The 72,089-nt window shown below is 45.3% G+C and overlaps 1 protein-coding gene across 1 annotated transcript; it reads right to left on the reverse strand.

Annotated features, from left to right (window-relative positions):
* Positions 1–46,212: 46,212 nt before the first annotated feature.
* Positions 46,213–49,377, reverse strand: LOC110604015 (pentatricopeptide repeat-containing protein At5g04780, mitochondrial). The gene has a single exon (XM_021742036.2). It carries the CDS (start codon positions 49,276–49,278, stop codon positions 46,417–46,419), a length of 2,862 nt encoding a protein of 953 aa, XP_021597728.1. The 5' UTR covers positions 49,279–49,377; the 3' UTR covers positions 46,213–46,416.
* Between the last annotated feature and the right edge of the window lie 22,712 nt (positions 49,378–72,089).

Below are 72,089 nucleotides of genomic sequence, written 5' to 3' on the forward strand. Positions count from 1 at the left end.
CCTTCCTCAATAAGCTTGTAGAACTCCTTCACCACTGGCCTCCTCTCTGCCGATATGTGGGATAAACTGCCTAGTGACTTCCGGCTTAGGGCGTCAGCCACGACATTCGCCTTACCCGGATGATACTGAATCTTGCAATCATAGTCACTCAGCAGCTCCACCCATCTCCTCTGTCTCAAGTTCAAATCTCTTTGACTCAGGATGTACTGCAGGCTCTTATGATCTGTAAAGATCTCACATTTTACCCCATAGAGGTAGTGCCTCCACATCTTGAGTGCAAAGATCACTGCTGCCATCTCAAGGTCATGTGTGGGGTAATTCAACTCATGCTTCTTCAGCTGCCTAGAAGCATAAGCAATCACCCTCTCATTCTGCATCAGTACACAACCCAGTCCCACACGGGACGCATCACAAAAGACTGTAAAGTCCTCATCACTAGATGGCAGAGCTAAAACTGGTGCTGAAGTCAACCTCTTCTTAAGCTCTTCAAAACTCTCTTCGCACAGGTCGGTCCACAGAAATTTCTGATTCTTCCTGGTTAACCTGGTCAGAGGAACTGCTATCTTTGAGAAGTCCTGAACGAACCTCCTGTAGTAACCAGCCAAACCCAAGAAACTTCTAATCTCTGTCACTGAAGTGGGTCTAAGCTAGTTAGCCACAGTTTCTGTCTTCTTGGGGTCCACCTCAATACCATTCTCTGACACTACATGCCCCAAGAACGAAATGCTCCTCAGCCAGAAGTCACATTTAGAGAACTTGGCATACAAGCCATGTTCCCTCAAAGTTTGCAAGACCAACCGCAGATGATGGGCATGCTCTTCTGCATTCCTGGAATACACTAAGATATCATCTATGAAGACAATAACGAAGTGATCCAGGTATTGGCTAAATACTCTGTTCATGAGATCCATGAATGCTGCAGGGGCGTTTGTTAACCCGAACGGCATCACTAGGAACTCAAAATGCCCATATCTGGTCCTGAATGCTGTCTTCGGCACGTCTTCATCTCTGATCCTCAGCTGATGATACCCAGATCTCAGATCTATCTTGGAGAAACAACCTGCTCCTGCTAGCTGGTCGAATAGATCATCGATCCTAGGCAACGGGTACTTGTTCTTGGTAGTAACCTTGTTCAACTGTCTATAGTCGATACAAAGTCTGAGGGATCCATCCTTCTTTTTCACAAACAACACTGGAGCACCCCAGGGTGAGGTACTCGATCGGATGAAACCCTTATCTACCAACTCTTGTAACTATTCCTTAAGCTCCTTCAGCTCTGCTGGTGCCATCCTGTAGGGAGGGATAGAGATCGGTCTGGTTCCTGGCATCAATTCTATCTCGAACTCTATCTCCCTAGGAGGCGGTAAACCTGGCAGCTCGTCTGGGAAAACATCTAAGAACTCTCTAACCACAGGCACCGAGGCGGGCTCTCTGACATCTCTGTCTAGCTCTCTCATATGAGCTAGATAACCCTGACAACCCCTCCTGAGCAGCCTACAAGCCTGTAGGGCTGATATCAAACCTCTAGGTGTACTCCCCCTGTCTCCTCTAAAGACAACCTCTGACCCATCCTGACATCTGAACTTAACTACCTTGTCTCTGCAATCTAAGGTAGCACCATGGGTAGATAGCCAATCCATCCCTAGAATGACGTCAAAATCTGTCAAGTCTAGAACCACTAGGTCGGCGGATAGGCATCTTCCCTCTATGAAAACTGGACTGTACTGGCAGACTGACTCTGCCACTGACGGGTCACACTTGGGTCCACTGACCCATAGGGGACACTCTAACCCAGAGACCATCAAACCCAACCTCTCGACCGCTCTCGGAGAAACAAAAGAATGGGATGCACCCGGGTCCATTAAGGCATAAGCATCTGAACAACCAATGATGATATTACCTGACACCACGGTGTTGGATGCGTTTGCCTCCTGCTGCGTCATTGTGAAGATCCGTGCTGGAGCTGACGGACCTTCCCCTCTGTAAACTGATGAAGAAGAGGCTGACCCTCTCCCTCGGCCTCTGCCACTAGCCTGTGTTGCGGCTGAAGCTGCTGGCTGTGCCACACTACCTGAAGCTGTCTGCTGGGGTCGTGCCATAGGAACTGCTCTAGGACACTCCATGGACATGTGTCCCTCCTGCCCACACCTGTAGCAGGCTGTCGTCCCAAAACGGCATACCCCTCTGTGTAGTTTACCACACCTTGCACAAACTTCATTATCAGCGCCAGAGCTTGAGCCACTTCCTAATCCCAGACCTGACTTGATTCTGTTCCAGAACTTATTCTTCTTTGGTTTCTTAGTGGTACTGCCCCACTTCTTACTAGCTGAACTCAAGGATGAAGTGTAATACCCGGCTAGACTCCGGTATCGGAATCCCTACCGTCCGGTGGGACCTCGGATGTCGGAAGCCTCTAGAAGGGTAAAACTATAATTTTATGAAATGATTTCATGTATTTCATGGTTTTAAGTATGATTTTAAATGAGTTTTTACATGAATGTAGCTTGAAGGAAAACCCAGGTTCGGCCGCCGAACTTGACATTCGGCCGCCGAACATGCATGTGATTAGGAGGCACGTTAGGCCCCTGAAAGCATGAGTGAGGGAAGTGCAGGTTCGGCCGCCGAACCTTATGTTCGGCCGCCGAACATTGCATGGATACGGAGGCACATTCGGCCCCCGAACGTGGCCTGGCCAGCCACATATAAAAGGGTCCCTTTGGTCCGCACGGGTGAGCTTTTTCTCTCCCATTGTCGGCCAAGGTGAGTCTCCGCCGCTCCTCCCTCAATCTTGAATGTTTTCCCTAGATCTTTCATGGTTTTCACGAGTTTTAACTTCCATTTTGAAGATTTGTGAGCTAAGAGCAAGTTTTGGGTACTTGGAGGTTCAAAGAGCTCAATCTCTCCATCTCCAAGCTAGGATCGCCTTTCCTCTCGTTTCTTCAAGAGGTAAGCTTCGATCTATGCTTCTCTTATGTTTTATGAAAGTTTTATGCAAGTTGATGGGGTAGAATGCATGTTTAGGCTTGTTGTTAGGTTTATGAGCTTATGGGTTGTGATGCTTTGATGAACAATGTATGTTGATGTTTGTGTGTTTGAAGTGTTGTAGTTGGGGTATATTATAGTTTGAGACCCCTAGGTGTGATGTATGATGTGTTTGCATGTGTAGATACAAGTTTATGCATGTTTTGAGGTGTTTTGGAGGCTGTGGACACAAGGAAACCAAGTTTCTGCCCTTCGGCAGAAACTCAGGTTCGGCCGCCGAAGTGACTTTCGGCCGCCGAACCCCCTTGTGGAGGCAGTTTCGGCTGCCGAAGCCTGCCCCCGAAACTCAAGGTTCGTCTCTGTCTGGGAGGTTCGGCCGCCGAAAGTGCCGCCGAACCTGCATGACCTTCGGCTGCAGAGGGACTTTCGGCCGCCGAACCTGCCGCCGAAAGTGCCCTGTTCAGCCATTTCTTGCATGTTTTCATGTGGTGTTTTCAGGATGTTTTAGGGGGTTTTTGGGGAGTATTTTAGAGTCATGTTCAGGTATGTTTGGTCCCTCATTTGAGTCCACCTGTGTAGGTTCGGACCCGAGGAACCGAGACCCCCAGCAGTGAGCCAGCTGCTTCAGAGTCTCTTCAGAGCTAGCCAGAGGTGAGTGGAATAAACTTTAAGTTTTAAAGCAAATTAATGAAATGTTTTAGCATGATTCACGCATCATGAATGCCATGAGATATATCAGGTTGATTGCATTAGAATTCACGAATATGTTGCATTGCATACTTTGTTGTTGATGTGGATGAATGTTGAATGATCCATTAGCCCTTTTATGTCATGATAACCTATGTGAGTCCAGGTGTGCCTGCTACGGCTCTACGCCCCTGGCACTATGATTGATTATGGTAGTCCGGGTGTGCCTGCTACGGCTCTACGCCCCCGGCATGTATAAGTAAGAAAGATAGGGGCTAAATGGTGACAAGTTCATCCTTGATGTGAAATGTTTGTGTTATGGCGCATACATGAAAGCATGATTTAAATTGATGTTTTATTATTCTGCTCACTGGGCTCTAGTAGCTCACCCCACTCCCTTTATCCCTAGAGTTGCAGGTACAGGATAGATCGGGAAGTCGGCTAGAGTGAAGTAAAGTCATGTATGATGTAATAGATAGTAGTGGACATGAATATGATGTAATGAGTATTTATGACTATGTTAATGTAATGAAAGAGTAATGTATAGTTATGTAATGATGAGGATGATTGAGGATTAGTATGTGCTTGACCCTATGTTATGGTTATCCCCTTGACACATGATCTATAGAAATGTTTTTATGATGTATTTGATAGTCCAAGCTTATCGAATGATGAAATACCCCATTGGAGCATTTGATGAGGACTCCAGTGGTGGTTATGTTATTAGATGTGCACATGTTCAGGTTAAGCTTGGAAAAAGAAAGAAAAAAGTTTACAGTTTTATGTATGTTGTTGATCATGTATGGGATATTACAGGTTACAGGAGGTATGTTTGGCTTGCTACGGGTCCCGGCGGCCTTAAGCCGATCTGGATCCTAGCGCCGGTAACGGGTCGGATTTCCGGGTCGTTACAGAGTGGTATCAGAGCCCTAGGTTCATATGGTCGGACCTAGAGTGTCGGGCTCATAGATGTTATAGAAGGTCAAGCACACTAGGAAAATCATGTCCACTAGGATAGGATGTAGAGTCCTGTCTATATGATGATATGATATGCCATGATGATATGCATGTGCATAAATGCTATGATATGATGCTATGTATGTGATGAGGGTTCATGTGTTTCCACATGAACCATATGATGCTAATGATTGTTTATGCTATGTGCTGTTTTTCAGAAAATAGAATGAGAGGAACCCGTCGATCTGCACGATTGACTGGAGTGCCACCTCAGGACGAGGGCGCTGATGCCCGTCCTTCAGCTTTGCCTAGGGCAATGTCCAGTAGGTCCAACAGAGACAGAGTAGCTAGAGACCCTAGAAGGTCTTTGGATCTGGGTAGAAGCAGATCAGTAAGGGGAACAGTGCAGGGAGGAATGTCTGAGGATATGGAAGTAGATCAGAGGAGGGATGGCAATCTCGGTGTGAGCATGCCGGAAGAGGGCATGGGAGAATCAGAAGGAGGCGCTCAGGCCTCGAGTTATGTCCAGCCACATCACTACCCACCCTATTCACACCATCCAGGGTATTCGATGGGAGGTACATCGGATAACCCCAGTTTTAGCCCTTATCCTCCACATATGCCATACCCACCTTACTACCCACCATACTCTCAGTATCCCATGTACCCACCTCCACCTCCCTATACCAGTACAGCAAACCCTACCCCAGGGGATGTTGCACCTCCACCACCACCAGTACCTACTGTCCCGGAAACACAAGTACCCAAACCTACCTCATCTGGAGGGAGCAAGGTCAAGATGACCGATTACATGAAGTTGGGTGCTCCTCAGTATAGAGCAGGTGATGACCCATTTGAGTATCTGAACAGGGTCAAGACTATTACAGATGAGATAGGGGCTGATGACAGTAGAGCCATTCAGATGGCTGGGTTCACACTGGAGTGCAAGAAGGCACGTGGTTGGTTTAAGAACTATGTGAACCCGAGAGCGGACAGTATGTCCTGGGAGGAGTTCGCAAATGAGTTTGCAGGATGGGCTTTCCCTGAGAGCTCTAGAGAGCAGAAGATAATAGAATTCGAACAGTTGAGGCAGACTGAACAGATGAGTGTGGAGGAGTACACAGACAGGTTCCTGGAGTTGTTGCCATATGCTGGGCAGAATTTAGACACAGATCAAAAGAAGTCAAGTAGATATATTATGAGGCTGCACTCCAGGTATTCCTCTTTGATACAATCAGCAGAGAGGGAGAGTTTCCATGCCATAGTGGATATGGCTAGGAGAATGGAGGCTTGTGCCATCGTTGAGGGGAAGGTAAAACAGTCAGTGGCACAGTCTTCTGGTTCCAAGACCCCAGGTGGGGAAAGGTTAGACTCTTCTTCTCTGAGTGCAGCAGTTGCAAGCAGTAAGAAGTGGGACAGAGGCCACAGAAAATCTAAGAAGAATAAGTTCTGGAACAAGATCAAGTCAGGTCTGGGTTTAGGCAGTGGCTCAAGCTCTGGCGCAGAGGTTACAGCATGTATGAGATGTGGGAGACCACACAAAGGAGTATGTCTGGCAGGGACAAACACATGTTTCAGATGTGGACAGGCGGGTCATTTGGCTCGGGACTGTCCTAGAGCAGCTTTTGCAGCACCGTCTCAGCAGACAGCCTCCGGCAGTGTGGTGCAGCCAGTAGCTCCAGCCGCAACACAGGCCAGTGGCAGAGGCAGAGGGAGAGGGTCAGCCTCTTCATCAGCAGGATACAGAGGTGAAGGTCCATCAGCTCCGGCACGGATCTTCACTATGACTCAGCAGGAGGCCAACACATCCAACACCGTGGTGGCAGGTAATCTCATCATTGGTTGTTCTGATGTGTATGCCTTAATGGACCCGGGTGCATCTCATTCTTTTGTTGCTCCGAGAGTCGTGGAGAGGGTAGGATTGATGGTCTCTGGGTTAGAGTGTCCCCTATGGGTCAGTGGACCCAAGTGTGACCCGTCAGTGGCAGAGGCAGTCTGCCAATGTAGTCCAGTTTTCATAGAGGGAAGATGCCTTTCCGCCGACCTTGTGGTTCTAGATTTGACAGATTTTGACGTCATTCTAGGGATGGATTGGTTATCGACCCATGGTGCTACCTTGGACTGTAGAGACAAGGTAGTCAGATTCAGAGATCAGGATGGGTCAGAGGTCGTCTTCAGAGGAGACAAGAGGGGTACACCTAGAGGTCTGATCTCAGCCTTTCAGGCTCGTAGGTTGCTTAGGAGGGGATGTCAGGGGTTTCTAGCTCATGTGAGGGAGTTAGATAGTCATGTCAGAGAGCCCGCCTCAGTGCCTGTGGTGAGTGAGTTCTTAGATGTTTTCCCAGACGAGCTGCCAGGGTTACCACCTGCTAGGGAGATAGAGTTCGAGATTGAGTTAATGCCTGGTACTAGACCGATCTCTATCCCTCCTTACAGGATGGCACCAGCTGAATTGAAAGAATTGAAGGAACAGTTGCAAGAACTGGTAGATAAGGGCTTCATCCGACCGAGTACTTCACCTTGGGGTGCTCCGGTTTTGTTTGTGAGGAAGAAGGATGGATCCCTCAGACTTTGTATCGACTACAGACAGTTGAACAAGGTCACTACCAAGAATAAGTACCCTTTGCCGAGGATCGACGATCTATTCGACCAGCTAGCAGGAGCAGGTTGTTTCTCCAAAATAGATCTGAGATCAGGGTACCATCAGTTGAGGATAAGGAATGAAGATGTACCGAAGACAGCTTTCAGGACCAGGTATGGGCACTATGAGTTCCTTGTGATGCCGTTTGGGTTGACCAACGCCCCTGCAGCATTCATGGACCTCATGAACAGAGTATTCAGTCAGTATCTGGATCACTTCGTTATTGTCTTCATAGATGATATCTTAGTGTATTCCAGAAATGCAGAGGAGCATGCCCATCACCTGAGAACAGTTTTGCAGACCTTGAGAGAGCATGGCTTGTATGCCAAGTTCTCCAAGTGTGAGTTTTGGCTTAGGAGCATATCATTCTTGGGGCACATTGTGTCAGAACAGGGTATTGAAGTAGACCCCAAGAAGGTAGAGGCTGTAGCTAACTGGCCTAGACCCACCACAGTGACCGAGATCAAGAGTTTTCTGGGTTTAGCAGGTTACTACAGGAGGTTCGTTCAGGACTTCTCAAAGATTGCTGCTCCTATGACCAAATTGACAAAGAAGAATCAGAAGTTCATATGGACCGATCAGTGTGAGGAAAGCTTTGAGGAGCTTAAGAGGAGGTTGACTTCAGCACCGGTGTTAGCTCTGCCAAAAAGTGATGATGACTTCTCAGTATATTGTGATGCGTCCCGTGTGGGATTGGGTTGTGTGCTAATGCAAAACGAGAGGGTGATCGCTTATGCTTCAAGACAGCTGAAGAAGCATGAGCTGAATTACCCCACACATGACCTAGAGATGGCAGCAGTGATCTTTGCACTCAAGATGTGGAGGCATTACCTTTATGGGGTAAAGTGTGAGATCTTCACAGATCATAAGAGCCTACAGTACATCCTGAGTCAGAGAGAACTGAACATGAGGCAGAGGAGATGGGTAGAGCTGTTGAGTGACTATGATTGCAAGATTCAGTACCATCCGGGTAAGGCGAATGTTGTGGCAGACGCCTTAAGCCGGAAATCACTCGGCAGTCTATCCCACATTTCAGCGGAGAGGAGGCCGGTGGTGAAGGAGTTCCACAGACTTATGAGTGAGGGACTACAGTTGGAGTTGTCTGGCACAGGTGCCTTAGTGGCTCAGATGAGAGTGACGCCCGTGTTTCTGGAGCAGGTAGCTCAGAAACAGCATGAGGACCCAGAGTTGGTCAGGATAGCCAGAACGGTTCAGTCAGGCCAGAGTGATGAGTTCAGGTTTGATGATAAGGGGATCCTCCGCTACGGGAACAGATTATGTGTGCCAGATGACATCGGTCTGAAGGGAGATATTATGGGAGAAGCCCATAATACCAGGTATAGTGTTCACCCTGGGGCCACCAAGATGTATCAGGATCTGAAGAGAGTGTATTGGTGGCCAGCTATGAAGAAGGACGTGGCACTGTTCGTGTCAGCCTGCGATGTGTGTCAGAGGGTGAAACTAGAGCATCAGAAGCCGGCTGGAATGTTGAATCCACTACCGATTCCAGAGTGGAAATGGGAGAATATAGCTATGGACTTCGTAGTGGGGTTACCGGCGACGTCCAACAGATTGGACTCCATATGGGTGATCGTGGACAGACTCACCAAATCTGCTCACTTCATCCCTGTCAGGAGTGGTTACTCTGTGGACAAGTTGGCGCAGGTGTACGTAGATGAGATTGTCAGACTGCATGGGGTCCCGGTATCTATAGTGTCAGATAGAGGACCCCAGTTCACCTCCAGGTTTTGGCGGAGTCTGCAGAACGCTATGGGTACCAGATTAGACTTCAGTACTGCCTTCCACCCACAGACAGACGGACAGTCAGAGAGGACCATCCAGACAATAGAGGATATGCTCAGAATGTGTGTGCTAGATTTTGGCGGTTCTTGGAGGCAGCATCTACCTTTGGTGGAGTTTGCCTACAATAACAGCTATCATGCTAGCATAGGGATGGCTCCATATGAAGCTTTGTACGGGAGGAAGTGCAGATCACCTATCTGCTGGGAGGAAGTAGGAGAGAGGACTCTTGCGGGTCCGGAGTTAGTAGAGCTTACCAGCAGGGTAGTACCCATAATCAGAGAGAGGATCAAGACTGCTGCTAGTCGGCAGAAGAGTTATGCAGATATCCGCAGAAGACAGTTAGAGTTTCAGGAGGGGGATTTGGTTTTGCTCAAGGTGTCTCCTATGAAAGGAGTGGTTCGGTTCGGGAAGAAGGGTAAGTTAGCTCCACGGTACATCGGTCCTTTTGAGGTGCTTCAGAGGGTCGGTAATGTGTCGTACAAGCTAGACTTGCCTGCTTCGATGGAGAGAATCCATCCGGTTTTCCATGTTTCTCTATTACGGAAGTACGTGTCGGATCCTGGAAAGGTTCTTAGTGAGCCTGATGTAGAGATCCAAGAGGATCTCACCTATGTAGAGCAGCCAGTGCGGATCCTAGACACTCAGATCAGAAAGCTAAGGAACAAGGAAATCCCGATGGTGAAAGTCCTTTGGAACCACCACAATATTGAAGAATGCACCTGGGAGACACGGGAGTCCATGCTCCAGCAATACCCCCATCTGTTTTGAGGTGAGTGTTAGTTGTTCTATGTGTTGCATGTATGATATGTTGTATGTTATGATTAATGCCATGCTTTGTATGTTAGTTGAGGAACATTCGGGGACGAATGTTCTTAAGGGGGGGAGAATGTAATACCCGGCTAGACTCCGGTATCGGAATCCCTACCGTCCGGTGGGACCTCGGATGTCGGAAGCCTCTAGAAGGGTAAAACTATAATTTTATGAAATGATTTCATGTATTTCATGGTTTTAAGTATGATTTTAAATGAGTTTTTACATGAATGTAGCTTGAAGGAAAACCCAGGTTCGGCCGCCGAACTTGACATTCGGCCGCCGAACATGCATGTGATTAGGAGGCACGTTAGGCCCCCGAAAGCATGAGTGAGGGAAGTGCAGGTTCGGCCGCCGAACCTTATGTTCGGCCGCCGAACATTGCATGGATACGGAGGCACATTCGGCCCCCGAACGTGGCCTGGCCAGCCACATATAAAAGGGTCCCTTTGGTCCGCACGGGTGAGCTTTTTCTCTCCCATTGTCGGCCAAGGTGAGTCTCCGCCGCTCCTCCCTCAATCTTGAATGTTTTCCCTAGATCTTTCATGGTTTTCACGAGTTTTAACTTCCATTTTGAAGATTTGTGAGCTAAGAGCAAGTTTTGGGTACTTGGAGGTTCAAAGAGCTCAATCTCTCCATCTCCAAGCTAGGATCGCCTTTCCTCTCGTTTCTTCAAGAGGTAAGCTTCGATCTATGCTTCTCTTATGTTTTATGAAAGTTTTATGCAAGTTGATGGGGTAGAATGCATGTTTAGGCTTGTTGTTAGGTTTATGAGCTTATGGGTTGTGATGCTTTGATGAACAATGTATGTTGATGTTTGTGTGTTTGAAGTGTTGTAGTTGGGGTATATTATAGTTTGAGACCCCTAGGTGTGATGTATGATGTGTTTGCATGTGTAGATACAAGTTTATGCATGTTTTGAGGTGTTTTGGAGGCTGTGGACACAAGGAAACCAAGTTTCTGCCCTTCGGCAGAAACTCAGGTTCGGCCGCCGAAGTGACTTTCGGCCGCCGAACCCCCTTGTGGAGGCAGTTTCGGCTGCCGAAGCCTGCCCCCGAAACTCAAGGTTCGTCTCTGTCTGGGAGGTTCGGCCGCCGAAAGTGCCGCCGAACCTGCATGACCTTCGGCTGCAGAGGGACTTTCGGCCGCCGAACCTGCCGCCGAAAGTGCCCTGTTCAGCCATTTCTTGCATGTTTTCATGTGGTGTTTTCAGGATGTTTTAGGGGGTTTTTGGGGAGTATTTTAGAGTCATGTTCAGGTATGTTTGGTCCCTCATTTGAGTCCACCTGTGTAGGTTCGGACCCGAGGAACCGAGACCCCCAGCAGTGAGCCAGCTGCTTCAGAGTCTCTTCAGAGCTAGCCAGAGGTGAGTGGAATAAACTTTAAGTTTTAAAGCAAATTAATGAAATGTTTTAGCATGATTCACGCATCATGAATGCCATGAGATATATCAGGTTGATTGCATTAGAATTCACGAATATGTTGCATTGCATACTTTGTTGTTGATGTGGATGAATGTTGAATGATCCATTAGCCCTTTTATGTCATGATAACCTATGTGAGTCCAGGTGTGCCTGCTACGGCTCTACGCCCCTGGCACTATGATTGATTATGGTAGTCCGGGTGTGCCTGCTACGGCTCTACGCCCCCGGCATGTATAAGTAAGAAAGATAGGGGCTAAATGGTGACAAGTTCATCCTTGATGTGAAATGTTTGTGTTATGGCGCATACATGAAAGCATGATTTAAATTGATGTTTTATTATTCTGCTCACTGGGCTCTAGTAGCTCACCCCACTCCCTTTATCCCCAGAGTTGCAGGTACAGGATAGATCGGGAAGTCGGCTAGAGTGAAGTAAAGTCATGTATGATGTAATAGATAGTAGTGGACATGAATATGATGTAATGAGTATTTATGACTATGTTAATGTAATGAAAGAGTAATGTATAGTTATGTAATGATGAGGATGATTGAGGATTAGTATGTGCTTGACCCTATGTTATGGTTATCCCCTTGACACATGATCTATAGAAATGTTTTTATGATGTATTTGATAGTCCAAGCTTATCGAATGATGAAATACCCCATTGGAGCATTTGATGAGGACTCCAGTGGTGGTTATGTTATTAGATGTGCACATGTTCAGGTTAAGCTTGGAAAAAGAAAGAAAAAAGTTTACAGTTTTATGTATGTTGTTGATCATGTATGGGATATTACAGGTTACAGGAGGTATGTTTGGCTTGCTACGGGTCCCGGCGGCCTTAAGCCGATCTGGATCCTAGCGCCGGTAACGGGTCGGATTTCCGGGTCGTTACATGAAGGGTCTATCCTTCCCCCGCCTGGGGTCTTAGAACCTGAAGGCTGTGTCACTGACTGTTTAACTGTCCCCTCGATGATTGCACTAGCCTCCATTCTCCTGGCCATGTCTACAATGGCATGGAAACTTTCTCTATCAGCTGACTGAATCAAGGAGGAATACCTGGAATGGAGCCTCATGATATACCTCCTTGACTTCTTCGGATCTGTGTCCAGATGTTGCCCAGCAAACGGCAACAACTCTAAGAACTTGTCGGTGTACTCATCGACACCCATTTCATCTGTCTGCCTCAGCTGTTCAAACTCAATCATCTTCAGCTCCCTTGAACTGTCAGGGAAAGCCCATCCTGCGAACTCATTCGCAAACTCCTCCCATGAAAGACTGTCCACCCTCGGTTTCACATAGCCCTTGAACCACTCACGGGCCTTTTTGCATTTCAGGGTGAAACCAGCCATCTGAATGGCTCTGCTGTCATCCGAACCTATCTCATCTGTAATTGTTTTGACCTTCTCCAGATACACAAACGGATTGTCACCGGTATCAAACTGGGGAGCACCCAACTTCATATAGTCGGTCATCTTGGCCTTGCTCCCTCCAGATGAGGTAGGTTGAGGTCTTTGGGTTTCTGTAACTGCGGTTTCTGCTGGTGGTGGAGGTGCGGCATCCCCTGGGATAGGGTTTGCTGTGCCTGGATGGAAGGATGGAGGTGGGTACATAGGGTACTATGGATACTGTGGGTAGAAAGGTGGGTATGGCATGTGAGAAGGGTAAGGATTAAAACTGGGATAATCCGATGTACCTCCCATCGAATACCCGGGGTATGGTGAAAAAGGTGGGTACTGGGGTGGTGGAATAAACCCCGAGGCCTGAGTGCCTCCCTGAGACTCACCCATGCCCTCCTCTGGCATGCTTACACCAAGGCTACCGTCCCTCCTCTGGTCCACATCCATCTCTTCTTCTCCATCAACTGACATTCTTTCCTGAACTGTACCCCTTACTGATCTGCTTCTACCCAGATCCAAAGACCTTCTAGGGTCCCTCACTGCTCTGTCCCTGTTGGACCTGCTTGACATTGCCCTTGGCAATGCTGGAGGACGGGCGCTCGTGCCCTCATCCTCCGGTGGTACTCTAGTCAATCTAGCTGATCGACGAGTTCCTCGCATTCTGTTTACTGAAAAACAGCACACATCACATAAACATTAGCATCGAGTGGTTCATGTGGAAACACATGAACCCTCCTCACATACATATCACATAACATGGCATATCATACTTTCATGCAAGACAGGACTCGACATCCTATCCTAGTGGACATGATTTCCTATTGTGCTTGACCTATCACATCTATGAGCCCGACACTCTAGGTCCGACCATAAGAACCTAGGGCTTTGATACCACTCTGTAACGACCCGGAAACCGGACCGCTACCGGCGCTAGGATTCAGGTCGGCTTAAGGCCGCCAGAACCCGTAGCAAGCCAAACATACATCCTGTGAACCTGTTTAATCCCATACATGATCAACAACATACATAAAAATTAAGACTTTTCTTTCCAAGCCTAACCTGTGCATACATAACATATCATAAACCCCTCGTTGGAGTCCTCATCAAATACTCCAATGGGTAACATAACATATGATAGGCTTAGATAACATAAACATCATAAAAACATTTTTGGATCATATACACAAGGGATTAAAACAAACTCCAGTCAAGCACATTCTAAACTTTCATTACATTACATAACATACTTTTACATTACAAATAAACCATGTCCACTACTATACTATTACATAGACTTCTCTTACTCTTGCTGACTTCTCTATCTACACTGCACCTGCAAGACTGGGGTTAGGGGAGAGGGGTGAGCTGTAACAGCCCGGAAACCGAACTGCCACCGGCACTAGGATCCAGATCGACTTAAGGTCGCCGGGACCCGTAGTAAGCCTGCTATCCTGTGTATACCTGTAAAATCCCATACATGATCATGTATTTGCTGTAAAACACATAAAACTTTTCTTTATTCCAAGGCTTAACCTGTGCATGCACTCTCTCTGTGCTTTACCAATCCCTACTAGAGCTCCTCATGGCCCTAGGCGGATCAAACTCATCATGTTAAGCCTGGTTTTGCTCATAAACATACAACAATAAAGAAACATACATAAACTGATCATGTGACGCTACAAAGGGATTACAAGTCTTATAAATCAAGCACCATGCTATACACTATCTCTATACAATTACATGTCCACGCTAGCTATTACAAAACTCTGTACTCTTCCTGTACCCTGCTGAGTTCTCTTTGACCTCTGAACCTGCACAACTAAAGTTAGGGGAGAGGGATGAGCTACGATAGCCCAGTGAGTAGAATAGTAAAATAACAGGTGATAAAACATGCTCTCATGGAATGCAACATATAAGCACATCACCTCGGCCGGACGGATCAAAAATCCCTCTATCTCATCTGGGGTACCTAAGTACCATGTGCCTGGTCCCCGTAAGGCTGTTCCAGGTCTTTGTGTTGTGCCTGGTCCCCGTAGGGCTGTTCCAGGTCTTCCTCTGAGGGCTAATGAATCCTCACGAAGTCCGTGCCGTCTCACATAAGCAATGTACAAGGAGCAATGCCAAGTACAAGGATAAATGCAATGCATCATCTTTGTGTACACTAATGCACTCACCCTATAGCATAGTCATGATGCATGAAGCATGAGAAAATATCAGTTATCATATTAAAACATTAAGTTAAATTCCACTCACCTTTTGTTATCTCTGAACTGACTCTGCAGGTTCTGACACTGGACTCACTGCTGAGTTCCCTGATTCCTCTGGTCCGTACCTACACAGGTGGACTCAAATGAGGGACCAAACTCACTCAAGAACATCTCTAAGAAACTCCCCAAAACCCCTCTAAACAATCCTAAAACCATCACATAAAACATGCAAAAAAAAGCTGGACAGGGCACTTTCGGCGGCAGGTTCGGCGGCCGAAACCCCACTCCAGAGACGAAACTCATGCATGTTCGGCGGCACCTTCGGCAGCCGAAGGTCTCGTCCAGAGACGAAACTCACACACTTTCGGCGGCCGAACTCCCTCTTTCGGCGGCCGAAAGGCTCTTTCTAAACCGAAAGCCTAGCTTTCGGGGGCAACTTTTGGCAGCCGAACTGCCTCCACAAAGGGTTCGGCGGCCGAACCTGGTTTTGCCCGCAGGACAGAACCCTGCTCTGTTTCATGCAAACTTTGCCCAAAAACCTACAAACATGCATAGCAACTACTCCCAACTAGCATATACACATATATATGCCCAAAGGGGTCTAAAACTACCCTAAAACCCCAAACAAACATAGCACATAACACTTACACATGCTGGAACACCACAAATCACCAAAACCTCACCTAAACCTAAACATGCATACTACCCATACAAACTACATAAAATCGTTCAAAATCAGCAAAGAAGCTCAGGATCTTCACTTACCTCTTACACAACGTGAGGATGAAGGATCCTAACGTGGAGATATGAAGAAAAGCTCTTCCAAAGCTCCAAGCTTCAAAACTTGTTTCTTTTTCTCAAACCCTTCATAAATCACCAAAACTCTTAAAACTCTTGAAAGATTTGATGAAAATCATGGAAAACATGAAAGTCAACGTGGAGAGGCTGAAACTCACCTCTGGCTGCAAGTGGAGGAGAAAATACCCTCCTCTCACCGACCTTTGGCCCTTTTATAGGTGGCTGGCCAGACCACCTTCGGCAGCCGAACGTGAAGCCGCAACCATGCAATGTTCGGCGGCCGAAAGTGACCTTCGGCAGCCGAACCTTTACATTTCTCCCTTGTTGCTTTTCTTTCAAAACTCAATGCTTTTCACACTTCAAAACATGAAAACAAGTGAAAATACCTTGGAAAACATATGCATTACCCTTCTCGAGGGTTCCGACACCCGAGATTCCACCGGACTACAGGAATGCCGATGCCGGACTCGAGCCGGGTATTACATTCTCCCCCCCTTAAGAACATTCGTCCCCGAATGTCCCTAACACAACATAAACACATAGAAAAGGGGAAAAACTAACCTTAAAACAGATATGGGTATTGCTGGAGCATGGACTCCCGAGTCTCCCAAGTGCATTCTTCTAGGTTGTGGTGGTTCCACAGAACTTTCACCATTGGTATCTCCTTGTTTCTCAGCTTTCTGATCTGGGTGTCAAGGATCCGCACTGGCTGCTCTACATAGGTGAGATCACTTAAGATTTCCACCTCAGGTTCACTAAGAACCTTCTCTGGATCTGACACAAATTTTCTCAACATAGAAACATGGAATACCGGGTGAATTCTTTCCATAGAAGCCGGTAAATTTAGCTTATACGATACAGGCCCGATCTTCTGCAAGATCTCAAAGGGACCAATGTACCGTGGGGCTAGCTTACCCTTCCTTCCAAAGCGAACCACTCCCTTCCTCGGAGACACCTTAAGCAATACCATATCCCCCTCCTGGAACTCTATCTGCTTCCTACGGATGTCTGCATAGCTTTTCTGTCTGCTTACAGCTGTTCTGATCCTCTCTCTGATGATAGGCACTAACTTGCTGGTTATCTCAACTAACTCTGGCCCTGCAAGCGTTTTCTCTCCTACCTCTTCCCAGCAAACAGGTGTTCGGCACTTCCTCCCATACAAAGCTTCATACGGAGCCATCCCTATGCTAGCATGATGGCTGTTGTTGTAGGCAAACTCCACCAGAGGTAGATGCTGCCTCCAAGAACCGCCAAAGTCTAACACACACATTCTCAACATATCTTCAATGGTCTGGATGGTCCTCTCTGACTGACCGTCTGTCTGTGGATGGAAAGCAGTGCTGAAATCCAACCTTGTGCCCATTTCAGTCTGTAGACTCCGCCAAAACTTGGAGGTGAACTGAGGTCCTCGATCTGATACTATCGACACTGGAACTCCATGCAACCTTACTATCTCATCGACATACACCTGCGCCAATTTGTCTACAGAGTAGTTACTCCTAACTGGAATGAAGTGAGCAGATTTAGTGAGTCTATCCACAATCACCCATATGGAGTCTAGTCTGTTAGACGTCGCCGGTAACCCCACTACAAAATCCATAGCTATGTTCTCCCATTTCCATTCTGGAATCGGCAGTGGGTTAAGCATTCCAGCCGGCTTCTGGTGCTCTAGCTTCACCCTTTGACATGTCTCGCAGGCTGACACGAACTGTGCCACTTCTCGTTTCATTGATGGCCACCAATACACCCTTCTCAGATCTTGATACATCTTGGTGGCTCCCGGGTGAATACTATACCGTGTATTATGAGCTTCCCTCATAATGTCGGCCTTTAAACTGCTATCATCTGGTACACATAACCTCTTACCGTGCCGAAGAATCCCCTCTCCGTCAAATCTAAACTCTGCACTGTTGCCCGACTGAACAGTCCTGGCAATCTTTACTAACTCGGGGTCTTCGTGCTGTTTCAGAGCCACTTGCTCTAGAAACACTGGTGTCACTCTCATCTGTGCGATCAACGCACCTGTACCAGATAACTGCAACTGTAACCCTTCTTCCATGAGCTTGTAGAAATCCTTCACCACCAGTCTTCTCTCTACTGCAATGTGGGATAAACTGCCAAGTGACTTTCGGCTTAAGGCATCAGCTACAACATTAGCCTTGCCCGGATGATACTGGATCTTACAATCATAATCACTGAGCAATTCTACCCACCGTCTCTGCCTCAAGTTTAACTCTCTCTGACTTAAGATGTGCTGCAGGCTCTTATGATCCGTATAGATCTCACATTTTACCCCATAGAGGTAATGCCTCCACATCTTAAGTGCAAAGATAACAGCTGCCATCTCAAGATCGTGTGTCGGGTAATTCAGCTCGTGCTTCTTCAGCTGTCTAGAAGCATAAGCTATCACTCGTTCATTCTGCATCAACACACAACCTAATCCCACTCGGGATGCATCACAGAACACTGTGAAATCTTCATCACTGATCGGCAGAGCTAACACCGGTGCTGAAGTTAACCGTCTCTTCAACTTTGCAAAACTCTCATCACATTCCTCTGACCACACAAATTTCTGATTCTTTCTGGTCAGTCTGGTCATAGGAGCAGCTATCTTCGAGAAGTCCTGAACGAACCTCCGATAGTAGCCTGCCAAACCCAGAAAACTCTTGATCTCTGTCACTGTAGTGGGTGTAGGCCAGTTGGCTACTGCCTCTACCTTTTTGGGATCTACTGATATACCGTCCTCTGATACAACATGTCCCAAAAAGGAAATGCTCCTTAGTCAGAACTCGCACTTGGAGAACTTGGCATACAAGCCATGCTCTCTCAAGGTTTGCAGCACTATCCGTAGATGCTGGGCATGGTCCTCTGCATTCCTGGAGTACACCAAGATATCATCAATAAAGACGATCACAAAACGATCCAAGTACTCCCTGAAAACCCTGTTCATGAGATCCATGAATGCTGCAGGGGCGTTAGTCAACCCGAACGGCATCACAAGGAACTCATAATGCCCATATCTGGTTCTGAAAGCAGTCTTGGATACATCTCCTTCCCTGATCTTCAACTGATGATATCCAGATCTCAGATCTATTTTTGAAAAACAACCTGCTCCTGCCAGCTGGTCGAATAGATCATCGATCCTGGGTAATGGATACTTATTCTTGATAGTGACTTTGTTCAACTGTCTGTAGTCGACACAAAGTCTCAGAGGTCCATCCTTCTTTCTGACAAATAAGACTGGAGCACCCCAGGGTGAGGTACTCGGGCGGATGAAACCCTTAGCTACCAAATCCTGTAACTGTTCTTTCAACTCTCGCAACTCTGCTGGTGCCATCCTGTAGGGAGGAATAGAGATCGGTTTGGCATTGGGCATCAACTCAATCTCGAACTCTATTTCCCTATCCGATGGCAGTCCTGGAAGCTCTTCAGGAAACAAATCTGGGAAGTCTCTAACAACTGGTACTGAGGATGGTTCCCTAACCTGACTGTCTAGCTCTCTCACATAAGCTAGGAACCCCTGACACCCCTTCCTTAACATCCTACGAGCCTGGAGGGCTGATATCAAACCCCTAGGTGTCCCTCTCATGTCTCCTCTGAAGACACACTCTGACCCATCCTGGTTTCTGACACTGACTACCTTGTCTCTACAGTTCAGGGTAGCATCATACGTAGATAACCAGTCCATCCCTAGAATGACATCAAAATCTGTCAACTCTAGAACCACCAGGTCAGCTGGAAGGTATCTACCCTCTATGCACACTGGACTGAATCGACAGACTGACTCTGCCAAAGATGGATCACATTTGGGTCCACTGACCCATAGAGGACACTCTAACTCAGACACTATCAGACCCAACCTCTCTGCAGCTCTAGAAGAAATGAAAGAGTGAGAAGCACCGGGGTCCATTAAAGCATACACCTCGGAACACCCAATGATGAGATTACCTGACACCACCGTGTTCGACGTGTCTGCCTCCTGCTGAGTCAGGGTGAAAATCCGTGCTGGGGCTGACGGACCTGCACCTCGGGAACCCATCCTTGATGAAGAGGCTGCCCCTCTTCCTCTTCCTCTACCACTGCTTGGTGGTATGGCTGAAACTACGGGCTGGACTACACTGCCCGTACTCATCTGTTGGGATGGTGCAACCAAAGTCGCCTGAGGACATTCTCGTGCATAATGTCCCTCCTGCCCACATCTATAGCAGGCTGTGGATCCCAACTGACAAGCTCCTCTATGCTGTTTGCCACACCTCTTACACACTGGAAAATCTGCGCCAGAACTGGAGCCACTACTCATTCCCAGACCCGACTTAAGCCTGTTCCAGAACTTGCCTCTCTTTCCTCTGAATTTCTCCCATCTCTTCTTACTTGCACTTACTGTACTCTGTGAGGAGGAACCTGGTTTAACACCAGAAGACTGTGCCTTGACTACACCTTGACTTATGGCACTAGCCTCCATCTTTCTAGCAGCATCCACAATAGAGTGGAAACTTTCCTTCTCCGCATGAAGAATCAAAGAGAAATACCTGGGATGAAGCCTTGTGGCATATCTCTTTGCCTTCTTCTGATCTGTATCATATGCCTGACCGACATATGGCAACAATTCCAGGAACTTATCTGTATATGCATCAACGCTCATCTCCTCCGTCTGTCGCAACTGCTCAAACTCCACAACCTTTAGTTCCCTGGAACTGTCAGGAAAAGCCCATCCAGCAAATTCGTTGGCGAACTCTTCCCATGTCATACTCTCAAATCTCGGGTCCACATAGTTCTTGAACCATTCTCTCGCTTTCTTACACTTTAACGTGAACCCTACCATCTCAATGGCTCTACCATCATCTGCTCCCAACTCACTTGTTATCATTCTAACTGCACTGAGATACTCAAAGGGATCATCTCCTGTATTGAATTTAGGAGCATCCAACTTTAAGTACTCGGTCATCTTCACCTTACTTCCCCCTGAAGAACTGGGTTGCTGTGCTTCCACAACAGTGGCTACTGGTTCAGGAGGTGGTGGTGGAGGAACTGGTTCCCTCACTTCAGGCTGTACTGGACTTGGATGAACAGGTGGGGGTGGATACATGTGATATGGTGGATAAAAGGAAGGATAGGGCATATATGGCATGTAGGGTGGATATGGGGCAAAGCTGGAGTAATCCGACGTGCCTCCCATCGGATACTCTGGGCCCTGTGGAAAGGGTGGATAGCCAAACCCCGAGGCCTGCATGCCTCCCTGGGATTCCCCCATACCTTCTTCTGACCTTCCTACACCCATGCTTACATCTCTACTCTGACCCTCTTCCATCACACCTCTTTCTTCTACTGACCTTCCCCCTCTGTTTACTCCTCTCCTGCTCTCGTCAGAAGACCTTCTAGGGTCTCGTGACGTTCCTTCCCTGCTTGCCCTGTGAGATCTTGCCCTTGGCAAGGCAGGTGGACGAGCAGCTGTACCCTCACTTACAGGTGGGACTCCAGTCAATCTCGCGGATCGACGAGTTCCTCGCATCTTCACTCTCTGGAAAACAACAAATCACATAACACATCAGCAACACATCAAAAACATGCACATGCATAACTCAGGGCATGGCACATCAGCATATAGACAGGACTAACATCCTATCCTAGTGGACATGTTTTTCCTATGGTGCTTGACCTACTAAACCTCTCTATGAGCCCAACTCTCTCTCTATAGGTCCGACCATGTGAACCTAGGGCTCTGATACCAATCTGTAACAGCCCGGAAACCGAACTGCCACCGGCACTAGGATCCAGATCGACTTAAGGTCGCCGGGACCCGTAGTAAGCCTGCTATCCTGTGTATACCTGTAAAATCCCATACATGATCATGCATTTGCTGTAAAACACATAAAACTTTTCTTTATTCCAAGGCTTAACCTGTGCATGCACTCTCTCTGTGCTCTACCAATCCCTACTAGAGCTCCTCATGGCCCTAGGCGGATCAAACTCATCATGTTAAGCCTGGTTTTGCTCATAAACATACAACAATAAAGAAACATACATAAACTGATCATGTGACGCTACAAAGGGATTACAAGTCTTATAAATCAAGCACCATGCTATACACTATCTCTATACAATTACATGTCCACGCTAGCTATTACAAAACTCTGTACTCTTCCTGTACCCTGCTGAGTTCTCTTTGACCTCTGAACCTGCACAACTAAAGTTAGGGGAGAGGGATGAGCTACGATAGCCCAGTGAGTAGAATAGTAAAATAACAGGTGATAAAACATGCTCTCATGGAATGCAACATATAAGCACATCACCTCGGTCGGACGGATCAAAAATCCCTCTATCTCATCTGGGGTACCTAAGTACCATGTGCCTGGTCCCCGTAGGGCTGTTCCAGGTCTTTGTGTTGTGCCTGGTCCCCGTAGGGCTGTTCCAGGTCTTCCTCTGAGGGCTAATGAATCCTCACGAAGTCCGTGCCGTCTCACATAAGCAATGTACAAGGAGCAATGCCAAGTACAAGGATAAATGCAATGCATCATCTTTGTGTACACTAATGCACTCACCCTATAGCATAGTCATGATGCATGAAGCATGAGAAAATATCAGTTATCATATTAAAACATTAAGTTAAATTCCACTCACCTTTTATTATCTCTGAACTGACTCTGCAGGTTCTGACACTGGACTCACTGCTGAGTTCCCTGATTCCTCTGGTCCGTACCTACACAGGTGGACTCAAATGAGGGACCAAACTCACTCAAGAACATCTCTAAGAAACTCCCCAAAACCCCTCTAAACAATCCTAAAACCATCACATAAAACATGCAAAAGAAAGCTGGACAGGGCACTTTCGGCGGCAGGTTCGGCGGCCGAAACCCCACGCCAGAGACGAAACTCATGCATGTTCGGCGGCACCTTCGGCAGCCGAAGGTCTCGTCCAGAGACGAAACTCACACACTTTCGGCAGCCGAACTCCCTCTTTCGGCGGCCGAAAGGCTCTTTCTAAACCGAAAGCCTAGCTTTCGGGGGCAACTTTTGGCAGCCGAACTGCCTCCACAAAGGGTTCGGCGGCCGAACCTGGTTTTGCCCGCAGGACAGAACCCTGCTCTGTTTCATGCAAACTTTGCCCAAAAACCTACAAACATGCATAGCAACTACTCCCAACTAGCATATACACATATATATGCCCAAAGGGGTCTAAAACTACCCTAAAACCCCAAACAAACATAGCACATAACACTTACACATGCTGGAACACCACAAATCACCAAAACCTCACCTAAACCTAAACATGCATACTACCCATACAAACTACATAAAATCGTTCAAAATCAGCAAAGAAGCTCAGGATCTTCACTTACCTCTTACACAACGTGAGGATGAAGGATCCTAACGTGGAGATATGAAGAAAAGCTCTTCCAAAGCTCCAAGCTTCAAAACTTGTTTCTTTTTCTCAAACCCTTCATAAATCACCAAAACTCTTAAAACTCTTGAAAGATTTGATGAAAATCATGGAAAACATGAAAGTCAACGTGGAGAGGCTGAAACTCACCTCTGGCTGCAAGTGGAGGAGAAAATACCCTCCTCTCACCGACCTTTGGCCCTTTTATAGGTGGCTGGCCAGACCACCTTCGGCAGCCGAACGTGAAGCCGCAACCATGCAATGTTCGGCGGCCGAAAGTGACCTTCGGCGGCCGAACCTTTACATTTCTCCCTTGTTGCTTTTCTTTCAAAACTCAATGCTTTTCACACTTCAAAACATGAAAACAAGTGAAAATACCTTGGAAAACATATGCATTACCCTTCTCGAGGGTTCCGACACCCGAGATTCCACCGGACTACAGGAATGCCGATGCCGGACTCGAGCCGGGTATTACATGAGCTATAAAGCCCAGTGAGCAGAAAGATAAAAACATGTGATTTAGTTTCACCATTTTTATGTTTATTATTATTTATTTTATTATTCTTATCATATTTATTTAACCTTTTCTTTTTCTTATTCATGCTTTCATGAAATGCAACACATCACAACTAATCACATAAAGGATGGTATTGTCACCATTAGTCCTCAACATCTCCAAATGCCAGGGGCATAGAATGGGCCTCTGTGGTCTTTTCTCTTACATAACATAACATAACATAACATCCTAAAGTGCCAGGGGCATAGAATGGGCCTCGCTGGTCTTTCTCTTACATAGTACCAGGGGCGTAGAATGGGCCTCGCTGGTCTTCCATAACATATCATCATAACATAACATCAGAGGACTATGGATCACCCAACAACCATCCACATCAACATCAAATTATGCAATGCAACATATTCGTGAATTTCTAATGCAAACATCCTGGAATATTTCATGGCATTAATGATGCATGAGTATGCTTTCAGATTCATTCATTTGTTCATTTATTCAATTACTTTACTTAGAAACTTAGGGAGTTATCCCACTCACCTGGTGACTGAAACTTTAACAACGGACTCTGAACGACTATCTCACAACCGGGGGTCTCGGTTCCTCGGGTCCGAACCTACACAGGTGGACTCAAATGAGGCACCAAACAACAAGAACATAACTCCAAACATACCCCCAAAAACCTCCTAAAAACACCTCAAAACATCCCTAGAAAACATGCAAGAAAAGGCTGGGAAGGGCACTTTCGGCGGCACCTTCGGCGGCCGAAAGTCCTTCCAGAGCCGAAAGTCAGGCAGGTTCGGCGGCACCTTCGGCGGCCGAAAGTCTCGGACAGAGCCGAAACTCCCACTTTCGGGGGCAGGCTTCGGCAGCCTAAAGCTGCCTCCCAAGCTGGTTCGGCGGCCGAAAGTGCCTTCGGCTGCCGAACCTGGTTTCTGCCAAAGGGCAGAAACTTGGTTCTTCATGCCCATTTCAACCCCCTACACAACCAATCATGCATAACCCTATTCTACAACATGCATACTCAAGCATACAAGCTCCTAGGGGCCTCAAACTAACTTAAACCCCAACTACAACACACAAGCAAGCCACATTGTTCACAAATCACATAAAACCTAACATTTGCTTAAAAACTCATACAACCCTATACATGCCATTCTACCCCATAAAACAACTTAAAACTTACTTAAAACACATAAGGAGCTTAAGATCGGCTCTTACCTCTTGAAGATCGAGAGGGAGACGACCTAAACTTGGAGATCCACGAGAATGAGCTCCTGAGTTCCCAAAGCTCCAAAACTTGTTTCAAAAGTTCAAAACCTTCAATGCAAGCTTAAAACTCAAGAAAAATAGTGGGGATTTGAAGGAAAAACACTAGATTGGGAAGAGGGAGGTCGGAAGCTAGCTGTGGCCGAAAATGGGAGAAAGCTCGCCCATTTCGGCTAAGTGACCCTTTTATAGTGGCTGGCCAGACCACGTTCGGGGGCCGAACTTGCCTCCGCATACATGCCATGTTCGGCGGCCGAACTTGACTTTCGGCGGCCGAACCTGGGCTTCCCTTGCTCATGCTTTCGGGGGCCTAACGTGCCTCCAAAACGCATGTACGTTCAGCGGCCGAACTTGACTTTCGGCGGCCGAACCTGGGTTTTCCTCCAAAGACTTTTCATGCAAAAACTCATTAAATTTTTATACTTAAAACTATGAAATACCTTAAAACATTTTATGAAAACATGTTTCTACCCTACTAGAGGCTTCCGACATCCGAGATTCCACCGGACGGTAGGAATTCCGATACCGGAGTCTAGCCGGGTATTACACAACCAACATTCCACAACCTGCATATACTCAAGTATAGGCACAAAGGGGTCCAAAACTATCTGAAAACCCCAACAAACAACACAACACAACACAAATACATGCTTTGACCAAAAATCAACCAAAACCTCAACTTACCCTAAACATGCATCTCTACCCAAAAACTTCATAAAACCTTTATAAACCATGGAAAGAAGTTCAGGATCTTCACTTACCTCACACAAACAAGGAGATAAACGATCCCAACGTGGAGATATGGAGCAAAACACTCCCAAAGCCTCCAAACTTCAAAACTTTGTTTTAAAGCTCAAAACCTTCAAACAATCATAAAAACTCATCAAAACTTTGAAAGATTTAAAGCAAATACAAAAATCACCCAAGGAAGCTCATGATCTCACCTAGGTCTGTGAAAATGGAAGAAACTTATCCATTTCACCGACCTAGGGCCTTTGATAGATGGCTGGCCAGACCACCTTCGGCGGCCAAACGTGAAACCGAAACTCATGCATGTTCGGCGGCCGAACTTTCACCTTCGGCGGCCGAACTTTGCATTTCTTCCTTGGCTCTTTTCTTGCAAAAAAACTCATTTCCTTTATACTTAAAACATTAAAACATAGCAAAACACTTTCAAAAACATGTCTATACCCTTCTAGAGGGTGCCGACATCCGAAATTCCACTGGACTACAGGAATTCCGATGCTAGACTCTAGCCGGGTATTACATTCTCCCCCCTTAAGAACATTCATCCTCGACTGTTCCTCAAACAATTAAACACATAAAAAGAGGAAAATCTAACCTTCAAATAGATATGGACATTGCTGGAGCATAGACTCCCGTGTCTCCCAGGTGCACTCTGCTAGATTGTGGTGGTTCCATAGGACTTTCACCATGGGAATGTCCTTGTTCCTTAGCTGTCTGATCTGTGTGTCAAGGATCCGCACTGGCTGCTCTATATAGGTGAGATCTCCAAGGATCTCTACTTCAGGCTCACTAAGAACCTTACTCGGATCTGACACGAACTTCCATAGCATAGAAACATAGAACATCGGGTGAATTCTCTCCATAGAAGTAGGTAAATCCAGCTTATACGACACATTCCCGATCTTCTGCAAGATCTCAAAAGGTCCAATGTATTGTGGGGCTAGCTTACCTTTCTTCCCAAACCGAACCACTCCTTTCATTGGAGACACCTTTAGCAATACCATATCACCTTCCTGAAACTCTATCTGCTTTCTGCGGATATCTGCATAGCTTTTCTGCCTACTCTGAGCAGTCTTGATTCTCTCTCTGATCATGGGCACCACTCTGCTGGTGATCTGAACTAACTTTGGCTCTGCAAGAGCCGCCTCTCCTACTTCTTCCCAGCAAACAGGTGATCTGCACTTCCGCCCATACAAAGCTTCATAAGGGGCCATCCCGATGCTAGCATGATGGCTGTTATTGTAAGCAAACTCCACCAAAGGTAGATGCTGCCTCCAAGAACCGCCAAAATCTAACACACACATTCTGAGCATATCCTCTATGGTCTGGATGGTCCTCTCTGACTGTCCTTCAGTCTGTGGATGGAAAGCAGTGCTGAAATCCAACCTTGTGCCCATCGCACTCTGCAGACTCCGCCAAAATCTAGAGGTGAACTGAGGTCCTCTATCTGATACTATAGACACTGGGACTCCATGCAACCTTACGATCTCCTCCAAATAAACCTGTGCTAACTTATCCACAGAGTAGTTGCTCCTAACAGGGATGAAATGAGCAGATTTCGTCAGTCTGTCCACAATCACCCATATGGAGTCTACCCTGTTGGACGCTGCCGGTAAGCCCACTACAAAATCCATAGCTATGTTCTCCCATTTCCATTTTGGAATCGGCAGTGGGTTAAGCATTCCAACCGGCTTCTGATGTTCCAGTTTCACCCTCTGGCAAACTTCACAGGCGGACACAAACTGTGCCACTTCTTTCTTCATAGCTGGCCACCAATAAACTCTTTTCAGATCCTGATACATCTTGGTGGCTCCAGGGTGAACACTGTACCTTGCATTATGAGCCTCCCTCATAATGTCTCCTTTCAGATTACTGTCATCTGGTACACATAGTCGATTCCCATAGCAGAGGATCGCTTTGCTGTCAAATCTGAACTCTGCACTGTTGCCTGACTGAACAGTCCTGGCAATTTTCACTAACTCAGGGTCCTCATACTGTTTCTAAGCCACCTGCTCCAGAAACACTGGTGTCACTCTCATCTGTGCTATCAATGCACCTGTACCAGACAACTCTAGCTGTAGCCCTTCGTCGATGAGCTTATAAAACTCCATCACCACTGGTCTTCTCTCTGCTGCTATATGGGACAAACTGCCAAGTGATTTCCGGCTTAGGGCGTCTGCCACAACATTCGCCTTACCCGGATGATACTGGATCTTGCAATCATAATCACTGAGCAGTTCTACCCACCTTCTCTGCCTCAAATTCAGCTCTTTCTGACTCAAGATGTACTGTAAACTCTTATGATCTGTGAAGATCTCACATTTAACCCCATAAAGGTAATGCCTCCACATCTTGAGTGCAAAGATAACTGCTGCCATTTCCAGGTCATGGGTGGGGTAATTCACCTCATGCTTCTTTAGCTGTCTCGAAGCATAAGCAATCACCCTGTCATTCTGCATCAGAACACAACCCAATCCCACTCTGGATGTAACGACCCGGAAACCGGACCGCTACTGGCGCTAGGATTCAGGTCGGCTTAAGGCCGCCAGAGCCCGTAGCAAGCCAAACATACATCTTGTGAACCTGTTCAATCCCATACATGAACCAAAACATACATAAAAATTAAAACTTTTCTTTCATTCAAACATTTCTTTACCCAGCCTAGCCTGTGCATGCATAAACATAACATAAACCCCTCATTGGAGTCCTCAACAAATACTCCAATGGGGTACATAACATATAGCAGGCTTGGGTTACATAAACAACATAAAACATTTATCTCATGTATTTAAGGGATTACAACAGACTCTAGTCAAGCACACTATAAAACTTACATTACATAACATACTTTTACATTACAACTAATCCATGTCCACTTCTATGCTATTACAGAGACTTCTTTTACTCTTGCTGACTTCTCTATCTACTCGGTACCTGCAAGACTGGGGTTAGGGGAGAGGGGTGAGCTAAAAAGCCCAGTGAGCAAAAGTAAAAACATGATATTAATTCCTCCATTTTTAGGTATTTTATTCTTCACTTTATTATTATCATTTACTTTAATTCCACACTTTTTAGGTATATTATTATTCATTTTATTAATAACATTAAATAACATAACTTTTACTTTACATGCTTTCATGAAATGCAACACATCACATTTAATCACATAAAGGATGGTATTGTCACCATTAGTCCTCACATCTCCAAGTGCCAGGGGCGTAGAATGGGCCTCGCTGGTCTTTCTCTTACATAACATACATAACATAACATTCCAAAGTGCCAGGGGCGTAGAATGGGCCTCACTGGTCTTTCTCTTACATAATGCCAGGGGCGTAGAATGGGCCTCACTGGTCTTCCATAACATATCATCATAACATAACATTAGAGGACTATGGATCACCCAATAACCATCCACATCAACATCAAATTATGCAATGCAACATATTCGTGAATTTCTAATGCAAACATCCTGAAACATCGCATGGCATTAATGATGCATGAGTATGCTATCAGATTCATTCATTTGTTCATTTATTCATTACTTAAAAACTTAGGGAAAGATCCCACTCACTTGGTGACTGAAGCTTGACAACGAACTCTGAAAGACTATCTCACAACCGGGGGTCTCGGGTCCTCGGGTCCGAACCTACACAGGTGGACTCAAATGAGGCACCAAACAACAAGAACATAACTCTAAACATACCCCCAAAAACCTCCTAGAAACACCTCAAAACAATCCTAGAAAACATGCAAGAAAAGGCTGGAAAGGGCACTTTCGGCGGCACCTTCGGCGGCCGAAAGTCCCTCCAGAGCCGAAAGTCAGGCAGGTTCGGCGGCACCTTCGGCGGCCGAAACTCCCAGACAGAGACGAAACTCATGCATGTTCGGCGGCACCTTCGGCGGCCGAAAGTCTCGGACAGAGCCGAAACTCCAACTTTCGGGGGCAAGCTTCGGCAGCCTAAAGCTGCCTCCCAAGCTGGTTCGGCGGCCGAAAGTACCTTCGGCTGCCGAACCTGGTTTCTGCCAAAGGGCAGAAACTTGGCTCTTCATGCCCAAAACAACCCCCTACACAACCAATCATGCATAAACCTATTCTACAACAAGCATACTCAAGCATGCAAGCTCCTAGGGGCCTCCAACAAGCTTAAACCCCAACTACAACACACAAGCAAGCCACATTGCACATAAACACACATTAAAACCATGGATTTTTCATAAAAACTCATCAAGCCTACTCATGCATTTCTACCCCAAAACCTTGCATAAAACTTACTTAAAACACATATAGAACTAGAGATCGGCTCTTACCTCTTGAAGATCGAGAGAGAAACGATCCTAGCTCGAAGGTGGGGAGATTCGAGTTCTTGAACCTCAAAGCTCCAAAACTTGCTTAAACTTTAAAATTCTTCAAAAACAAGATGTAACTTGTTAAGATCTAAAGGATTTGAGGGAAAACACTTAAAATGACCATAGGAGGGCTAAAGCTTACCATCGGCCGAAATGGGAGAGAAAACCTCGCCTGTTTCGGTCACGGGGTCCTTTATAGGGCTGGTTCTGCCACCTTTCGGCGGCCTAACGTGCCCCCACATCTCATGCATGTTCGGCGGCCGAACATGAGGTTCGGCGGCCGAACCTTGAGTCTTTCAAATAAGGCTTTCGGAGGCCTAAAGCGCTCCCAAAACCCCACCATGTTCGGCGGCCGAACTTAACTTTCGGCGGCCGAACCTAGCAAAGTCTCCTTGGTCTATTTCATTTAAAACTCAAATTCCTTTTTGCTTAAAATCATAAAATACATTAAAAACATTTCATAAAACATGGTTTTACCCTTCTAGAGGTTTCCGACATCCGAGATTCCACCGGACGGTAGGAATTCCGATACCGGAGTCTAGCCGGGTATTACATTCTTCCCCCCTTAAGAACATTCGTCCCCGAATGTTCACCAAACAACACATAACATGGCAAACATATAACATACATACAAAGCACATCAACACATAGGGATCTAACCTTAAAAAAAGCTGAGGGTACTGCTGGAGCATAGACTCCCGTGTCTCCCAAGTGCACTCTTCCAAGTTGTGGTGGTTCCACAGGACTTTCACCATCGGGATTTCCTTGTTTCTTAACTTTCTGATCTGCGTGTCTATGATCCGTACTGGCTGTTCAACATAGGTGAGATCCTCTTGGACCTCCACATCAGGCTCACTAAGAACCTTGCTCGGATCTGACACAAACTTCCTCAACATCGAAACATGGAAAACCGGATGGATTCTTGCCATTGAAGCAGGTAAATCTAGCCTGTACGACACATTCCCAATCTTTTGCAAGATTTCAAAGGGTCCGATGTATCGTGGGGCTAGTTTACCTTTCTTCCCGAAGCCAACCACTCCCTTCATTGGAGACACCTTAAGCAATACCAGATCCCCCTCCTGAAACTCTAACTGCCTTCTGCGGATGTCTGCATAACTCTTCTGTCTGCTTGCAGCAGTCTTGATTCTTTCTCTGATTATGGGTACCACCCTGCTGGTAATCTCTACTAGCTCAGGCCCTGCCAAGGCCTTCTCTCCAACTTCCTCCCAGCAAACAGGTGATCTGCACTTCCTTCCGTACAAAGCTTCATATGGAGCCATCCCGATGCTAGCATGATGGCTGTTATTGTAGGCAAACTCCACCAAAGGTAGATGCTGCCTCCAAGAACCGCCAAAGTCCAGCACACACATTCTGAGCATATCCTCGATAGTCTGGATGGTCCTTTCTGACTGTCCATCAGTCTGGGGGTGGAAGGCAGTGCTGAAATCCAACCTAGTACCCATGGCATTCTGCAGACTCCGCCAAAACCTGGAGGTGAACTGGGGCCCTCTATCTGACACTATCGAAATGGGAACCCCATGCAGCCTGACGATCTCGTCCACATACACCTGCGCCAACTTGTCCACAGAATAGCCGCTCCTGACAGGAATGAAGTGAGCAGATTTGGTGAGTCTGTCCACAATCACCCATATGGAGTCCACTCTGTTGGACGCAGCCGGTAACCCTACTACGAAGTCCATAGCTATATTTTCCCATTTCCATTCTGGAATAGGTAGCGGGTTAAGCATTCCAGCTGGCTTCTGATGTTCCAGTTTCACCCTCTGACACACTTCGCAGGCTGACACGAACTGTGCCACTTCTTTCTTCATTGCTGGCCACCAATAAACTTTCTTCAAATCTTGATACATCTTGGTGGCTCCGGGGTGAATGCTGTATCTTGCATTATGAGCCTCTCTCATAATGTCTCCTTTTAGCCCTATGTCATCTGGTACACATAATCGACTCCCATAGCGGAGGATCCCCTTACTGTCGAATCTGAACTCACTATCATTACCTGACTGAACAGTCCTGGCAATCTTCACTAACTCGGGGTCCTCATGCTGTTTCTGAGCAACTTGCTCAAGGAACACGGGTGTCACTTTCATCTGAGCCAACAAGGCACCTGTACCCGACAACTCTAACTGTAGCCCTTCTTCGATAAGCTTGTAGAACTCCTTTACTACTGGTCTTCGTTCTGCTGTGATGTGGGATAGACTGCCGAGTGATTTCCGGCTTAAGGCATCAGCTACTACATTAGCCTTACCCGGATGATACTGGATTTTGCAATCGTAGTCACTGAGCAGTTCTACCCATCTTCTCTGTCTCAAATTCAGATCTCTTTGACTCAGGATGTGCTGCAGGCTCTTATGATCTGTGAAGATCTCACATTTTACCCCATAGAGGTAGTGCCTCCACATCTTGAGTGCAAAGATTACTGCTGCCATCTCCAGGTCGTGTGTGGGGTAATTCAACTCATGCTTCTTCAGCTGCCTAGAAGCATAAGCAATCACCCTCTCATTCTGCATCAGTACACAACCCAGTCCCACACGGGATGCATCACAAAAGACTGTAAAGTCCTCATCACTAGATGGCAGAGCTAAAACTGGTGCTGAAGTCAACCTCTTCTTAAGCTCTTCAAAACTCTCTTCGCACTGGTCGGTCCACAGAAATTTCTGATTCTTCCTGGTTAACCTGGTCAGAGGAGCTGCTATCCTTGAGAAGTCCTGAACGAACCTCCTGTAGTAACCAGCCAAACCCAAGAAACTTCTAATCTCTGTCACTGAAGTGGGTCTAGGCCAGTTAGCCACAGTTTCTGTCTTCTTGGGGTCCACCTCAATACCATTCTCTGACACTACATGCCCCAAGAACGAAATGCTCCTCAGCCAGAACTCACATTTAGAGAACTTGGCATACAAGCCATGTTCCCTCAAAGTCTGCAAGACCAACCGCAGATGATGGGCATGCTCTTCTGCATTCCTGGAATACACTAAGATATCATCTATGAAGACAATAACGAAGTGATCCAGGTATTGGCTAAACACTCTGTTCATGAGATCCATGAATGCTGCAGGGGCGTTTGTTAACCCGAACGGCATTACTAGGAACTCATAGTGCCTATATCTGGTTCTGAAAGCTGTCTTTGGCACGTCTTCATCTCTGATCTTCAGCTGATGATACCCAGATCTCAGATCTATTTTGGAGAAACAACCTGCTCCTGCTAGCTGGTCGAATAGATCATCGATCCTAGGCAACGGGTACTTGTTCTTGGTAGTGACCTTGTTCAACTGCCTGTAGTCGATACAAAGTCTAAGGGATCCATCCTTCTTTTTCACGAACAACACTGGAGCACCCCAGGGTGAGGTACTCGGTCGGATGAAACCCTTATCTACCAGCTCTTGCAACTGTTCTTTAAGCTCCTTCAGCTCTGCTGGCGCCATCCTGTAGGGAGGGATAGAGATCGGTCTGGTTCCTGGCATCAATTCTATCTCGAACTCTATCTCCCTAGGAGGCGGTAAACCTGGCAGTTCGTCTGGGAAGACATCTAAGAACTCTCTAACCACAGGCACTGAGGCGGGCTCTCTGACATCTCTGTCTAGCTCCCTCACATGAGCTAGATAACCCTGACAACCCCTCCTGAGCAGCCTACGAGCCTGTAGGGCTGATATCAAACCTCTAGGTGTACTCCCCCTGTCTCCTCTAAAGACAACCTCTGACCCATTCTGACATCTGAACTTAACTACCTTGTCTCTGCAATCCAAGGTAGCACCATGGGTAGATAGCCAATCCATCCCTAGAATGACGTCAAAATCTGTCAAGTCTAGAACCACAAGGTCGGCGGATAGGCATCTTCCCTCTATGAAAACTGGACTGTACTGGCAGACTGACTCTGCCACTGACGGGTCACACTTGGGTCCACTGACCCATAGGGGACACTCTAACCCAGAGACCATCAAACCCAACCTCTCGACCGCTCTCGGAGAAACAAAAGAATGGGATGCACCCGGGTCCATTAAGGCATAAGCATCTGAACAACCAATGACGATAGTACCTGACACCACGGTGTTGGATGCGTTTGCCTCCTGCTGTGTCATAGTGAAGATCCGTGCTGGAGCTGACGGACCTTCCCCTCTGTAAGCTGATGAAGAAGAGGCTGACCCTCTCCCTCGGCCTCTGCCACTAGCCTGTGTCGCGGCTGAAGCTGCTGGCTGTGCCACACTACCTGAAGTAGTCTGCTGGGGCCGTGCCATAGGAACTGCTCTAGGACACTCCATGGACATGTGTCCCTCCTGCCCACACCTGTAGCAGGCTGTCGTCCCAAAACGGCATACCCCTCTGTGTAGCTTACCACACCTTGCACACACTGCATTATCAGCACCAGAGCTTGAGCCACTTCCTAGTCCCAGACCTGACTTGATCTTGCTCCAGAACTTATTCTTCTTTGGTTTCTTAGTGGTACTGCTCCACTTCTTACTAGCTGAACTCAAAGATGAAGGGTCTATCCTTCCCCCACCTGGGGTCTTAGAACCTGAAGGCTGTGTCACTGACTGTTTAACAGTCCCCTCGATGATTGCACTAGCCTCCATTCTCCTGGCCATGTCTACGATGGCATGAAAACTTTCTCTATCAGCTGACTGAACCAAGGAGGAATACCTGGAATGGAGCCTCATGATATACCTCCTTGACTTCTTCGGATCTGTGTCCAGATGTTGCCCAGCAAACGGTAACAACTCTAAGAATCTATCGGTGTACTCATCGACACCCATCTCGTCTGTCTGCTTCAGCTGTTCAAACTCAATCATCTTCAGCTCCCTGGAACTGTCAGGGAAAGCCCATCCTGCGAACTCATTCGCAAACTCCTCCCATGAAAGACTGTCCACCCTCGGTTTCACATAGCCCTTGAACCACTCACGGGCCTTTTTGCATTTCAGGGTGAAACCAGCCATCTGAATGGCTCTGCTGTCATCAGCACCTATCTCATCTGTAATTGTTTTGACCTTCTCCAGGTACACAAACGGATCATCACCTGTATCAAACTGGGGAGCACCCAACTTCATATAGTCGGTCATCTTGGCCTTGCTCCCTCCAGATGAGGTAGGTTGAGGTCTTTGGGTTTCTGGAACTGTGGGTTCTGCTTGTGGTGGTGGTGCGACATCCCCTGGGGTAGGGTTTGCTGTGCCTGGATGGAAGGATGGAGGTGGGTACATAGGGTACTGTGGATACTGGGGGTAGAAAGGTGGATATGGCATGTGAGAAGGGTAAGGATTAAAACTGGGGTAATCCGATGTACTTCCCATCGAATACCCGGGGTATGGTGAAAAAGGTGGGTACTGGGGTGGTAGAAAAACCCCGAGGCCTGAGTGCCTCCCTGAGACTCACCCATGCCCTCTTCTGGCATGTTTACACCAAGGTTACCGTCCCTCCTCTGCTCCACATCCATCTCTTCTTCTCCATCAACTGACATTCTTTCTTGCACTGTACCCCTTACTGATCTGCTTCTACCCAGATCCAAGGACCTTCTAGGGTCCCTCACTGTTCTGTCCCTGTTGGACCTGCTTGACATTGCCCTTGGCAATGCTGGAGGACGGGCGCTCGTGCCCTCATCCTCCGGTGGTACTCTAGTCAATCTAGCTGATCGACGAGTCCCTCGCATTCTGTTTACTGAAAAACAGCACAGATAACAAAACATTAGCTTCAAATGGTTCATGTGGAAACACATGAACCCACATCATATACACATCATATTCATAGTATAACTCATGGCATACATACTTTCATTCTAGACAGGACTCTACATCCTATCCTAGTGGACATGATTTCCTATTGTGCTTGACCTTTCTATAACATCTATGAGCCCGACACTCTAGGTCCGACCATACGAACCTAGGGCTCTGATACCATTCTGTAACGACCCGGAAACCGGACCGCTACTGGCGCTAGGATTCAGGTCGGCTTAAGGCCGCCAGAGCCCGTAGCAAGCCAAACATACATCTTGTGAACCTGTTCAATCCCATACATGAACCAAAACATACATAAAAATTAAAACTTTTCTTTCATTCAAACATTTCTTTACCCAGCCTAGCCTGTGCATGCATAAACATAACATAAACCCCTCATTGGAGTCCTCAACAAATACTCCAATGGGGTACATAACATATAGCAGGCTTGGGTTACATAAACAACATAAAACATTTATCTCATGTATTTAAGGGATTACAACAGACTCTAGTCAAGCACACTATAAAACTTACATTACATAACATACTTTTACATTACAACTAATCCATGTCCACTTCTATGCTATTACAGAGACTTCTTTTACTCTTGCTGACTTCTCTATCTACTCGGTACCTGCAAGACTGGGGTTAGGGGAGAGGGGTGAGCTAAAAAGCCCAGTGAGCAAAAGTAAAAACATGATATTAATTCCTCCATTTTTAGGTATTTTATTCTTCACTTTATTATTATCATTTACTTTAATTCCACACTTTTTAGGTATATTATTATTCATTTTATTAATAACATTAAATAACATAACTTTTACTTTACATGCTTTCATGAAATGCAACACATCACATTTAATCACATAAAGGATGGTATTGTCACCATTAGTCCTCACATCTCCAAGTGCCAGGGGCGTAGAATGGGCCTCGCTGGTCTTTCTCTTACATAACATACATAACATAACATTCCAAAGTGCCAGGGGCGTAGAATGGGCCTCACTGGTCTTTCTCTTACATAATGCCAGGGGCGTAGAATGGGCCTCACTGGTCTTCCATAACATATCATCATAACATAACATTAGAGGACTATGGATCACCCAATAACCATCCACATCAACATCAAATTATGCAATGCAACATATTCGTGAATTTCTAATGCAAACATCCTGAAACATCACATGGCATTAATGATGCATGAGTATGCTATCAGATTCATTCATTTGTTCATTTATTCATTACTTAAAAACTTAGGGAAAGATCCCACTCACTTGGTGACTGAAGCTTGACAACGAACTCTGAAAGACTATCTCACAACCGGGGGTCTCGGGTCCTCGGGTCCGAACCTACACAGGTGGACTCAAATGAGGCACCAAACAACAAGAACATAACTCTAAACATACCCCCAAAAACCTCCTAGAAACACCTCAAAACAATCCTAGAAAACATGCAAGAAAAGGCTGGAAAGGGCACTTTCGGCGGCACCTTCGGCGGCCGAAAGTCCCTCCAGAGCCGAAAGTCAGGCAGGTTCGGCGGCACCTTCGGCGGCCGAAACTCCCAGACAGAGACGAAACTCATGCATGTTCGGCGGCACCTTCGGCGGCCGAAAGTCTCGGACAGAGCCGAAACTCCAACTTTCGGGGGCAAGCTTCGGCAGCCTAAAGCTGCCTCCCAAGCTGGTTCGGCGGCCGAAAGTACCTTCGGCTGCCGAACCTGGTTTCTGCCAAAGGGCAGAAACTTGGCTCTTCATGCCCAAAACAACCCCCTACACAACCAATCATGCATAAACCTATTCTACAACAAGCATACTCAAGCATGCAAGCTCCTAGGGGCCTCCAACAAGCTTAAACCCCAACTACAACACACAAGCAAGCCACATTGCACATAAACACACATTAAAACCATGGATTTTTCATAAAAACTCATCAAGCCTACTCATGCATTTCTACCCCAAAACCTTGCATAAAACTTACTTAAAACACATATAGAACTAGAGATCGGCTCTTACCTCTTGAAGATCGAGAGAGAAACGATCCTAGCTCGAAGGTGGGGAGATTCGAGTTCTTGAACCTCAAAGCTCCAAAACTTGCTTAAACTTTAAAATTCTTCAAAAACAAGATGTAACTTGTTAAGATCTAAAGGATTTGAGGGAAAACACTTAAAATGACCATAGGAGGGCTAAAGCTTACCGTCGGCCGAAATGGGAGAGAAAACCTCGCCTGTTTCGGTCACGGGGTCCTTTATAGGGCTGGTTCTGCCACCTTTCGGCGGCCTAACGTGCCCCCACATCTCATGCATGTTCGGCGGCCGAACATGAGGTTCGGCGGCCGAACCTTGAGTCTTTCAAATAAGGCTTTCGGAGGCCTAAAGCGCTCCCAAAACCCCACCATGTTCGGCGGCCGAACTTAACTTTCGGCGGCCGAACCTGGCAAAGTCTCCTTGGTCTATTTCATTTAAAACTCAAATTCCTTTTTGCTTAAAATCATAAAATACATTAAAAACATTTCATAAAACATGGTTTTACCCTTCTAGAGGTTTCCGACATCCGAGATTCCACCGGACGGTAGGAATTCCGATACCGGAGTCTAGCCGGGTATTACACTGGACGCATCACAGAACACTGTGAAGTCCTCATTACTGACAGGCAGAGCTAACACCGGTGCTGAGGTTAATATTCTCTTTAACTCTTCAAAGCTCTCTTCACACTGGTCTGACCACACGAATTTCTGATTCTTTTGAGTCAGTTTGGTCATAGGAGCAGCTATCTTTGAGAAGTTCTGAACGAACCTCCTGTAGTAACCTGCCAAACCCAGAAAGCTTTTAATCTCTGTCACTGAGGTGGGTCTAGGCCAGTTAGCTACAGCCTCTATCTTCTTGGGATCTACCTCAATACCTTCGGCTGATACAACATGCCCCAAGAAGGAAATGATCCTCAACCAAAACTCACGCTTAGAGAACTTGGCATACAAGCCATGCTCTCTTAGACTTTGCAGAACTGTCCTCAGATGCTGGGCATGCTCCTCTGCATCTCTGGAGTACACTAAGATATCATCGATAAAGACAATCACAAAGTGATCCAGATACTCGCTGAAAACTCTGTTCATGAGATCCATGAATGCTGCAGGGGCGTTAGTCAACCCGAACGGCATTACTAAGAACTCATAATGCCCATATCTGATCCTGAAAGCTGTCTTTGGCACATCTGCCTCTCGGACTCTCAACTGATGATACCCGGACCTCAGATCTATTTTAGAGAAACAACCTGCTCCAGCTAGCTGGTCGAATAGATCATCGATCCTAGGCAGGGGATACTTATTCTTGGTAGTGACCTTGTTCAACTGTCTATAGTCGATACAAAGTCTGAGGGATCCATCCTTCTTTCTGACAAAAAGCACTGGAGCACCCCAAGGTGAGGTACTAGGGCGAATGAAACCCTTATCTACCAAGTCCTGCAGCTGCTCTTTCAACTATTTTAACTCTGCTGGCGCCATCCTGTAGGGAGGAATAAAGATAGGTCTGGTACCAGGCAGCAATTCTATTGTAAACTCTATCTCCCTATCAGGTGGTAGTCCTGGTAGCTCGTCTGGGAAGACGTCTAAAAACTCTCGGACTACAGGAACTGAGGCTGGTTCCCTAACCTGACTATCTAGCTCTCTCACATGAGCTAGAAACCCCTGACAACCCCTCCTAAGCAACTTACGAGCCTGAAGGGCTGAGATCAAACCTCTAGGAGTATCCCTCCTGTCTCCTCTGAAGACACACTCTGACCCATCCTGGTCTCTGAGACTGACTACCTTGTCTCTGCAGTCCAAGGTAGCTCCATATGTAGATAGCCAATCCATCCCTAGAATGACATCAAAATCCGTCAAATCTAGAATCACTAGGTCAGCTGGAAGGCATCTACCCTCTATGAACACTGGACTGAAGCGACAGACTGACACTGCCACTGATGGGTCACATTTGGGTCCACTGACCCAGAGAGGACACTCTAACTCAGAGATCATCAGACCCACTCTCTCCACGGCTCTAGAAGCAATAAAAGAGTGAGAAGCACCGGGGTCCATCAACGCATACACATCAGAACACCCAATGATGAGATTACCTGACACCACTGTGTTCGACGTGTTTGCCTCCTTCTGTGTCACAGTGAAGATCCGTGCTGGGGCTACCGGACCTTCACCTCGGGAACCTGCTGCCGAAGAAGAGGCTGACCCTCTCCCTCTGCCTCTACCACTGCTCTGAGGTATGGCTGGAGCTGCTGGCTGAGCTACACTGCCTGAGCTCATCTGTTGGGATGGTGCCATAAAGGTCACTTGCGGACATTCCCGTGCAAAATGTCCCTCTTGTCCACACTTATAGCAGGCTGTAGATCCCATCTGACAAACTCCTTTGTGCGGTCTCCCACATCTCATGCACACTGTACTGCCTGTGCCAGAGCTTGAGCCACTACCCATTCCCAGACTAGACTTAATCTTATTCCAGAACTTGCCCTTCCTCGCTTTAAATTTTTCTCCTTTCTTGCTGCCAGAAGCTGCTGCACTAGGGGTCTTAGAACCCGAAGACTGTGCCATTTGCTGTTTAACTGTTCCCTGAATAATGGCACTCGCCTCCATCTTCCTGGCGGCATCCACTATAGAGTGGAAACTCTCTTTCTCTGCTGGAAGAATCAAGGAGGAATACCTGGGATGCAGTCTCATAGTATATCTCCTTGCCTTCTTCTGGTCAGTGTCATAAGCCTGACCCACATACTGTAACAGATCCAGGAACTTATCTGTGTATTCCTCTACACTCATTTCTTCAGTCTGTCTCAGCTGCTCAAATTCTATCACTTTCAGCTCCCTGGAACTGTCAGGAAAAGCCCACCCTGCAAACTCATTGGCAAACTCTCCCCAAGACATGCTGTCCAACTTGGGGTCCACATAATTCTTGAACCACTCTCGAGCCTTCTTACATTTGAGTGTGAACCCTGCCATCTCAATGGCTCTGCCATCATCAGCTCCTAACTCATCGGTTATCATCTTAACCGTTCTGAGGTACTCAAATGGATCATCTCCCGTATTGAATTTAGGAGCATCCAACTTTAAGTACTCTGTCATTTTCACTTTGCTTCCCTTAGCTGAGCTAGGTTGAGGTACTTGGACAACTAAAGCTACTGGTTCTGGTTCTGGTGGTGGAGCAGAAGGTACTGAACTTGGCTCTGGGTATGCTGTACTGGGATGGAAAGGTGTGGGTGGATACATGGGATATGGTGGGTAAAAAGGAGGATAAGGCATATAAGGCACGTAGGTAGGATATGGGGTAAAACTAGAGTAATCCGACGTACCCCCCAGCGGATACCCTGGGCCCTGTGGAAAGGGTGGATAATGGAGTGGATAACCGAACCCCGAGGCCTGAGCGCCTCCCTGAGACTCTCCCATACCCTCTTCAGACCTGCCCATACCCATGCTTTCCTCTCTTGACTGGTCCACATCCATAGCCTCCCTCCCTTCCTCTGAGCTCCCACCTCTATCTGCTCCTCTTCTGCTCTCGTCAAAAGACCTTCTAGGGTCCCTTGACGTACCCTCCCTGCTTGATCTCTGAGACCTTGCCCTTGGCAACGCAGGAGGACGAGCATCTGAGCCCTCATTCACTAGTGGGACTCCAGTCAATCGTGCAGATCGACGAGTTCCTCTCATCTTAACTTTCTGGAAAACAACATAACAGCACACATCAGCATAGAAACATCACATCACAACAATGCACATGCATAACTCATGGCATTACATCTCAGCAAATAGACAGGACTCAACATCCTATCCTAGTGGACATGCTTTCCTATTGTGCTTGACCTACTCTAACCTCTATGAGCCCGACACTCTCTATCTAGGTCCGACCATATGAACCTAGGGCTCTGATATCAATCTGTAACGACCCGAAAATCGGACCGCTACCGGCGCTAGGATCCAGGTCGACTTAAGGTCGCTGGGACCCGTAACAAGCCTGCTACACTCTCTGCATACCTGTAAAATCCCATACATGATCAAAGATTTTCAGTAAAAAACATAAAACTGATGCTCTGCACTAAGGCTCAACCTGTGCATGCACTATCTCTGTACTCTAAAACCCCTGACTAGAGCTTGCTCTAGATGGGTTCAACTCATATTCTGTTAAGCCTGGTTTTTCACATACTGATAAAAACATTCACAGCATATAAACAGATCATGTATATAGAAAGGATTTATAACATGGGTCAAGCACAATACTCTACACTTATACAATATTAAACCATTTCTTTACAATAGTATATGTCCACACTATGCTATTACAAACGTCTTTACTCTTCCTGTACCCTGCTGACTTCCCTCTGATTCTGATCCTGCAAGACTGGGGTTAAAGGAGAGGGATGAGCTATACTAGCCCAGTGAGTAGAACAAATCAAACATCTCAATAAAACATGCTCACATGGAATGCATCACATCACAAGTAAATCACATCATCTCAGACGGACTGATTCAAAATTCCCTCAATCTGTGCCCGGCCTGCGAAGGAGCTCCTCAGGACTTTATTACGCACTCTAGGGTGCTCTGTGCCCGGCCCTCTCAGGGCTTCTTAGGACTTTACTACGAGGGCTAATGAATCCACTATGTCCGATCCGTACAAGCATAGAATAATGCAATGCGTCACATTAGTGTATTCTAGTGCACTCAACCTATTACATATCATGATGCATGGAACATGCTCAAAGCATTTACTTTCTCAATTTAAAACATTAAGTTTAGTTCCACTCACCTCTGGCTGACTCTGAACTGACTCTGAATACTCTGAAGCAGTGCTCACTGCTGCTCTCTTCAGTTCCTCTGGTCCGTTCCTACACAGATGGACTCAAATGAGGGACCAAACTAACTCAAAAACATCTCTATTAAACTCCCCAAAAGCCCCCCTAAACAGTCTAAAACACTCACCTAAAGCATGCAAAAGAAGGCTGGATAGGACACTTTCGGCGGCAGGTTCGGCAGCCGAAAGTCCCTTCCAGAGACGAAACTCAAGCACCTTCGGCGGCCGAACTTTACTTTCGGCAGCCGAACCCTTTCGGGGGCAAGCTTCGGGGGCTGAAAGGCACTCCAGAGACGAAAGTCTCTAACCTTCGGCAGCACCTTCGGCGGCCGAAACCCTCCTCCAGTGCCGAAAGTCCAAACTTTCGGGGGCAAGCTTAGGCAAGCTTCGGCAGCCGAAATCACCTCCTTAGCATGTTCGGCGGCCGAACCCTCTTTCGGCGGCAGAAACTGGATTTTCCAGTTAGGCAGAAACTTATTCTGCTTCATGCAAAATTCACCCAAACTTCACTCAAATATGCAACCAACATTCCACAACCTGCATATATTCAAGTATAGGCACAAAGGGGTCCAAAACTACCTGAAAACCCCAACAAACAACACAACACAACACAAATACATGCTTTGACCAAAAATCAACCAAAACCTCAACTTACCCTAAACATGCATCTCTACCCAAAAACTTCATAAAACCTTTATAAACCATGGAAAGAAGTTCAGGATCTTCACTTACCTCACACAAACAAGGAGATAAATGATCCCAACGTGAAGATATGGAGCAAAACACTCCCAAAGCCTCCAAACTTCAAAACTTTGGTTTAAAGCTCAAAACCTTCAAACAATCATAAAAACTCATCAAAACTTTGAAAGATTTAAAGCAAATACAAAAATCACCCAAGGAAGCTCATGATCTCACCTAGGTCTGTGAAAATGGAAGAAACTTATCCATTTCACCGACCTAGGGCCTTTTATAGGTGGCTGGCCACACCTTCGGCGGCCAAACGTGAAACCGAAACTCATGCATGTTCGGCGGCCGAACTTTCACCTTCGGCGGCCGAACCTTGCATTTCTTCCTTGGCTCTTTTCTTGCAAAAAAACTCATTTCCTTTATACTTAAAACATTAAAACATAGCAAAACACTTTCAAAAACATGTCTATACCCTTCTAGAGGGTGCCGACATCCGAAATTCCACTGGACTACAGGAATTCTGATGCTAGACTCTAGCCGGGTATTACATTAAGAATTAGTTTAGTGTTTTTGTGCATATATTGAGGAGTGATAATGCTAAAGAATACATGTCAAGATCATTTCAGACTTTTATGACCTAACATGGTATTCTTCACTAATCGTCATATGTTGATACTCCTACTCAAAATGGGGTGGATGAAAGGAAGAATAGGCTTCTCCTTGAGCCTGCTCAAGCTCTGTTATTCTAAATGCAAATTCTTAAGTAATTTTGGGCTGACGCTGTCTTTACCGCATGTTTTCTCATTAATTGCATGTTGTCTACGATACTTAATGGTAATACTCCATACAGTGTTCTCTTTCCTAATAAGTCATTGTTTCTTTTGGACAGATTTCTGGTAGTACTTACTATGTTTGGAATGTCATATTTCATGTGACTAAACTTGATCCTGAAACTTTAAAGTATATATGCTTGGGATATTCTCATCTTCAGAAGGGGTATCGGTGTTATTCTCTAGAACTCCACAGGTATTTAGTCTCAACTAATATAACATTTTCCAAGAAAATTCTATTTTTTCCCGCACCACAGACCTCTACTAGTGATGAGAGGAAGATGAGTGACTCATCTATAGGATCACATCCAATAGTGAGATCTCTGCTAGTATGTCTTCTCCGATACAACCTGTTGAAGGTGTTCCTCTTAGTATTCAACCGTTTGCTAAACCACTAGTGGTTTAAGTTTATTCTAAAAGACAAGTAACCGATGATACATGTCTTGTACCAGAACCTTCTTCACCATCAGATCCATCACCGAGTGAGCTTGATCTCTCCATTAGTCTTTATAACGGTAAACGACATTGTAAGTCTATCTATTCTATTGCTAACTTTCTCTTTTATGATTACCTGTCTCTCCTTTCTAGCTCCTTCATTGCCTCTCTATATTTCATTTTCTTACTAAGATAGTTAAAATGAACCTATCTCATTCTGGGTGGTATGATGCAATATTTGAGGAGATCAAGACTCTAGATGACAATCATATTTAGGAACTAGTTGATTTACTCCAAGGCAAGAAGGCTGTGGGTTGTAAATGAGTTTTTGCCATCAAATTCAATACAAATGGTTTTGTGGTGAGGCTTAAGGCCCGCCTTGTTGCTAAAAGATATGCACAAACCTATGGAGTATATTATTCTGACACTTTTTCTCCTGTGACCAAAATGATCGCGGTTCTCTTGTTCATTTCCTTAGCTGTTTCTTAGAATTGGTCTTTACACTAGTTAGATATAAAAAATGTTTTTCTGCATAATGACCTCCAAGAAGAAGTGTATATGAAGCAACCACTTAGATTTGTTGCTTAGGAAAAGTATGGAAAAATCTGTCATTTGGAAAAAACTTTGTATGGTTTGAAGCAGAGCCCCCATGCTTGGTTTCGCAAGTTTAGTGATGTTCAATAATTTAGGTTAAACAAGAGCAAGTGTGACCACTCAGTCTTCTATAAACATTTAGATGCTGGTATTATTCTCCTTGTTGTGTATGTTGATGACATTGTCATTACGGTGATGACTTGGCCAGACATTGCTTTCGTAGCAAATATTGTAAGTCAGTTCATGTTTGCACCTACAATGAAATATTGTTCGCTCCTACAGTGAAATATTGTTCGCTTTAGAACATAGAAGTTATATAAAATAGACTCTTAGACTCGGTATACTCTACAGTGATATGGACATTCTATAGTTGAATGCTTTTCAAATACTGATTGGACATGATTTAAAAGTGTTAGAAGATCCACTACAGACTATTGTATATTTGTTGGAGGAAACCTAGTGTTTTGAAAAAATAAGAAGCATAATGAAGTATCCAGATTCAATGCCAAATTAGAATATAGGGCCAATCCCCTTGTGAGATTCTATAGATAAATCATCTGTTGAAAGAAGTTAGTGTGGATGTTGCGTCACCCGCAAAACTTTGATGTGATAATTAAGCTGCTCTTCACATTGTCTCCAATCTAGTATGCCATGAACGGACTAAGCATATTGAAGTTGATTGCTATTTTATTCGTGAGAAGATTAAAAAAAAAATTATTTTCCACTAATTAAGTGAAGACAGGAGAGCAATTGGGTGATGTATTTACCAAGACATTAAATGGATCTAAAAATAGAATATTTTTGTAACAAGTTGGGTATAATAAACATCTGTGCTCCGGCTTGAGGGGAAATGCTATAGTGTGAACATAATTTATACATGATTAGAATAGATTGCAAATTCTTAGGGTTAATTGATATTAATTGATAGATAAAAGATTTATAGAAGAATGATTTATTACCCCAGCAAAAACTTGTCGTTTTTTCTATTGAACAAGAGTGCCAAGGGTGTTAAAAATGACAACTATTTGTAATAAAAACAACAACTATTTCCTACAAATTTAGTTTGTTACAATTTTGTACATATGAATTTCAGAAATCAAAAAGAAAATCATAAAATGATCAAGCTGGAAATTGCACTTTCCTGGTTACAAGAGCAGAAGAAGACGGCTAATTCTCATGATCAATATCAAAACTGGGGATCTTCTTTTATGAATAAATTACGGTTGAACTACATTGAAGATGATCAAAATTTCATAAATTTCAAATAAGCACAGATAGGACAAAAGGAAAGAAATTAGGCCTTCAACATGCCCCTGATTTTGAGGCATGTAGGGGGGATTTTCAGGTGTTAGTGTACAGGGAACGAATAAAAGATTATCCTAGGATGCTACCAATAATCCCCACAAGAACATGAACCATCTCTGAATTGGTGGAATCTGTTGATGTCTCGGACAATTATCTCCCTTGAGACAATTTTGCAAATGTACTTGAATACAGTATGACAGTCCAAACAAATTCGAAGATTCTTTTTCACTCTAATGGGAGCTCCTGGTGGGGTGACGATCAAGCCAAAAGCAACTGCAAGTTTTTCGCTGTGGTGGTATAGATTTTGCTCTTTCTCACTTGGATCAATATCATGAAGGTCAACATCTAACATAGGAACATAACCAGCTTTATTCAAGAGGTCACTTAACTCATCAAGCTTTGCATAGATTTCCTTACTTCTAGAATTGCTTTTATCTCCTACTATGAATGTGTATATTTTGTCCTTTATCTCTATCCAACTCATCCCAGGCTCCTTTTTCACCTTGCTGTCTTTCATAAGTCTTCTCATCTTTGCTACATTGTCCCACATGCCAGCTGATGCGTAAATGTTTGCAAGAAGAACATGGGTACCTGATTTTTCAGGTTCTAGAGCAAACAGCATCTCAGCAGCTTGTTGTCCAAGCTCAACGTTCTTATGGATTCTGGCAGCACCAAGAAGGGCTCCCCACACTGAAGCATTTGCTTGAAATGGCATTATATTCATGAGCTCCATTGCCTCATCCAATTTTCCTGCTCGACCAAGGAGGTCAATCATGCAAGCATAATGTTCTGGCATTGGTTCAATACCAAACAACTTTTTCATTGATTTGAAATAGTGTTGAGCTTCAGCTACCAAACCTGCATGATTGCAAGCACAAAGTACACTAACTAGAGTTATGTGATTAGGAGGAACACCGTCTATTAGCATCTGATGGAATAATTGAAGGGCCTCTTTTCCATGCCCATGTTGAGCAAGTCCTCCAATCATTGCAGACCATGATACTATTCCTCTCTGAGGTATTTCAGCGAAAGCACGATCTGCATCATCTATGCTTCCACATTTTGCATACATGTTAACAAGAGAATTCCCAGCAAAAATATCTGATGTGAATCCAAACTTCAAGACATGAACATGGATTTGTTTCCCTTGTTCATATGCTGATAAATTTGCACATGCATTCAGAAGAGAACTGCACAGAAAGGAATCTGGCTTGATGTCCCTATCTTGCATCTCCAGATAGAGCTTCAAAGCATCTTCACCTTGTCCATCTTGAGAATAAGCTGTTATCATAGAGGTAAATGCCACCAAATCTACTATTGGGCTTTCTTTGAACACTCTGTTTGCAGCTTCTATATGACCACATTTCCCATACGCATCAATAAGGCTGTTTGCAACATAGTTGTCAGATTCAAACCCTGCTTTCACACAAAATGCATGAACTTGGCTGCAAATGTGGTCAGCCCGTAAGGTAGCAATAGATTTAAGAACTGTTGATAAAGTTATCTGGTTGATTCCTACTCCCTCCTTGCGCATCAAAGGAAAAAGAGAAACAGCTTCTATGTCGTCTCCATTTTGTGAATGTCCAGTGATCACAGCATTCCAAGCAATCAAGTCCTTCTCTGGCATTGACTTAAAAACCAATCTTGCATCAGTCATTAATTCACACTTAGAATACATATCTATGAGTCCAACACCAAGAAAGGAATCTGATCCTATGTCCATCTTTATTAAGCAAGAGTGCAACTGTCTTCCCATTTCCAGGAGACCCATTCCAGCACAGGCTTTAAGAGCGCTTGATATTGTATACATATTTGGGCATATCCCCGACCTATTCATTTTGCCAAACAACTCTATAGCCCGATGATGGTACTCGCTAAGAACACAACCTGCAATAACAGCATTCCAAGAGATAATATCAGGTTTTTCAATTTCCTCAAAAACATGGATAGCATCTTCAAGAGATCCCACTTTTGCATACATGTCAACAAGAGAATTTGATGAGAATAGATCTAAATCATAGGCAAGCTTTATCAAGTATCCATGCATCTTTCTTCCTTGATTACTATCCTCCAATCCAGCACAAGCATTTATCATACAGGACAAACTAAATTCGTTAGGCCTTATTCCACTCAAAACCATATCCTTAAACAAATCAATTGCTTCTCCACATGAATCGCTTTGGACATAACATGATAACAATGCATTCCACGAAACAACACTCCTTTCTGGAATTGCATCAAATAGCTTCCTGGAATCCACAAACTCCCCACCTTTTGCATACAAAACAAGTAAGCTATTAGCTACAAATTCATCATTTTCAAACCCCGTTACCACCACAGTCCCATGAACCTGCCTTCCTAGCCACAAATCCTTAGTGACAGTACAAGCCTTCAGTACGCTGGGAAAAGTAAATTCATTGCACTTAACACCCAACAGATGCATCTCATAAAAGGCAGAAATTGCTTCTTTACCAAACCCATTTTGTGAATACCCAGAAATCAAAGCAGACCAAGAAACCAAATCCGGTTCAGTACTTTCATCAACCAGTTTCCGCGCATAACGGAAAAATCGGCACTTTGAGTAAAGATTGATCAAAAGGTTTCTTATTCTGGGGTCTTGAGAAGACCTCAATTTGATTACGTGGGCATGAATCTCCATGCCAGGAGTTAAAGATTTTGAAGAAGTGCATTGCGAGAGGAGCTTAGAGTAGGAAATTGAAGTGGGTGATGAATAAAAATACAACTTTTGCGTTGTGCTTGAGAAACTAGTAACGATTGGGTGTTGGTTAAATTCTTTAGGAGTCTGGATAAAAAATTTGTGAACTTTATGAAAATTCAGGTGTGAGGTTTTGGGAGTGAAGGGTGTAAAAGGTAGGCAATGACACTGGAGAAGAGGCTTTTGGAGGGAATGGAGATAACAGATGCTCATCATCCATCTGATCATTAACGAGCTTGGGGGTTTCGCGCTTTGTTGGGCATGAATACTGATGCTCGATTCAAGGCAATAAAACGGTAGGTCGTTTCATTTCTTAGCCCGGGGGAAATGAAGTCTTATGGATTAAGTTCATAGTTTTCATATGTATTGGTTTTAAAAAATTCTCACAGTTAATTAACATTTATAATCCTTCAGCTTTATTATATTTTCAATTTGATCATTCAATTTTAATTTCCTTTTTAAAACTCTTTCAATTTTGATGTAAATATCATTAAACTCTCCCTAACTTATTATTGCAGATTTATAGGTTAATTCAATTAAAATATTAAAATATTATTTTTTCCTTATATCTCACACATATTTATTTATTAAAATTTATTAGATTTTAAATATTTAAACTAATGAAAATATACTTACCCTAACATCATATTTAATTCTTTTAAATATAACTATATTTTTTTATTCTTCTTATCCATTTAATTTTTTTTATGAAATTAAATAATAAATAAATAAATATTATTTTAATTATATTTCGTTAAATATTATTATTATTTTCTAATTAAATATATATATATGATGACCGCTGGGTTTCTTCGCTCCGGTCTAAGTCAGGCCCATTAGGGAGCCCAAAATCGGAAGGCTTCTAAGTCTCCTCAATCAAACCGGCCCAGCTGTCCCGGTCCAATGAATAGATCCCCTTTGGGCTCAGTCTTAACTTTATTTTCCGGTCCAGCTCGGAACCATGAAGGAATTCAGCCCGTTTGCCTTGTGGGACCACCCGTACGCGCGCCCGGGAGAATCAGGGGCCGTTACGCATGGGGCAGCAATCTGATTTTCTCGTACGTCCATATCAACGTGAGAGGGACAGGTGGCCCAATGACACACATTTTATTACACGTCACTAGCGGACAAAAGGAAACATATAAAAGGAGAAATATTCTCCTCTAGAGACAAGCTTTTCCAGTTTTACAGAACCCTTGTAAAACCCTATTTTCTGGATCTCAGATCATCAATTGGCGCCGTCTGTGGGAACGAAGGAGATCTTTTCATCGCTGGAGTTCCACTCTTACAATACCCACTGAGATCCACAATGGCTAACCACAACGAAAACAACGTCACTCCAAATGACATGAGCTCTGCCCAAGAGGGGCAGCCGTTCTCCTTTTCCAGTCCCACAACACCAAACAACCAAATACCCATCCCTTTCAACTCCTCGCCAAGCTTGGTAGGGAATGCTTCCGCCGCAACCTTGTCCAACCAGGACCTCCAAACCATGGCCCTCCAACTACAAAACACCGCCCACTGGTTGGGGCAGATAATGCAGCAACGGGGCCTTAGCACCCCAGCAAACGTGTCGCCAGTGGTAGAAGAGCCCCAGACCAACGAACCTCAGCCTACCTTCAATCACCCCCAAACTGTCAGTCAAGAAACCAGACACAGGAGGAGAAGAGCCAGAGAAGAGGAAGAGCCGGAAGCTCGAGTTCATGGAAGGAGGGTGATGGAGCTGATAGAAAATGATGAAGTCGATAGCTACTCTGCCGGAACTGCCGGAAGAGCGGGGAGCGAGACCTGGGAGGAGGAAGGTCGCGCAGAGAAGAGGCCTAGGCAGGAGGAAGAAAGCGTAGACCGAAAGCTGCAGAAGATGAGAGAACAACTTTTGGCCGAGTTAGGGGCGAAGGACCCTAGCCAAACTCTTCTGCCTACCTCCTCACCCTTCTCAACGTGGATACAGCAAGAGACTGTTCCCAAGAAGTTCATGATGCCGCCTATGGCCGCGTATGATGGAGCTGGGAACCCCCGGGAGCACGTCTTGAACTACAAGACCTTCATGGAGCTGCAAACTTTGTCAGATGCTTTGATGTGCAAGGTATTCCCTAGACGCTCTCAGGGCCAGTGCGGGCGTGGTTCAACAGCCTTGAAGTCGGAAGTATCAGCAGTTTTGGAGATCTGGCCACTCGTTTCATCAGCTGGTTTATCGCCGGGGTACCCGCAAATAGAAAGACGAGCTACCTAGAGACGATCAGGCAGAAGAGGGACGAATCGCTCAGGGAGTACGTCGCCCGTTTCAATACGGAGGCCCTATAGATTCCCGAGCTCGATGAAGGAAGGGCTGTAGAAGCCATGCAGAAGGGGACGACCTCGGCCGAGTTCTTTGGCTCATTAAGCAGGAAGCCTCCAACCTCACTGGTCGAATTGATGAAGCGGGCTGAAAAATACATAAGGCAGGATGACGCCTTGGTAACAAGCAGGTTCGCTAGGGGAGCGACAGATAAGGGAAAAACACCGGAGGAAGGGAGGCCGGAGAGGCACGAGAAAAAGCATGGCAAGAGACCTGAGCCTTACAGACAACCCTGGGAGCGAAGGGACCAAAGACCTCTCCCTCCTCGGGTCTCAGAACAGAGGACACTCCCTCCGTGGGTTCCAGAGAAGCCGACCCCGCTCAATGCCTCTAGAGCCGAAGTGCTCATGGCTGTCCAGGACAAAGAGTTCCTCCAGTGGCCCAGGCCTATGAAAACGGAATCAAACCAGCGAGATCCTGACAAATATTGTCAGTACCATCGCACGCATGGCCACGACACCAATGACTGCTTCCAGTTGATCACAGAGATCGAGAGGCTGATAAAAAGAGGGCACCTCAAGAACTTCGTGAGAAAACCAGAGGGACAGAGGCCTCAGCCCAATCCAGCAGCTCAAGTACCAAGGAGAGCGGGAGCTGGGCCAGTGAATGATGGGTCCAGTGGGACCATCAACATGATTGTCGGGGGAACAGGAGGTCGGATGAGCCGTAGGGGAAAGAAGAGGAGTCGAGAGGGGGAAAGCAGCAGCGCTGAGGTCATGCAGGTCACCGAGCACTCTACAATGACTATCACCTTCTCTCCGGAGGATGCTCAGGGTGTTCAGATGCCTCATGACGACGCCCTTGTCATTGAAGCCGTCATTCACAACTACCGAGTCAAAAAGATTCTAGTGGATGATGGGAGAAAGGTGAACCTATTACCCTACCGAGTTTTTCAGCAGATGGGAATCCTCGAGGAACAGCTAGTCCGGGATCAGGCACCGATCAAGGGGATTGGAGGAGTCCCAGTGCTCGTGGAGGGGAAAGTGAAGCTGGCTCTCACCTTAGGCGAAGCGCCAAGAACTCGCACCCATTATGCGGTGTTCTTAGCGGTCAAACTTCCGTTGAGCTACAACGCAATCCTGGGGAGACCTGCGCTGTTTGACTTCGAGGCCGTCACCAGTATAAGATATTTGGCATTGAAATTCCCAACAGAAGCAGGAGTGGGAGTAGTTCGGGGAAGCCAAGAAGAGGCGAGAGTAGTATACTTAGCCACGGTGGCAGAGCCGAGCTCGGCAGCAGAAAGGCTTGACTTAGAGGTGCTAGAGGTCAGGGATGAGAAGAAAGAGGCCAGAACAGAGTCGATCGGAGAGTTGGAGACTTTTCCTTTGTCAGAGGCAGAAACAGATAAGGTCTTCAGTCTTAATGCCGGCCTCACTGAAGAACAAAAAACTGAAGTCATGGCCCTAATCCGAGGTCACGCATCGAGCTTCGCCTGGAAGCCCTCTGACATGCCTGGGATTGACCCTAAAGTGATGACTCATAAGCTGAATGTCCTCCCAGACGCCAGACCGGTATAGCAGAAGAAGAGAGTGGTAGGAAAGGAGAAGCAACAGGCCACCATGGAGGAAGTGTAGAAGTTAGAAGAGGCAGGCTTTATTAGGGAAGTCATGTACCCGCAGTGGTTAGCAAATCCTGTATTAGTCAAAAAAGCCAATGGCAAATATAGGATGTGCATAGATTTTACTAACCTAAATCAAGCCTGTCCTAAAGACTGTTATCCCCTCTATGATATTAATAAAATGGTCGACTCTACGGCCGGTTTCGATTACATGTCTTCTTTGGATGCTATGTCTGGCTATCATCAAATCCCAATGGACAGGTCGGACGAAGAAAAGACCTCATTCATAACGGAAGATGGGACCTACTGCTATAAAACCATGCCCTTCGTGTAACAGTCCGGAAACCGGTACCCCTCTTGTAACGGCCCCAAACTGCTCGGCACTAGGATCCAGATCGGCTTAAGGCCGCTGGGACCCGTAGTAAGCCTCTATACATCCTGAACTCTAGGTATAATCCTGTGCATGATCAAACTTTACTTGAAAACTTAAACTTTGGTCTCATAAAAACCTTTAAACTTGTTTTCCTTACCTCAGCTTGACCTATGCATGAAAACATAGAACCTCATACCAATAGGGTCATCAAGCTTGCTTTAAAACATATCCGCTTTGGGTCAAGGGATTGGAACCCTTTCTTCCCTCACGGGCCATTCAAAACGCATAACATTTAAAACATTTTCTCAAGATCATGCATAACAAAAAGGGATTTACCAAACTCTAGGCAAAGCACAATTCTATACATCTCATGCTACAACACATGGCATATCTATACTTTTCTTAACTTGGCTCTATCTCTTTATAACATTACTCTTTCTATTCTTTCATATCCCTTATATACATAAGGACCATACATCAAGTCCATCTATCATGTCCATATATCATCATGTCCATAACTAAGCTATACAAGCAAACAAACATACATAGCATTACATAACATATCATCTCTTTAGAAACTTTCTTACATAACTATCACTATCTCCATAAACATATACATACAACATCTCTTATACATAAACAAAACACAACTAGGCTATTACAACCAAACATGGCAACCCATGTTTGAACATCTTCTCTCCCCATAGCTTACTCTGACCGAACTCTGGCTTACTTACTCTGGCCCTGCAAAACTGGGGTTAAGGGAATGGGGTGAGCTACAAGAGCCCAGTGAGTAGAAACAGAGAAAAACATTTGATTTAGTTCCTCCATTTTTAGGTATATTATTATGCCTTTTATTGTTCCACCCTTTTTATGTATTTTATTATAAAGACATTTTATTCAATTCAATTATTCTTCTTATTCATGCATTCATGAAATGCGTCATATCACAACTATATCACAACAAACATCTCACCCCCGCTTGAGTTCATGCTAGCAAATCTCTTCCTCTTGCGGGTGATTTTAGAGGGTTCACGTAACGTCCTTCCCCTCAGGGTTAGACATGACCCCAACGTTCCCTCTGTCAAAACTTGGCCCCGAAGGAGCTCTCATGGGCTTTCCTACATGTACTCGCCCGATTGACAAAGACTCATTGACAGACTTGCGGGCTATTGAGGTCGCCTTGGTCCACCCATCACATCATATACATAGCACATTATGCAATGCGTCACCTTCGTGAAACTAGTGCAATCATCCTATAACATATAAACATGGTGCATGGGCATGGTGAACTAGTGCAAACATCCTATTACATAACATGATGTATGAGTATGCTTTAAGCATTTGATTTTCTTAAAGTAAAAGATTAAGTTTAATTCTACTCACCTGGAGTCACTGCTCAGCTAACTCTACTGGCCAACTAGCACTGAAGCTAGACACCTCGATGTCTCAGGTCCGATCCTACACAGATGGACTCACATGAGGTACCAAACACACTCTAACAACTCATAAGAAACTCCCCAAAAACCCCTCTAAACATCACTGGAACATGCATAGAAAACAGCCATGAAAAGGCTGGACAGGCACTTTCGGCGGCACCTTCGGCGGCCGAAAGTCTCCTCCAGAGACGAAACTCGGGTAGGTTCAGCGGCACCTTCGGCGGCCGAACCCTCTCTCCAGAGACGAAAGTCAGGCACTTTCGGCGGCCGAACATTACCTTCGGCGGCCGAAAGTCTGCTTTCAAGCCAAAACTCAACTTCCGGGGGTAAGGTTAGGCGGCCAAACCATGCATCCATAGGCATGTTCGGCGGCCGAAACCACCTTCGGCGGCCGAACCTGAGTTCATCCAGAACTCAGCCTTCGTGCATACCAGCCTCCCAAACCTCACAAAACAACCCCAAACCTCACATACTCTCTCCCAAGCATGCATACACACTCCCACAAGCAAAGAGAGCAAAGAAACTAGCTTAAACTCCTCAACACAACATCACATAACATACATTGGGCATAAAACCCACAAAAACCTTAACATGCATATCTACCCATACACAAACATTAAAACCTCTTAAAACTTACTTAAAACTTCATGAAAACTCGAGGGAAACCAAGATCTACACTTACCTCTTGAAGATTGAGGGTTGGTGCGATCCCTAACTCGGAGGTGTGGAGAATCCAAGCTCCCAAAACTTCTATTTTAGCTTCAAAACTTCAAACCAAGGGTAGATCTTATGAAAACTTGAGGGATTTTGAAGAGAAAACACACAAGCAACCAAGGGAGGGCCGAAACTCACCTGAGTTCGAGAATGGGGAGAAAACTCGCCCATTTCCGATCTGAGGGCTCTTTATAGGTGGCCTGGTCATCAACCTTCGGCAGCCTAACGTGCCCCCTAAACTCATGCATGTTCGGCGGCCGAACCTCACTTTCGGCGGCCGAACCTTGGCTTGCTCCCACAAGACTTTCGGAGGCCAAAAGCACTCCCGAAGCCTTCACATGTTCGGCGGCCGAACTTCACTTTCGGCGGCCGAACCTGGCAAACGCCTCCTTGGTCTTTCTCTTCAAAAACTCAACTCTTTTCGATTTAAAACCATAAAACACTTAAAAACATTTTAGAAAACCTTTTTGAAAACCCTTGTCATACCCCCCAAAGAGGATCCGACACCCGAGATTCCACCGGACGGTAGGAATTCCGATGTCTGAACGAGCGGGGTCTTACACTTCGGGCTAAAAAATGTCGGGGCAACATACCAAAGGCTGATGAACAAAATCTTCAGAAATCAGATCGGCAGAAACGTAGAAGTGTATGTAGATGATATGGTGGTCAAAAGCCCCACTTTCCAGCAGCATATGATAGATCTGAAGGAGGTATTTGAGGTGTTAGAACAGTATAGAATGAGGCTGAACCCTGCGAAGTGTGCCTTTTTCATCAGAGGAGGAAAGTTCCTGGGATACATGGTGAGTGGGAAAGGCATCGAGCCCAATCCAGAAAAGGTAGAAGCCATACTGAATATGCCAAAGCCGACCTGTGTAAGGGATGTCCAGAGACTGACTGGGAGAGTAGTGGCGTTAAACCGCTTTATGTCCAGGTCGGCAGAGAAATGTTTGCCATTCTTCAAGAAGTTGAGGAAAGTACCAAACTTCGAATGGACGGAAGACTGCCGAGAAGCCTTCAAAGAGCTCAAAGGCTACCTCAGCTCGCCCCATGTGCTCAGTAGCCCCTTGGAAGGAGAAGAACTTCTGATATACTTGGCAGCCTCTAAACAAGCAATCAGTGCAGTATTGGTAAGAGTAGATGAAGGAGAACAAAAGCCAATGTTTTATGTCAGCAAGGTGCTTAAGGATGCCGAGGTCAGATATCTGAACATTGAAAAGGTGGCGTATGCTCTGTTGCTAGCAGTATGAAAGTTTAAGGTCTATCTAGAAAGCCATCAGGGTGTAGTAATGACAGACCAACCTTTGAAGAAGATTCTGCGCAGGCCGAAAACATCAGGACGGATGCTCGCTTGGTCCATGGAGATTAGCCCTTATTGCCTAGAGTATCGACTTCGGACCGCTATAAAATCTCAGGCCCTTGCTGATTTCATAGCAGAATGCTCGTTCAACGAGGAGCGGGGAGAGTCATCTTCTAAAGCGTCGGGGAATGGGAGAGAAGAAGAGCCTCTCCAAGAATTCGATTGGAAGTTGTATGTAGACGGGGCATCAAGCGCCGGGGGTAGTGGCGCCGGAATAATGCTTAAAGGACCTGGAGAATTTAAGGTCTGCTACGCTCTACGCCTGGAATTCAAGGCCTCCAATAACGTGGCAGAGTATGAAGCTCTAATAAATGGGATGCTAGTGGCAATGGAGGTAGGGGCAACCGACCTCGAAGTAAACAGCGACTCTCAGCTGGTGATCAATCAGGTAACTGGGGCATATCAGGCCAGAGATCCAACCATGCAGAATTACCTAGCAAAGGTAAGAGCCATAGAAGCCGAGCTCAAGGGTCAAGGAACCCTCGTCAAATACCAGAGAATACCTCGAGAAGAAAACGAAGAAGCAGACCTGCTTAGTCGGTTATCCAAGGAAGAACTAGAATAGCTCCCTGATGAAGTATACATACAGCATGTCAGTACACCCGCTTTTAATAAAACAGCCACTGTGTTGCAGGTAGAACAAAGCTAGACTTGGATGACCCCGTACCTAGAATATCTGAAAAAAGGAAAACTCCCTGAAGACAAGGATGAGGCGAGAAAGATAGTAGCTCGTGCTGCTAACTACCAAGCAGTGAGGGGGACCTTGTACAGAAGAGGGAAGTCCAGCCCATGGCTCCGGTGTGTAAGCCCGGAGGAGGCAATGAAGGTGATGGAGGAGATATACAGAGGAATATACGGAGCTCACGAAGGAGCAGGAACACTGGCCAATAAAATATTCAGGCAAGGATACTACTGGCCTACCGTCAAAAAAGAGGCAGAAGAGTTCATCCGGAAATGCGATATATACCAGAGGTATGCCAACACCATCAATGTCCCAGCCACTCCTCAGTCCAGCATATCCAGCCCGTGGCCGTTCTCACAATGGGGAATAGACATCCTGGGACCTTTTCCCAAAACCACAGGGCAAAGAAAGTTTGTCGTGGTGGCTGTGGAGTACTTCTCAAAATGGCCAGAGGCGGAGGCAATTCCCACAATCACAGCTCGCCAAATGATAGATTTTGTATGGGAACACATCATCTGCCGATTTGGCATGCCCAGGGTGCTCATCTCAGACAACGGCAGACAATTTGACTGCAACGCCTTCAAAGCATTTACGGCAAACATGGGCATTTGGCACAAGTTCTCCTCAGTGGCCCATCCTCAGACCAACGGTCAAACAGAGGTCACCAACAGAGCAATCCTCCAAGGATTGAAAAAATGGCTGGATGGGGCCAAGGAGAACTGGGCGGAAGAGCTCAACAGCATCCTGTGGACATTCCGAACTACCCCCAGAACGTCCACTAAAGAAACGCTCTTTGCACTCACTTTTGGCACAGAGGCCGTAGTCCCAGTCGAGCTGCAAATCCCCACTCATTGAGTCCAATTTGCTAGTGAGAGCGCTAACGGGGACAAATTAAGGAGCAACCTGGATGCTCTCGAAGAGGTTAGAGAGGAAGCTCTAGTCCGAACTGCCGCCTACCAACAACGGGCAGCCCGTTATTACAATCAAAGGATCAGGAAAAGAAGCCTAAAGGTGGGAGACCTGGCCCTGAGAAACCTGGAGGCTACGGAAAAAAGAGCCGCGGTAGGCAAGTTGGCACCGACCTGGGAGGGCCCCTTCAAAATAGCGAAAGTAGTCAAGCCAGGAGTATACCGAATTGAAGATATGCAGGGAAACCTTGAACCCCATGCCTGGAATATCTAGCACTTGAAAAGGTACTTCCCCTGAGGTATCATCAAATATAAAAGACCTGTTGTATCTTAAAGCGTGATAATAAAATAGACGTTGATTATCGTCTCTGCTCATTACTCGTCTCTGCTCATTACTTGTCTCTACTCACATTATTTCCATGAAAGTGTAATACTCGGCTAGACTCCGGTATCATAAATCCTACCGTCCGATGGAATCTCGGATGTCGGAAACCTTTAGAAGGGTAAAAACCATGTTTTTATGAAATGTTTTGATGTATTTTATGATTTTAAGTAAAAAGGAAGTTGAGTTTTAAATGAAAATAGCCTTGGAGGAAGACCCAGGTTCGGCCGCCGAATCCCAAGTTCGGCCGCCGAACGTGCATGCGTTTCGGGAGTGCTTTAGGCCCCCGAAGGCATAAGTGAGGGAAGTCCAGGTTCGGCCGCCGAACCTTAAGTTTGGCCGCCGAACATGGCATGCATGCGGAGGCACGTTAGGCCCCCGAAAGTGGTCTGGCCAGCCACCTATAAAGGGGTCCCCATGTCCGAACGGGTGAACTTTTCTCCCCGTTTTCGGCCAAGGTGAGTTCTCCGCCATTCCTCATCGATTTTGAGCTTCTTCCTTCGAATCTTCATGATTTTCTTATGAGTTTTCACTTGGTTTGAAGATTTTTGAGCATAGGAGCAAGTTTGGAAGCTTGGAGACCAAAGAGTGGATTTCTCCCTACCTCCAAGCTAGGATCGTCTTTCCTCTCGATCTTCAAGAGGTAAGCTTAGATCCAACCTTTCTTGCATGTTTTATACAAGTTTTATGAAGATCTATGGGGTAGAAATGCATGTTTAGGTTATTGTTATGTTTATGGGTTTATGGTATGTTTATGAGCAATGTGGGTTGTTTGATGTGTTGTAGTTGGGGGTTTTGATGGTTTGAAGACCCTAGGAGCTTGTATGCTTGAGTATGCATGTTGTAGAATAGGAAAATACATGATTGATTGTGTTGGGAGGCATTTGTGCATGTTGGAGCCGAGTTTCTGCCCTTTGGGAGAAACCAGGTTCGGCAGCCGAAAGGACTTTCGACCGCCGAACCTGCCTGTGGAGGCAAACTTTCGGCTGCCAAAGCCTGCCCCCGAAAGCAGACTTTCGTCTCTAGAGGGGACTTTCGGCCGCCGAAGGTGCCGCCGAACATGCATGAGTTTCGCCTCTGGAGAGAACCTTCGGCCGCCGAAAGTGCCGCCGAAGGTGCATGACTTTCGGCTCTGGAGGGACTTTCGGCCGCCGAACCTGCTGCCGAAAGTGCCCTGTTCAGCCCTCCTTTGCATGAATTCCTTGATTGTTTTGAGGTGTTTTAGGGGGTTTTTGGGGGATGTTTTTAGAGTTATGTTTATGTATGTTAGGTCCCTCATTTGAGTCCACCTGTGTAGGTTCGGACCCGAGGAACCGAGGACCCCAGCAGTGAGTTCAGCTGCTTCTGTGTTTGTCAGAGTCAGCCAGAGGTGAGTGGAACTAAACTTAATCTTTTAAATTGAGAAATTAAATGTTTTTATCATGTTCCATGCATCATGATTATGCAATAGGATGATTGCATTAGATTTCACGAATATGTTGCATCGCATTCTTTGTTGTTGATGTGGGTGAATGTTGGATGACCCATTTAGTCCCTGAGGAAAGACCAGGACCCCATTCTATGGCCTGGCACGGAAATGAAAGACCAGGACCCCATTCTACGGCCTGGCACGGATATGGAACTCGAAGACCAGGTGCCCAGATGAGGCCCTGGGACAATGGTAAGTAATGTATGTTATGACAGGAAGACCAGGACCCCATGCTACAGCCTGGCACGAAATGATGCTGGGACTATTTGGTGACAAGTTCACCCAACCCTTGATGTGAATTGTCTGAGTTATGATGCATTTCATATGAGCATGTTTGTTAATATGTTTTTATGGTTCTACTCACTGGGCTTGTTAGCTCACCCCTCTCCCTTAACCCCCAGGTTTGCAGGTACATGATAGAGCAGGAGGTCGGAAAGAGTAAAGTCTTAGTCATGTAATAGCTAGTAGTGGACATGACGGATATTGTAATGTAATGTTGAGTTATGTAATGTAATGATGATATTGAGGTTTAGAAGTGTGCTTGACCATAGTATGTTTTAAATCCCTTTTTAGATACATGATCTTAAATGTTTATGGATGATTATGTTTAACCAAACTTAATGCATGAGTATGTCACCCCATTGGAGCATTGATGAGGACTCCAAGGTGGGGTTAATGTTAATGTCTATATTAATGCATGCACAGGTTGAGTTTGGTTCACGAATGAAAAAGAAAAGTTCAAATTTTTATGTATGTTGTTGATCATGTATGGGATTAAACAGGTTCACAGGATGTATGTTAGGCTTACTACGGGTCCCGGCGACCTTACGCCGATCTGGATCCTAGCGCCGGTAGCGGTCCGGTTTCCGGGTCGTTACAGAAAGAAACAAAAAAGAAAAATGAAACAGGCAAAAATGCCCACGACCTCAGTTAGGTAGGTGGCCGAGCTCCCAAAAGGCCCCCAACACCACAAAATCGGTTAAGGTAACCAAGCGACAGTAAGGCCAATGAGCCCGAATCTTGCGCAGAACCTCAAGAAGGTACAAAAACGGCTAGGATCTCGTCAGATCTCCTGGAGCAAAAATGGCCAGGATCTCGTCAGATCTCCTGGAGCAAAAACGGCCAGGATCTCATCAGATCTCCTGGAGCAAAAATGGCCAGGATCTCGTCAGATCTCCTGGAGCAAAAACGACCAGGATCCCTGAAACACAGCCCGCATAAGGCTCATCAAGGAAGCAAGAAATTAAGTATCGACTTCACAATGAGGAAGGTGAATTTTCGAACTCCTGAGCCCGTCACACAAATAGCGCAAAAGCTGTAGCGCGAAAGTCCGAGCAAAGAATAAAAATCCAAGCTCCTTAATCCGTTGAATGGACGGACTCACGACAAAAGCAAACGATCCCGCCCGCAGCTCAGATTAACTCACAACAAACAAATACTTAGCAAAAATGACCCTGGAAGAGGAAAATGATAATACAGCTGAACTCCCCATCCCAGTGGAGCATACAGCCCAGACCGCACCGACTGACAAAGGGTCACTTCTAGAGGGACCAGATACCCGAGTCTATAACCAGCAAGAGAGGTAAAATCGTCTAAAATGAAGCCGCACTGTTGCAAATAAAGTCTAAAGATTTATCCCCTCACCACTCATGTAATAAATACTGAGGAGGTAGAGGGGCAACTCGAGAAGAAATCCAATGACGTAAGCAGATAAGACCCCAGCTTCAGTTCCTGTCATATCAGAACTCAAAGCAAAAAGGCCAGCCCTGCTCATCACCTTTAAAGGTACATGATCTGACTTATTGTTAGTAAGCAAAGGCTGTGTGCCCGTGCTCATAGTAACTGAAAGAGCTTACAAATAAGAATGCCTTAGTGAAATAGATAAATCTGTAAGTCAAAAGTTCAGTCAGTTGATAGAATTTTAGTTTTGATGGGCTTGACAAGCAAAGTAAATGAAAATGAAATTTCATTCAAAGAACAAGAAGATTTACAGTCTAATCACTCACTCTACTGAAAGAAAAACTGTCCTCAAAGGACTTACATGCCTAGGCGCATTATCATCTACATTTACATCACTATCACCTACACTATTCTCTTAGCTTTCAATTTAGGAGAATCTTTACAGTTCGGAAGATGAGCTTCACAAGTCTGCTGGATCCCCCACCTTCAGCTCGGCGGACCCCCTATACTCCCTTAGACGCTCTTCACACTCCAGCCGAACTCTATCTCGTTATTATAGGAGAACTGAACAAGTTGATACCCATAAGCATCTCTTACTGTTCCATCATATGCTGTGTATATCACGCATAAAAAACATAAGTCTTCAAGTTAAAGTCTCAGGAAGATCAGCCTTGTCGACTGGTTACTGAATGAACAAAACATTCCACGGGACAATTGACGAGGTATTTTGAAGAGCAATGGAACAAGTGAATGTTGCAAACCTACACACATACTATGTTGGACTAATTTTAGCAGATTACCCTTGCTTCCTGATTTAAACATAGTCATTAATGCATTGTCCTCACTTGCATATTTGTAAGCTAAACTTTGAATATCACGGAACACATGTTTGAAAGCATCAACAGGAGCTTGATCGAGTGCAGCAAATCTCTGTTTCTCATAGCACAAGCGCCCTATATCAAAATCCTGACACGAGCCCGCCATGAGCTGCTTTATGTTACGTGTGTAAACTGCATCTTGTATTCCACAATAAATCTCAGAAATCATGTTATTCCATGAGTCCGAGTTAGGAGCAGACATCCAGGGCACCACGGGAACCTTCTCCTTCCTCCCGAGAGGAAGAAAAGCAAGAGTCGGTCCTCTAAAAGCCCAAGACTTCTTTGGAACGCAAACCAGGACAAGCACTTCAGTGGGAATGGGACGCTTGCCCCCGACCTTCTCCGCTACACACCCATCATCTACAAAGCTGAGTTCCCTATCCTCGACAGTTGGGCCGACCTCGGAAAGGACCCCATGGACATTCACAGAGGCGAACTCAGCCTTGTTTACAAGGATCCCCATCCCAGCTATGGAGGCCTTAAGCCACTCTCCAGAAGCATCGCCAAAAGGCGGGGCAGGCTTCGCCCCCGTCAACTCGGAGTCCTCGCTCGGCCTTGAAGTCCGAGGGAACCTGAGAGCTTGAACAGCTAGAGCGGCTGAGACCGACCTGTCGATACTTGGCAGCCTTGAAGATTCGGCACCTCGAAAGTTCAGTTCCGGAGCTCGGACAGGAGCAGGAAGAGGAGGCCGGCTAGACGACCTGAACGATATGACTTTAGCCCCTTGTTGGGTAAACCCCCCCGTCGACCGTCCTACTAGGAGGGCATTTGAGGCAACGTTCAGGCTCCCCCTGGGCAGCGTAAGAATTTTAGGGGGCATAATCTGATCCATCTTCACCTTAGAAGCTGCAAAAAATCACAAAAGCAAGATCAAAACAGACCTCCATGAGGGACGAAATGATAAAATTTTTGGCACGCCTTGACCAGCCCAAAGAAGGTATCGAACAGACGCCTTGAGGATATAAAACCCCCGCTCAGACAGAAAAATTCGGAAGAAAGCATGTAGAGAATAAAATTAGGGATCAACTGTAACGACCCGAAAATCGAACCGCTACCGGCGCAAGGATCCAGATCGGCTTAAGGCCGCCGGGACCCTTAGCAAGCCAAACATTCATCCTATGAACCTGTTTAATCCCATACATGATCAACAACATACATAAAAATTTTGAACTTTTCTTTCCATTCAATCACCAAACTCAACCTGTGCATGCACTATTCATAAACATAAACATTAACCCCACCTTGGAGTCCTCATCAATGCTCCAATGGGGTGACATAACATAAATTAAGTTTGGTTTACAATAATCATCATTAAACATTTGAGATCATGTACTAAAAAGGGATTAACAACATACTATGGTCAAGCACAACTCTAAGCTTTCATAAGCATCATTACATAACATTTCTATATCATACTTTTACATTACATCATATCCATGTCCACATCTAGCTATTACATAATACATGACTCTACTCCTGCTGACCTCCTGGTCTACCCTGTACCTGCAAACCTGGGGTTAAGGGAGAGGGGTGAGCTATAAAGCCCAGTGAGCAGAATAATTAAACATTCAATTTAAATTTCATTCTTTCATGAAATGCAACATATCACAAACAATTCACATCAAGAATGAACTTGTCACCAATAGCCCACTACTCATTCCAATAGTGCCAGAGGCATAGACCGGGCCTCACTAGTCTTTCTCTTACATTACATTCATAACATAACATTCCAATATGCCAGGGGCGTAGAATGGACCTCACTGGTCTTTCTCTTACATAGTGTCAGGGGCGTAGAATGGGCCTCACTGGTCTTCCATACCGTATCACATCATATCATAACGTAGTGCGGCTAAAGGATCATCCAACATTCATCCACATCAACAACATATTATACAATGCAACATATTCGTGAATTCTAATGCAAGCACCCTAGTATATCTCATGGCATTCATGATGCGTGTATCATGCTCAGAATTTATTTATTTACTTTGAAACAAAATAAGGTATTCCACTCACCTCTGGCTGAAGCTCTAACAGACTCAGAAGCAGCTGAACTCACTGCTGGGTCCTCGGTTCCTCGGGTCCGAACCTACACAGGTGGACTCAAATGAGGGACCTAACACACATAAACATGACTCTAAAATACTCCCCAAAAACCCCCTAAAACACCTTAAAACAATCACATAAATCATGCAAAGGAGGGCTGAACAGGGCACTTTCGGCGGCAGGTTCGGCGGCCGAAAGGCTCTCCAGAGCCGAAAGTCATGCACCTTCGGCGGCACTTTCGGCGGCCGAAGGTTCCCTCCAGAGACGAAACTCATGCATGTTGGGCGGCACCTTCGGCGGCCGAAACTCCCTTCCAGAGCCGAAAGTCCACTTTCGGGGGTAGGGTTCGGCAGCCGATACATGCTACCAAAGGCAGGTTCGGCGGCCGAAAGAGCCTTCGGCTGCCGAACCTGAGTTCTTCCCAAAAGGGCAGAAACTCAGCTCAACATGCATAAACGCCTCCCAACTCATTCAATCATGCATTTTCCTATTCTACAACATGCATACTCAAGCATACAAACTCCTAGGGGCTTCAAACTATCCTAAACCCCATCTACAACACATCAAACATGCATATCCAATATACATTGTTCATAAACGCACAGTAAACCCATAAACTCCACATAAACCTACACAACTCATGCAAGTTCGGCGGCCGAACATGAGGTTCGGCGGCCGAACCTTTGAAACTTTCGAAAGCCTAACTTGCCCCCCTAAACCATCCCACGTTCGGCGGCCGAATCTGGAAATGTCTCATTGGTCTTTTTCATTTAAAACTCAATTTCCTTTTTGCTTAAAACCATAAGATACATTAAAACATTTTGTAAAAACATGCTTTTACCCTTCTAGAGGTTTCCGACATCCGAGATTCCACCGGGCGGTAGGAATTCCGATACCGGAGTCTAGCCGGGTATTACATCAACATTCGAGGAGCCATCTTGAAGTATTAGAAAACCCCGTGAAAGAAAGGAGATAAGGGTAAGGGTATACCATACTCTTTCTGCTTAACAAAGAAAACTGAGCACGCGTCTTTCTGAGGATCGATTATACTGGAGGTATGTGGATCAAGAAGAAAGATCTTCTCATCCCGGCGAGGGTCCCGAAGGTGAAAAGGGAGATGATATCAAAATATACCCTGAGAATGAGGTTTTTATACCGAACAGAGCGATGCTAGACTCTAGGCTAGCGACGTCAGGATCCTTAAAAGCTATTCATGGGAAAGGAAGAAAACCGTACCTTGAAGATAAAAGCAGGAAAGTGAAGATGGCAGTGTGCACGAAGAACAGAGGAAAGCCAGAAATGGAAAAAGACAGAGGGGATTCGAAAGTCAAAGTGACAAAAAGATGAAAGGGTGTTATGAGGGAAGCTGTACTTAAACAGGCATGGTCATAATGATTCTTGGGATTTACCCCCTCATTAGTTGAAGCAATAACTGACGAGAAGGTAAAGGGGCAATTGATGACCGCTGGGTTTCTTTGCCCCGGTCTAAGGCCAGGCTCATTAGGGAGCCCAAAATCGAAAGGCTTCTAAGTCTCCTCAATCAAACTGGCCCAGCTCTCCCGGCCCAATGAACAGATCCCCTCTAGGCCCAGTCTTAACCTTATCTTCTGGCCCAGCTCGGAATCAGGAAGGAATTCAACCCGTTCGCCTTATGGGACCACCCGTACGCGCGCCCGGGAGAATCAGGGGCCGTTACGCATGGGGCAGCAATCTGATTTTCTCGTACGTCCATATCAACGTGAGAGGGACAGGTGGCCCAATGACACACATTCTGTTACACGTCACTAGCGGACAAAAGGAAACATATAAAAGGAGAAATATTCTCGAGTTTTTCCAGTTTTACAGAACCCTTATAAAACCCTATTTTCTGAATTTCATATCATCAATATATATATATGAACTAGCTTAATTCCCTTGCTTTTTCTTTGATTTATATGTTTTATTAAAAATTAGCACTTAACATGAATTGAATTATATTGAGGATACTGACCATATAATTGTACAACAATTATCATAATAACCTAATTTTTTTATAATAATAATATTAATAATTCCTTAAACTATAAGAAATAATATTTAAATTTAAAATTTAAACTTAAAACATACTTATTTAATTTTATTAATATGTTTTGTTTATAAAGAGAGAGGATCAGCTTAAAGAAAAACTAACTAGTCTCAAATTCCAATTTTATCAGAAGCCAAGGCATGAACAATGTTGGCAGACAAAGCATTTAGAATATGAATGCCAAAGGGAAATCCTTGTGCCATATGAGCTAGCCGGTCTACAATTTTATTAGCTTCTCTGAAAATATGTTTAATCTCAAATCCTCTGTTCATCAAAAGTTTGAACTAGATTGATTGTATTTCAACTTGCAATTCTGGTGGTGGTGGTCTCCTATTAAGGATGACCTCAATAGTTTCAAGGCAATTAGAATCAATAATTAGGCTATCCAGGGACATGTCTTCTGTCGGCAGAATTCCTTCTTGGATGGCCCAAACCTCAGCAGCAAGAGCAGTAGCTCTACCAAAAGAGGCTTAGAAACCCTTCATCCACTCACCACGAGCATCTCGAATGAGGCCTGCGCCGAAGACCATTCTGCCCATCATACTCCAAGATTCGTCAATGTTTAATTTAAAGACATCAGCGTCTAGTGGCTTCCAGTTATCGTCTAGAATGCTCCTGATGCTTAGAACATTAGATCTAGGAACTTGAAAAACAGACCAGGTGAAATTCTTTGGCTTTGTGACAAGCTAGGCGCCTAATAGCATCTGGATCCCTGGGTTTGCCACTAAAGATGGCTTTATTTCTGGATTTTCATATGAGCCAGTAGAGCATTCCAAAGGCCAATGACCAGCTTATTCTGTGTTCAAGCATTTTGTTGTCCTTAAGGTTGTGGAAGACCCATGCTTTTACTTGTGTATGGTTGAAGAAATCCAAGCGCCCTGCAATAGAAGAAAAAAAGTTAGTCCAAATGTTTTGAACACTCTCACAGTCACGTAAAGCATGAAGATGAAATTCAACTTCCCCGTCACAAAAGGGACACTTGCTCTCCATGCTGAGATGTCGTCTCACTCGTTCAGAGTTAGTCATAAATCTTCCATGGGTAGCCAGCCATAGGAATGTACGGATCCTTTGTGGTCCATACCATCACTAGATCATCTTTTAGAGGTTGTTAGAAGGCCGATCATCCATATCTGCGAGAAGAGCATAGGCCAATTTTATAGTGAAATAACCTGAGCTTGTGTACATCTAACAAAATCCATCTTCACTCAGAGTAGAGCAGGTCAATCTGTTGGTGGCTATTGAGAGGAGCACAAAAGCTAGCAAGAAAGGCTCCAGTCGCTTCCAGAACCATCCCTACTAAACATCATGCAAGTTGACTACAGTGTCAACTAGAAGGGCTTTTGGAAGGGTTATAGTCGCCATGTCCACAAGCTTGTCACCATCGGGTAGCCACCGATCTGTCCAGAACTTTATTTTCACACTATTGCTAAGGGAGCATTTTTTCGATTCATGCACGATTTAAAAAATAATTATCAGTTCATGCAGAATCCGAAAATATTTTCGGATTCTGTGTGTCAACGGAGCGTGTTCGACAGTCATATTGTCGAACACGCTAGTTCGACACTCATAGTGTCGAACAATGGGGAGTTCGATATCATGGATGTCGAATTGCCATGTGGCATGTCTGATGTGGTGTGTTCGACATCCAAAGTGCCGAACAGCCTATAAAGTGGACATGGATATGTCCTTGCATGCATGACATGTCTCATGCATGCAAAGGGTACTTTACATGCATGACATGTGTCATGCATGCAAGGCACTTTTCAGGAGACCCATGTGGTACTGTGCATGCAAGTCACTTTGAATGTCGAATGGGGCGTTGTGCATGCAGGTCATTTTGGGTGGAGTGCCTGCATGCATGAAACATGTTATGCATAAGGGGTGCCTTGCATGCATGACATGTGTTCATGCATGCAAGCCACTGTCTGGGTAAAGGAGACCCACGCACAGCTACGCGGGGAGGAGACTTTAAGTCTCCTTCCATACACCATCTTTCTGCTTTCATCTTCTCATTCTCTATTTTATCTCTCAAATTTTTTCTTCTCAGCATTTTCTTCTTCAAAATTTTTTAGTATTTTTTTTTCCAAATTTCTTCAGCAATTTCTTCTCCGTTTCCAGCTCCTTCCTCAACAGATTTCCTTCTTCACCTTTCAACATTTCCATTATCATCAGGTTCTTTTTTTACTTAAATTTATTTTTAAATATAGATATTTTTTTATATATAAAAATAAAATTATAAAATATAATTTTATATATAAATATAATTTTAATTATTATATGTATTAAAAATTTAAGTATAATATTTTTTATTTTTAAAATTTAATTATGTAAATACTAAATGGTAATAATAATTATTTTTTAAATTTCTGTTCATGCCACTGGACCGGCCAGGGGAGCAGTGAACAGTTTGTTCGACACCATGGGTGCCGAAGAAGCTGATGAACTGGCAGTTCGACACTCATGGTGTCGAACTCCCCATTGTTCGACACTATGAGTGTCGAACTAGCGTGTTCGACAGTATGACTGTCGAACACGCTCCGTTGACACACAGAATCCGAAAATATTTTCGAATTCTGCATGAACTGATAATTATTTTTTAAATCGTGCATGAATCGAAAAAATGCTCATTGCTAAGGGACCAATATAAACTTTCTCTAAAAGAGCTCCATAATGCATGTATTCCATGCCAAAGTTGGAGCATTGTTTGTTAACAACATGATCAAAGATATGTCCAATGGGAATTTTGTATTTCGACCTTAAGATTCTGGTCCAGAGCTCATTCGGTGTTTGAACAACCCCCTAGCAATCTTTAGCATGAAAGCATTATTAATCAGTTTAAACTTTTGAAAAACCAAGCTAACCTAGCTCCTTAGATTTTGTCACAAGCTCCCAGGATGTAAATGGTTTTTTTTTTTTGGTGTTCTCCGAGCTTCCCCAAATAAAATTGTGGCAAATTTTATCAATTTCCTTGCACACTGAAAAAGGAAGGAAGGTAGTCTACATGGCATAAATAGGGATTGCAAACAGAACTGACTGAGCGAGAGTAATGCGACCTGCAAGAGCTAATTTATTAGCTTCCCATGTCGAGAGCCTACTTTGAACTTTATCAATGATATGCTGAAAACTGAGCTTGCTTGTTCTTCCATGAATTAGGGGCACTCCAAGGTATTTCCCTAAGTATCAGTGCATTGAACACCCAAGGTTCTGCCTACATCGTGCTTGAGGTTAACATCAATGTTTTTGGAGAAGAGCACCCTAATTTTCTGTTAATTAACCTTCTGTCCTGAGCTTTGACAAAAGTGTTCCAGCATATCATTAATAACAATAGCCTGAGATCGGCTCGCCTTGTCAAAGATAATGAGGTCATCTGCAAAGAAAAGATGTGTTAAATTCAAGCCATTCCTGTTCAGTTGAACAGGTTTCAAAACCAATGGAGTGTGGCCAATGTCATTAATAACAATAGCCTGAAACCAATGTGAAATTCATTTGGAAAGCAATTTTTCCAAGAGTTATTGCAAATGGCTCTACCAAGCTTCTCAAACAAAGGACCTCTTTGCCAAGTGAATTTTGGGCCAAAACTATCCACCTCAAGGAGCTATTCATTGGAGATCCAACTAACAAACTTCTTGGATATGCTAGATTAGCTAGTGGAACCACCCTTCTTCTCTTCCGCCCTAAGAATGGCATTAAAGTCACCCGGTAGGAGCCATAGGTACATGGGGTTAACTACAAGGGAGGAAAGCTTATTATAGAGTAACCTGCGAATCCCTGCAAAAGGACTTCCACAAACGATAGTGAAATACATGTTTCTGCCGCTGAGAGAGATGTGCGTATGGATAAATTGCCTGTCATTATGAAGGATATGAACATTCCAATCCTCATTCCATAAGGATCCAAATGCCTCTTGAAAACCCCTGAGCTTCCACCCTATGGGAGCGCTGGAAGCCCAACTTCTTGATCACATTGTCTGCCTTAAAGCTACTAACATGAGTTTCAAGTAAAACAAGTAAGTCAATATGCACTTTATTCAACATAAATTTCAAGGACCTTATAAAGGGGGCTACAGGCCCTTTGGCAGTTCCACATGAGAATAGACAAAGGAACAAAAGCAAGAAGAGGTCAAAGCTTATCTTAATCCCTTAAAAAGGGGTCATGAAAGGGCTCCTCCTCAAAGGACCTCCCTTCAACATCATCAGTGGCTTCACTGTCATCAGAGAAATCGTTATCTTCGCTCTTATCCTTAGCCATTAAAACCCGGTTGACTTGGTGAGCAAGGTCAAGAGCTGTACTTGCAAATCTATGATTAGAAGGATAAAAAACAGCAGCGGAGTTAATCATACATGAGCTTAGGACCGGAGGTTTGTTGAGTTTTCTGGTATTACATAGCTCCGCTAAAGATGGAAGATAGATTTCCATGATACTCACATCACTGTTATCCTTTGCAACACTAGCATCAGTAGATGGCCTAACAGCTGTGTGCTTGGAGGAGTCAAGAGTGGTTAGGACATATTCCAGGGCCTCCTTCTAGGCAAGAGTTGTACTTCTACCGTCAGGCAACTTAACCTTGTCATGAGCAAATTTAAAGTTTTGCAAACTCTTCTCCAACTCAACAGCATGAGTAACCGTGCTCCCGATTATAGAGGTAGCAGAAACTTTGGAGTTTGAGCGCTTCGTAGATGCACCTTTATTTGGGAAAGCCAGGCTCGAAACCAATGGCTCTCTGGAGCTACTAGGATTTACGTGTGCATGGTGGCTATCATGCATGGTCACTTCTTGCATGGCCACTTCAGGGTAACTGTTCCTATGAGTTAATTAATTAGAGACCTTACCACATGCTTCACGCTTATTGGTCTTTTGGTTTCTTAGACCTAGGGAAGCAGCATGATCTCCTTGCATAATAGTAATGTGGGAACCTTCCTTATTAGTTCTTTCCATAGTTTCCTACATAGATTTATCCCTAAGGATATCAATTCTTGATCTGGAGTTATTATTCTTACCAGAATCATTCACTTTCTTAATCTGAGGTTTCCTTCCTTTCTTGGCGACGATCATCCACTCACCGTAGTCCTCCATTGCTAGTGTTTCCTCAGGTCTTAACTTCGCCCATTGATTCTCGTGCTGTTGACCTTTCCCTTCTGAGAAGGAGCATTC

Source organism: Manihot esculenta, chromosome 16 (assembly GCF_001659605.2).
Source record: "Manihot esculenta cultivar AM560-2 chromosome 16, M.esculenta_v8, whole genome shotgun sequence".
Classification (NCBI taxonomy): domain Eukaryota; kingdom Viridiplantae; phylum Streptophyta; class Magnoliopsida; order Malpighiales; family Euphorbiaceae; genus Manihot; species Manihot esculenta.

Excerpts from the sequence above, each read along its gene's own strand:
- LOC110604015 (XM_021742036.2), bottom strand. The coding sequence starts at position 49,278 with ATGATCAGATGGATGATGAGCATCTGTTATCTCCATTCCCTCCAAAAG.